Consider the following 72089-nt stretch of genomic DNA (forward strand, 5'->3'; position numbering starts at 1 on the left):
TCAGACTGCCGGTTTCGGCCTGATCCCTGCAGGCCAGGCCAAGGGACCCCACCAGTGCATGAATCCATGCACTGGGCCTCTAGTAAAATAATAATTGTTAGAGACTGCAAAGAAAAGGGAACCCTGATACACTGTTGGTGGGAATGTAAAGTAGTACAGCTACTATGAAAAACAATCTGGAGATTCCTCAGCAAATTAAGAGTGCAACTACCATATTGCCTAGATATTCCACTTCTGTGTCTTTATCTGGAGAATACAAAAACACTAATTTGAAAAGACATATGCACACCTATGTTTATTGCAGCATTATTTATAATAACCAAGATATGGACACTATCTAAATGTTCATCAACAGGTGAATAGATAATGAAGATGTGGAAATATATACAGTGGAATACTATTCAGCCATAAAAAGGTGAAATCCTGCCATTTGTGACAACATGGATGGACCCTAAGGGCATCATGCTAAGTGAAATAAGTCAGATTGAAAGAGACAAAAAATGTATGATTTCACTCTGTGGAATATAAAAACAAAGCAAAACAAATGAACAAACTCATAAGAGGCAGACAACAGATCAGTTGTTTCCAGAGGGGAAGGTAGTATATGTATAGAGGGCAAATGGATAAACGGGATCAATTATATCATGATGGACGGAAACTAGACTTGCAGTGGTAAGCACAATGTATGCACAGATGTTGGATTATAATCTTGCACATCTGAAACTTATATAATGCTATAAACCAATGTTACCTCAATAATTTTTTAACTGGGTAGTTATATTTAGTATAAAGTACTTTTGTGCAAATGAAAATTAATTTTTAACAATTCCTTCCTCTAATTAACCTATCTCCATTATATTATTAGAACACACATGGTCAATAAACCGTTTTGCTCTCCAGAAGAAACGAAGCTGACATCTACATTTGTTGACACTTAGTAATACTGCCAAGTAAGAGTACCTAAAACATGATCAAGAGAAAGTTGGGGGCAAAACACACCTTATAACACCTTATTCTAAAATAAAACGAGACGATTTTCTTTTCTAGTATTTCGTTCTGGTCATCGCCAGATGCTTTCATGCTTGTCTTTCTGTATTCCTGTTTCTCCCTTGAACTCCTTATCTCTCTAGTACCTTCTCCTGAATGCTCTTATTTTATCTCCTGCTCACCATTTTCCTCTAGGTTTTCTCAGCCTGTCTCCTCCCCCAGCCAGGTTCCCCACGCTTTCCTTGGCCCCCTGACCCCTCCTTCCTCTCCCAGGACTGTGTTTCCCCTGCCTCGCATCTGCCTCCCAGCAACTAAGCAGAACAATACTGGACGTGGGACTGGCACTCTGACAAGGGAGAGAGCAGTTGGAAAGAAAACTTTACTCATCAAGAAAGAGGCAAGTGTCTTAAAAATATCTGTGGGAAGGTGTTTGCTAAATCATCTGCTTCTTCAGACGTGGAACTTCCAGCAATATGGTTTCCACTTCGGTGGAGGTGGGCTAGAAGTGCGTTCTTGGGCTGGGTGAATGAGCAGATGTGAAGAATTATAGATCTCAATAACTCAGCCTTGAATAAAATTCAAGATTTTCCCTTTATGCATGTCCTTTCTTTCGTTCTGAAAGGCCCCGTTGCAGGAATTCAAAGGGCCGAGTTCTGCCCTCAGCGGTGAGTCATGACTCCCACTGCAGCCAAGGAGTTCATATGTATGTATTCAGAGGAAGTATTGGGCCTTGGGGACTCAGATTAAATAACAACAGCCCTGTCGTTTGTTTGCTTATTTGCTTAAACCTTTATAAAAGAAGCAAGAGGCCTGCTGTACCTGAATGCCTTTTTTATAATCATTTTAAAAATACACAGTAGAATTTAAATTCCCACAGTAGATCTCCTGCATCATGGCACACATAATAAGCCTATCTTACCCCATGCCCGGGTCCGGGAGAGAATCATGGGAGAGGAGGCAGGAATGAATTGCTAAGGTGCCAGCCCTTCACTGAGAAAGTTCTGTTTGTATCCCCAGGGAGCACAGCGCAGCACTGGGGCTGAAAGTCAGTGTTCCCTGTAAATGGCATGAAATACCTAAACAGCTTTTACTTTTCAGGGCTAGGAGGCTGAAGGTAACAAGGGCCACTCCACCGGCTTTTGGAAAAACAAAAGTATACAAGCTAGGATTTCACGCTTGCACGCCTCTCTCCCCTCCTCATTCACAACCCCCACTCTCTTGTCTCATAGGCTCTCCTCCTACAGACAAATCAAAAACATATCCAGTGGAAGTTCTCTTGTGCTTTATTTAATCAAGGTAACAACTACATATTTTAAAAAACATACTTTTTTAAAAAACAGGATTGTTGCCCTAGCTGGTTTGGCTCAGTGGATAGAGCATTGGCCTGCAGGCTGAAAGGTCCTGTTTCGATTCCAGTCAAGGGCACATGCCTGGGTTGCAGGCTCGATCCCCAGTAGGGGGTGTGCGGGAGGCAGCCACTCAGTGAGTCTCTCTCATCATTGATGTTTCTCTCTCCCTCTCCCTTCCTCTCTGAAATCAATAAAAATATATTTAAAAAATTGTTGCTCTAACTTCTAAGAAGTGTAAAAACTTTATGCTCTGCCATTCCTATTATAATGTATGTTTTTATTTTTAAAAAGCTTTCATTTACCTTTTTATTGGCTTAAAGATGTTATACACCAACCAATAAAAAACAGAGATAAATAAAGCAGAAAGTGAAAGATTCCCCTAATTCTATTTTCCGGAGGCAACCACTGTTAACAGTTCCCATAGCACTTATATCTAAATTCTTGAATATAAAATGATCTATTGAAGAGACTGGCCAGGGATTTCATACTGTTGTCTCTCTTCCAGACATTTCTGAGTTCCCCAGTCCCCAGAGAGGTTTTCAGGGGCAGACGGGAGTGTCTAGACACCTCGGGCTTTTTCTAATATCAGCCCAGGAATGTGGCACCTTCTCTGCCCAAGTGCAGATCTACCTGCTGGCAAATTCCTCCCCTGTAGCTTGTCCTTGTCCTTCCCTTTCCTGCCTGAGCGTTACTGGAAATATCTTCCCATGCTTCTAAACTCCAGCTCCTCCATCATGCTGGAATGCCAGGATTCAGAGTTTATTCTCACTGTGCCCACTGTGTACCCTTTTTTTTTTCCCTTGGCCTGAAACTTGACACTTTGGCTCATATGGCAAAATTAGGCCTGTTTGTTTCTGTGTATAAACAGGATTAAACTAAACCAATCCTAAACAAATAAATAAAACTTTGTAACACTGACATTGCTAGACGACTAAGAAAAAAACAAAACAGTAGGATTATGTAATAGCAATACTAATGATATTATTCATGTGAAATGGTTATTATTTATATCTAAATCCCCAGGTACACAATACTGTTAACCATGTCATTCGATGTGTTATCATTCAGTCGTCTAACAAGCAAATATTTACTGCCCTAAAAATTTTTAATTCTGTGGTAAATATTATCTTATTACACAGGTGTTAGATATTGTTTTATAGGTGAACATCCTCCTTCGAGAAACATCCTCTCCAGTCTTTGGAATGATTACTGCTTCAAAAACACTTTCCGACCTAAGGGTCAGCATGAACTGCCGTATTTAATGTGACCCCACACCCTTGGCCATTATTGATGAATCCAGTAATAGGCACTACACCCAACCTAAGCCAAAAAGGTTCCTTTTGTGAGAGTTTTTTGAATGGGAACTGACAGCCGGCTGTTTTTGCCCTGAGGAGGAGGAGGCTGTGGGAATGGGATCTGGAACCCAGGAGCTCCTGGCTACTTTGTTTTCAACTCTGGTTGCACATTAGGATCGTCTCTGGAATCCTTAAAAAATGCTTTGGCACCCGGCCGGCGTGGCTCAGTGTCTGAGCATCGACCTGTAGACCAGGAAGTCCCGGTTTGATTCCCTGTCAGGGCACATGCCCAGGTTGCGGCCTCCATCCCCAGTGTGGGGCGTAAAGGAGGCAGCCGATCGATGATTCTCTGTCATCATTGATGTCTCTATCTCTCTTTCCCTTTCTCTCTGAGGCCAATAAAAATATATACTTAAAAATAAAAAAAAATAAAAAATGCTTTGACACCAACCTCCAGAAATTCTAATCAACTTGGCCTGGGGTGGGACCCAGGTGTCAACATCTGTTGAAAACTCCCTGGGTGATTCGAATGTGCAGCTACTGGTAAGAACCAGTGAATTGGAAAAATAGTTTAGGGTGAGAAGGAAGAGAGTCATGACCTGCAGCATGGCCAGAAGAGGCACACAGACAGGCACACAGACACATACTGCTGGCAAACCAACCCCTGCTTTAGGTATTCCACAGGCTGCGTTGCTTTCTAGACTTACTTTCTCACTACCAGTATTCTGTTGACAAATTCTTTTTTCAATTACCTGAGATATTCCAATGTCTTTCAGATAAATCCTCCTTTTAAGCTAATTTAAGTTGCATCTTTGTGATTTGCAGACAAGAAAGTCTAAACTAGATCTCTGCTTTTGTATGCTCAGGCTTAATAGATTTTTTACATGTGTAGAACAGTTTCTCTCCATCCTGTTCTCATTCGCTAATTTATTAAGTAATAATGTCCACAACAGTCCAGGTCTGTGCTACTTACCAGGAATACTAAGCGAAGAGACTATACAGTGACTTTACCAGAGCAGCTTCCACTCCAGTCAGATAAATGGCATATCAGCAGGGAGAAATAGCATAAGGAAGTACTGACTAGCTACTGTGAGAGCCCTGTGGAAAACTGTAGTGTGGTGAAATCATGGAAGCCTTCACAGAGGTGGGGACCCTGGTGTTGCCTCTGGAGGAGTGTATTAGTGTCGCCTGGGAGACAATGAAGGGTTGACATGAGGAACTACAGAGCCACGGGCCCAGAGTTATAAAAGAGTGAGGCATATTGGAGGAAGTACAGTATTTTTGTTATGGCTGGGGCTGAACCTTCTTGCTAGGGGTTGGAGGAGGGCAGAGACAGGGGTAGACCATTTGTCATGCTGTATATTTGAAATTTTGTCCTGTGCTTACTACAGGGACTCTGGAATGGTTTAGAGAGAGCAATGCTACGAACAGATTTACATGCTGAAAAAATCTCCCTGGAGAAGGGATTGTACAGAGCCCAGATTTACGAGAAGGAGTCAGGTGAGGAGGACTTGGCGACAGTCCCGGAGAGAAATGATGAGATCCTGCACTAGGATGCTGATAATGAGAACCTAGTAAAAAATTTAGAAGATAGATTTCCCTGGGTATGATAACCAATGGAGATCCATGAGACAGAGTGTATGTGTGGGCAGTGACGAGGAAAAACAAAACAAAACAGGAATGAAACCCTGAAGGAGGCTTACACACAAGGAACACGGGGTGTAGAGGGAGAAGAAAAATCACTTGCAAAGGGAAAGGAGACGAAGCTAGACTGCTGGGAAAGCACAGTGCTGTGGTGTTGTGGAAATTAATACTATCTCTAATGACTTTTATGCTGGGTTTAAATAGAATGTAATTATCTACCAACTAAGGTTCCTTTTTTTTTTTTTTTAAAGATACATCTTTTCACTCAGAGATTAATCAGGGGATGGGACTGATTACACAACTGAAAGCTGCTGCTTTTCTCTGTGCCTCCCCCCATGCCCCAGCCCACACGGGACCAACGTTATCCCCCATCTGGTCGTCTGGCAGACCAGAAAACCAGAGAGACATGGAGAGGGAGAGTAGGCAAAGTATGCAACTTGATGTCTGGTGTTGACCCACTTAGCTCTGACGACAGTAGGACAAAATGCAGGCCGGCTCTGGGCTTGCTGGCAGGGAAACTGGAAGCAAGGCCACTCTCAGGAGGTCTGGGACTTAGAAGGGGACAATTGAAGTGGGTGAAGGTAACCTCGGTTGAAGCTTTTGTATGTGATTATAATGTGGGACTGTGGTATTCATAGGTCAAGTTTCTATCTTTATTATTACCTTAGCAAAGGGTGCTTATTTAGATTTTAACTATCAAATCTCTTCCTACTACATAGTCTGCAAACATAACATTTTATATTCATATAAATATGATCAAGGCTCTCATGAACTGTACAATGTCACAGGTTTTGAGGGAGACAAGGTAATAAGATGAGGGACAGTCTGGTGAGTGAGTTTTTCCCCCTCCAAATAGATTTCTACCAGAGCTCCTTATTAGTGTAAAATTCAAAAACTTTTTACCCAGACCATCAGGCCTACCTGCTCTGCTGCCATCTCATATTATTCCCCTTTCCCTCCTGAACTAGGTTCCAGTCTCTCTGACCTTTTATTTTATTGAGCAGACTAAGTCATGGTGTGCAGTAAAGACACTTTCAATAATACGTATATTTAAAAATAAACGGCATACTGGATTTAAGTCAGGGCTTGACATGTGAGAGAAGATGGGAAGTCATTTCTCAGGAGTGGTGGAGGAGAGAGAAGTTGGAAGGAAGGAGGCAGGAACACTCAGGAGCCCAGGATGGAAGCTGGAAGAGGCTGCTGTTGCTAGATGACCTTCTCTGACCTTCTGTGCCTCCAGAATCCAGTCAGGATTCTCCTCCCTGGGAAATGGGGACTATAAAGGCAAAGAGAAAAATTGAGAACATTTGAAAGAAGAACTTGAATGAAAGTAGATCCTAAACAAACTACTCTCCCACACACTCTAAAATTCCTTATTTGTAAAGAGCCCGAAACCATCTTTTAGTGGGCTAATCCCATAGAAGACACTCTGTCTCTTGGAAATAGAAATAACTCATAAACAGCTTCACTTCCTTTTATACTCTTAAACATTCATTATAACATTTGGCCCTAAATGGAAAATGCCATATCCTTTAGACCAAGAGTCTCCAAAGTCTTTCATTATGTAGCAAACTTGTACAGTACTAAATTTTCTACAGACCAACCCAATTCCAATATCCATTGTATGTCTACTTTGTGCCACACTAGGCACTGACAAAACAAGTGAGTGAGTGCAATGTGCGTGTACAGAAGGGTATAGTTTTGGCAGAACAGGCAGAGGGAATGACAGAAGTGTGAACCAAAAAGGAAATGAAGAATTTTAATTAGACTGAAAATTTTAATCCATTCTTATCATCCAAAAAGAAAAAGAGAGAGAGCAGGATAACATCAAGTAAACAGACTTATCACTTCCACCAGCCTGATATTATTGGTATTTGGAACACTGATTTTTTTTATGAAGGGGACATGGAGAAAGGGGATCAAGTAAGAGTAATAGTTCTTAATAGTGGGGCATTGATATAGAAAAGAGAACAAAGTCAGAGTTAATGAGAAAGCCTGGTTTTCAATGACCCATCAATAAGAACTGAAGGACAGATGGTCATTGATGAGTGGAAGGAAGGGTTCTATATTCTCACCCTTGCCTCCCTTATATTTGTCCACCAGGCCTCATTCTTTCATTCTTTGTTTTTTTCTTCTCCTCCTTCTCCTTCTCCTTCTTCTTTGCCTTCTTCTTCTTCTGTATCAACACCTGACCTTTCTTTGGGAAACTACCTCTTCCTCATTGTGTTTGGTCTTAGTGGGAATTCTAGTTTTAAGGGGTTCTGCCAAGAAGTAAGCATATGGCATAGACTAAGACTCTGAGCAGAGTGATACAAAGTTGGAAAATACACAGAACGGATTCATCTCAGTGCTCTGAAGAGAATGCCCACAATATTCTGCTCCATAGAACTCACTTCCTCCAGAGGGTCAGATTCCTGTCCTTTTTCAGCCTAGGATTTAAAGCTTTCCTTCCAGTCATTTACTTTTCATTTTTACATATTTTTTTATTGGCTTTGTTTGAAAACAAAGGATCTCAGGAAAAATATCTTAGACATTACCTATCAGATTACTCAATGCTGTCATAGCTAGAGTATGGATTCATTTCATTTTTTAAATAAATCAGAGTATTTTTACTCTCTACAAAACTTTGGAAGTTGAGCAAAACGTAATTTTCTTGTACCATGCCAATTGCAATGCAGAATTCAGAAATGGTGTAAGATTCTGAAAAACATACCATGCCAGAGAAAGGCATAGGCAGCGTCCCAAGGATATGTTAAAAATAACCTAATCTAAGTGTAGGGTTTCTTCTGCTAATTGAGGGGAAGCCTAAAGAGGAGAAAGGAGTAAAATAAAGAAAAAAGCAACCAAGAAAACAATATTGCTAACCCACAATGACTAAGGGGTGTGAGAGTAGACTATTTAAACATACTTAGATGTGATTATTGTATTATGATTATATAAGATAATACTTTTTTTTTTTTATGTATATCAAACATGTCAAACTCGAGGCCCGAGGGCCACATGCCTTGTTTATTTGGCCCATGTTAACCTTTGAGCTTGACATGCTTGATGTATACTGTTGTAGTTGGGTGGAATAATATGATATCAGGATTCTCTTTAAAAATATATCAGCAATCAAAACAACATCAAAGAAATTATGAAATCTAAAAAAAGTGTAGCAAACATGTTGATAACTCCCTGAGTATCTCTTATACTAGTAGTAATAACATTTCTCTACTTTGGGGTATGGTTGGGAATTTCCAAAAAAAAAAAAAATAGTTTTAAAATATCATGTGAAACACCTGAAAGAAGTTCATTCTTCTGTGTATATGTATTCTTACACTGACATTTAGATCCTTTCATCATTTTTGAAAACACCTTGGAAATTGTGTCTTTTGGCATTGGTTTTCATCCCATCTTCTGTAGTCTACTGTCTCATGATTTACAAAAGTTTTGCTTATTAGTGGTGACTTGCTGACAGTAAATTATTTTATTAAGCTATTTCTTTAAAACATATCCCCTCCTCTAACATGCCCATCTACACCTGCAAGAAACCCAAATGGTAGGAATGCAAAATGAAGAAGGAAAAGCCTATGATTAACTAACTTGATTTCTGTGCTTTACCTTTTTAAATGTTAAAATAATATGCCACCAAAAATATTTTACTTAATGTCTTTTAGGGGAAAAAAATACTTTCCAAATATTCAAAACTACTCTAAAGCTGTAAAGGTACCAGATTACTTAACACTTTGCTTTACTCTTGAGGTTCAGGTATTTTGAAAAACCTGAAGTTAGCCTAGTAAACTCCTATTTTATTTTTATTGCTTCTACTTTGAATAGCAGCCACTCCTGGAGGACAAAGGTCACACAGAACAAAATGAGTCACTACCCAAATTATGAGAATGCTAGTATGAACAATTATTGTACATAAATTAGACCACAGTACTTCATTCTTTTGCTTGGGTACAGCACATGTAGCCCATCCCCTTGATTTCTGCAATGTTTACTGCAACAGTGAGAAATTTGGTTAGTCTGCCTGTAAAAATTGATTTTGTTTGTCCTCCAATATTTTGTACTAATAAGAATTTCTCTTTAAAACATAGCTGGTTCTGCCTCATCAACTTCAGACTTTCATTTCAGAGTAAATCTTCTAATTATAAAACCACCTGGTGACAGTCTGGACAGAAATGGCATTCTGGTTAACACTCACCACAAAAGAATCCGTATGTCTGAGTTTATACCAAAGCTCACCCCTCTCTAAAAATGGGGAAATATATAGCAATTAGTTATGGTATCATCATAGCTAAGACATTTGCTGCAGTCTTACTATTTCAGTATGCAGGGACAAATGTCGGCGCTAGCTATTCAGAGAGGAGTATATATCATTTGTTAAAGATGGTCGGATAGTTTCATGAGAACTAATTTTCAGACACAATCAGATGCTGAAAGGTTCTATGATAGGTGACACCAATTGGCGTTTTCTCAAACATTCTGCTAAAAGAAAAGAGGGAAGTTTGATAACATCAAGATCAGCTTCCCTTTTGTAAAGTTTTCTTAAATCATAACTTCTTTTCTATAGGAACAAAAGCAGCATGGCAAATACATACCAAATAGAACTGGAAAAGATTTCAATGAGTCCATTTCATGGGGTTCTTCTACTGGACTTCAGGAATGTTACGTGGATCTGTTCAGGGGTTATTGACAAAACAACAGGAAAAAGAATACAGTACTTTCTTTTTGTATTTGGTCTGTGAATGAAGGAAAAGGTGATGTGTTAAAGTATAAAAAATGTTATTAACTGTACTTACTCACGAGAGAAACAAACTGTAGCTAGCTTGCATTTGTTTATTTCCCCTTTGTTCTAAAAAAAGATTTGTGGCAGCTATAAGACTGGTAAGTAAGGGCATAGATACTGACAAAAGAGTCTCTGCAGTGCTTGGGAAGCCATGAAAGGAGGATTTTCCCTGCCCTTTCTTTCTGTCAGTATGTAGCTCTCAAAGAGTAATTTTTGAAATGGTGCAATAGCAAAAGCTTGCTTTTGGCTGTCAGAGAGAATGCTTCAGAGGTAGATCAGTGCCTTCTGCAAACTACATGGTCTTTATGAAACTTCTTCTATCGTTCATCCCCTCCACCAACACCCTCTGATTCATCCTTCCCACAGGTGCTGGGCCCAGGTGGGTGAGGACAGCACCCAAAGTACAGACAGGAGGGAATCTCTGTTTCAGCATTGCACACCTCCATGCAGAAATGAGTTAGAAATGAGTGACTAATGTCATAGAAATTTAGTTGATGTACTTAAGGAGTGAACTTTAAGCAGCAAATATGAATAAGCAATCAACCACTTCTGACTGACATTGGATATGGGAACCCCATCCATCCAAGAGACCCGAAGATGGACTGTTAGTGATGTATGACCAGGATAAAGAAAAGAAGAGGCTCGAGGCAGGGCAGGGACAAGATATTTTTCCAGGTTTCTCTAATTAATTTAAAAGAGGATTTGAAAAGTAAAGCCAGAACTGAACTATGAAAAGAACATTTGTTCCTACCATTACAACATATAATTTGTGATTTTTGTATATACATTTGTAATTCAATGATCTATTTAGTAAATTGTGCACCATTCATTCCATTATTCCTTCACTTGTCAGGTCCAAAGTTTAAAAACTGTTTCTGCGATTATGAAAGAGGGATATCTAAACTGGGTTGTATTCTTCAGGATAGACTACATGGACCACTCATCTCTTTAACTGTTAAATACTTACTTCTAGCTCAGAAGAAATCTCTTGAGGATCTAGTTACTCTTCCAAACCAGCTCCCAAGAATCTGAGGGTGCTTTCTTCTTATTGTTATATCATCTAGAAAATGAAGTTTCTAGGGCTACAGGGGCAGGGAAAAAATTGCTTTTAAGAACCTTGGCTGGAGCGCTGGCCGGGAAGCTCAGTTGGTTAGAGCACATCCCAAGGTTGCTGGTTTGATTCTTGTCAGGACACATATACGAATCAACTAAGAAATGCTTAAATAAGTGGAATAACAAATCAATGTTCTCTCTCTCTTTCTCTCTGAAATCACTCAATATATTTAAAAATTTTTTAAAAAGATCCTTGGCTAGAAATTACAAACTTCATGTCTCCTCAAACCTCTTGGTTAGTACTAGTTATGAGGCCCGAACTTAACTAAAGAACAAAATGCAAGGGAGCCACATAATGTTTTGTAAGCAACATTGTCCCTGCTGCATCTGATTACTAAGAGTAAGATCTGTGCTAAGAATTGGCTGCACAAGGTAAGTAATAGTTTTTCTAGAAGTCTTTCCCAAACATTAGTAAATATAAAATCATGGGGCATCTTGTTGAAAGGACAGATTCCCAGGCTCATGTATTAGTTCAGTAGGATTGAGGTAGAAGTAGTGCCTTATCAGGCTTGCTCTACTAAAGTACGGATATTGCATGGTGAAAACAGAAAGAAGATTCTATACTGATGTAAAAGTTCTCGTTAGGGGACTGAAATGTAAATGAAATGAAACCAAAATTCAAAAACAAGTCATATGAGAAAGTCAGTGTCTTTTCAAGTCACCCCTTCCATTCTAAGAGTGAGTTCATTCTGCCCTGTAGTCCTGCACAAATGTCCCACCTTGTAGGCACGAATGAAGTACTGCCGAAATCTATGGGGAATCACGTTCAATCAGGGCCTCTGTCCAGGCTCCTTACTTTCTCCTTAAGTTTTCTTTTGCCATTGCTTTTGCTCTTGACTTGGAGAAAAAGCAATAAAGGAAAACATCTTGTGTGCTTCTCCTTTGAGCCCTAAAACAGGGTCTTTTCATTATTTCTTTTCCTCTCAGGTTGTTACTGAGGCTTCGTGTTCATCAGCTGTTATTCTTTGGAGAGAAAATTAGAAAGAAAAAAAGTTGATAACACAGGAAATTTTAAGTGTAGGCATGCACAAAAACTTCTTGAAAATCAGGTTGCGGTATGCATTCTTATTTTAGATTTGCCCCTGTTAACATCTTCTCCATAAACAGGTGTGCACACTTTCCCAAGCTGTCACTGTTGTATGCTTCAAAATCTACTGATGGATGGTACCCAAACAGCTTGAAGCTTTACTTTCAGAAACCAGGGCCTTGAAGTTTTAATGAGACTTTCTTAAAGTGTGGTCCAATGGGTTTGTTAGAATAGGAGCATATCTCTCAAAGATACCATAAGAGTATCACATTTGTATGTTAATTTTAGTTCAACAAATAGGAAAAATGATTATGAGTAATAGCTCTCAGCTTTCAGATAGTTCTTTTCATGTTCAAAGTGCTTGACAAACATTAATTAAATCACTGGCAGTCAAATTAGAAAACTATGTTCTCTGTATGTGCATAGCTGTACCTTCTATGCACACAGTCTTCTAAGTCACATCGCTGCAGATCAAACACTCTTTTTGCCATCTGAACTTGGTCGGCTGACACTGATTCCAAGCAATAGATAATTACTGGAAGGGCTAATCACGAGGAGAAATTATGTAAGCTTTCTTTGTTTTTAAACAAAAACACGAATTTATCCTTGATAAAAACTGCAGGATAAACCACAGTATAAAATGTTTCTGTCTCTAGGCCAGACGGTAACAATGATAAAGCAAATTCCCTTGTATTATATTTAGCTATTCCAATAGCTAAACCCTAATTTAAAGAGATCGTTTCATCAGCAGAGCACATTTTATGCTTCGTGAGCTACTGAGGTTTTTGGCCTCTTTGCACCAAAAACAAGAAGGCTTTTCAGGCTAAATATGGTGTTGATTTCAGCAATATGGTAATTGTTCATTAAGGCTAGGAATCCTTGGTCAGTATTGACTTGAGAAGCATTTGGGCCAGCAATTAAAACATAGTAAATTTCATGATTATTTTAAGAATAATTTACACTTCTTTTTCCTTCATTGAATTTAATGAAGCTTTCCAAACCATCCCAAGAGAGTAACTGCTCCCAGCGGTCCCCAAAACGAAGTAAATTTCAAACAAAAAAAAGAGTGCTAATAGCATTCCATTTTGCAATAACACCTAACAAATTAACACACTTTACCCGCCCACATCAGAAGATTGGGAGAAGGCATGCACACGCGCGTGTGGGTTCCACTCAGCCAGCCAGGCTTGCTTTCCTTGAGATGGGCAAGCTGCATCGTTACAAATGGAGGCTACTTCAGGCTCCCCTTCCACTCTGACTGCCAAATTAGTCTGTTTCCAGGAAAAGAAAGGTACGCATTCATTGCTTTGCAATTCGTTTAACAAAAGAACATCTAGTTCAACCAAGCTGTCTTTTTGGAAAGACTTTGCAAAGTACCATTTGGAGTCATAGTTGTTCATGAGGACCTGTTAGAAGGATGTTTTTTTCCATTTTACAGAGTGCTAACCTGTATGCCCGTAGGCCTACATTCTCAGAGATTTCTATTCCTAACTAATGAAACGCTGGAGTTCAGTAAGATTATGTGATATGCGCAGGCAGGGTAGTATCCACAGACCACACGACTTAGACCCCTGACACGTGGCAGGAATGGAACCATAACTGATATGGTACTACCTTAGTATTTCTACTGTGAGACTTTCCCTATCTCAGGAGTAAGAGTGAACTTTCTCTGAATCCTTTTCGAGCGGGGAGTCACTGATGTGACTGATTTTTGGCCTAGAAAAACGTATTAGATACTTCTCTATGGTATAAGCTTGTTTTTCCTTCAGTACAGAGACACAAATTTGGACCTGGCTGAGAATGTCTACAGGGCTCCAGAAGTTAAATAGTACCCCAAATATAAACGGCCTTAGAGGGTAAATAAAATGTGCATATGCTTTGTATATTTTGAGTTGTAGTGATACAAAGTTCACTGCCTCCATTTCCTTTCTTCTGATCACCCTACCCTATGGAAATTCTTCTCTTAGAGGTCACACCTGACATTTTCTTGTTAGCTTTAGTAGCTTTCACTTACTGGTTATTCTACTTGACCTTTCTGCTGCATTTGACACTGTGGACTCTCCACAACCAACACCGCCTACCACCCCTCAGAAATACCCAATACTTGATCTTCTTGACATTTTTTTTGTCTTCTCTGCTAACTTGGCCACTAACCTCTTCTACCTTATATCACTCCCTGACCAGATGATCACACAGGCTTCCATCTGGTCTTCCTGATCCTAATCACTCCCTCCTCTAATCCAGAATGTCAGCTTGACTAATCTTCCACAGGTCCACACTTTAACCTGACCTTAAAATCCTTTCTTATCTACGAGGCCTTCCTTACCTCTCCTGTTTCATACCATTTGCTTTCCTCCTGGCTCTTTACACTCCAGAAACACTCACCTTTTCCATCTCTAACACACCAAGCTTGACCCTTCCGGAGGGCTCTGTACTAGTTTACTCTCTGCCTGAACGGCTCTTCTCCAGATCAGTGCACGACTGGCCATTTCTTTCATCCAAGTCATTGTTTCAATGCTCCTCAGAAGGGTCTAACCTACTCTCCAGATAATCATTTTGACCCCCTCACGTTTTATTTTCTTTGGAGTAGTTATTACTTCTTGGTAGTTGTGTAGTTATTTGTTCCTCTCTGTCTCTAAGTGGAATGTGTGCACCATGAGAGCTTCTTATTATACTGCTCCTCCTCCACAACCTAGAGCAAGGATTAAAGGCGAATGAAAAACTGATATAAATTATATCAGTCCCATTCCATTCAACCCTATTCCTCACTATTTCTGCATCAGCACACTTTACTGCCTGTGGAATGTATCCTCTTTGGTGTTAGGTGGGTGGACCTGATTTCTCGAACCAGATTATAAACTTCTGGAAGGCAGAGGCCCTTTTATACTTCTCCAGCCCTTCAGGCCTAGCAGAGTGCTAAGCATCATGTGGTATGTATTCAACGAACACTTCTTGGTTTATTTCTAACTCTAACCTTATATACTGCACCACTGAACACTTTTACATCAGTAGGGCTGTAACGGAAATAAAAATAGGTCGACCGTAAAACACCAGCACAAGGGCCCATGACAGGGTGAGAGCTTTCTTTCTTACCTTCTAATTCAATTTGAGTAGCAAACTAAAGTTTTCTGGAATGAGGGTATGATGAATAGGAGAGTATACCTTGGGAAAATTTCTTGTTTCCTTCTCTAGCAATTGATAGTCTATACTTCGTTGAGTGCTGATCATCCTCCAAGGGTAAGATACTCAGGTCTCTGGATACTGTTATTGAGTCTTGCTATCAGTCTCAAGTCATCTTGGACTTCCTATTCTTCTTTGATCCCTATATATACTTACCGAAATCATCTTTTTCCTGAGTGGCATTTACATCTAACATTTCTTATTAATTCTGACTTACTACTTCAGAACCAAACAAGGTTATGTGCTCCTGTCTTGTCTTTCCTTCTATTTCCCTGCCAAATCCAACCTAAATAATCTCCTATTAAGTTTAAATTTCTCAGGCTAAAATTCAAACCCCGTACCAATGGTTCTGCCCTATCATGTCAGCTTGATTTTCTATTGGTTCTAAAATAAACCTCCTGTTTTAATTCACGTGACCCCTTTCCCATTTTTAGCTTACACATTTTCTTCTCAGTGCCTTTGTCAAGCAATTTTCTTTACCTTTTCCCTATCAAGCAATCCAGATTCTACACTTCCTTTTTTGTCCATTTAAGAAGTCTTCCCTTAATTTACATGGATAACATCTAGTTTAAGATTTGGATTTTATCATTGAATCCTTGGTTATTCATGGCAGAATATTTATTACCTTGTTTCATATTTTCCTTTCCAGTAATGTTCACAATAATAGTAATAACAGCTTCACAATTTTTACATTCATGCACAACCCTTGGCACCTCCTAGGATAAATGTGTTGGTTTGGGACATGGCTCCAGAGGCCTGGCCAAAATTGCCTGGATTAGGAAGATGAACCCTGACCGGGTGAAATGGAGCTTATGCAACAGGAATCCCTGAAGCCAGTGGGACAGAATGGCCTCTGACAGCAATACCTCCCTAGTTAATGCCAAATTCAATTTCATACATCACTCGGACCATGTAGGCAAAACTGCAAAGCCAAAGACTTCTGATGCTGAACAACTGTAAGTAGTAAGTATAAGCCAGATGTTGGCAGGTACGGGAGATGAGGTCTGAGCTCCAATCCTGGCTTTGTTTCCAATTAGTCTGGGTAATATCGAGCAAGCAATTTACCCTCTCTGGGAGTTAGTTCTTCATCTGTAAAATGCAAAGATTAGACTCCAGATGATACTAAGGACTGGATCATTCAATGATAAAATGACACGATTCTGATCCAAATCAATGAAATGGGTACCATAGCCTTTGGAGTTTTTCCTATACTTACTTTGTGGGACAAGGTTTCCTAGTTTTGTGTGTAGTTAGAAACCCTTGCTTTCAGCTTTTGGCATTTACACTTTTCTTTTTCCCAATTTGTGTTAGAGTGGATGGGCAGATGGTTTATTAGGCTTTCAAATGCCTGTAATGTTGTTGTTCAATTCACAATGGTTTTAAACTTTGAAGATCCACACAGAGCCTGGATTTTGTTGAGAATGGAAGATAGTTTTAACACTTCAATTGAAGGATAATAATGCCTACTCACATAATTTAAAGCAACTTGTGAATGTAACTCCAAAGGCCTAATCAGTTTCCTTTATTTTGGTATGTTATCTCACGTCCATAGCCCAACTCTTTCAAGTTGCTGGTTTTTTTTTTTTTTTTTTAAATTAAGTAACCAGATTTCCAGTTACATTTGCAATGTTTTGCCTTCTCTAGACTCCTTAAACCCACAACCTGATTCCAAATACAAAATCCTTTAATTCAGAATCTCAGAAAAGATACAATTCCTCACCTCTTAAGTAAGAAAACAAGAGACCTAAAAGGTCCTGATGCTCTCTCTATTGACTACGTATTTTCTAAAAATAAAAGCACAAAAGCGAGGTTAGGTTGCAGGGGAAAAAAAAATCCAAAATGTGTGAATTGTAAGACCCAATAGAAACCTCCATCCCTTGATATTTAAGTGTCAAAGAAATATAGCTGGACCGATGTAGGTCAAAGGTGGTCCCCACTGCTATCGGTTTGCTTTGTGATTTTTAATTACTTAGCGACTCCTCAGCTAAGTGGGACCACGGACATGCAGTTCTCGAACACTCAAACTGCATCCGAAGTGTGTGGAGTGGTCAGAACCAAAGGACGCGCAAATGTAGGTAAAGGCAGGCGTGAGCCAAAGCCTTTGGGGGGTCCCAGGAGGGGCCCGAGGGACGGAAAGTCGGGCGCGCTGGCGAGGCAGGCGCCAGGAGGTGCAAGCTCCACGGCCCCGGTGGAGGTGGCGGGGAAGGAGCCGGGGACGAGCTGGGGCCCTGGGGACCCAGCAGGCCGGGCGGAGGACCCGCGATGGGGAGAGAAGGGGCCGGCAGGAAAACTGCTAGCGGAAGCCCAGGCTGACCCAGTGAGCAGCGAAGACCGCCCAGGAGGAAAGAGAAGGCGCCAAGGCCAGCCTACAGGTCTAGGGGGTGGGGGAAGGTGCAACAGAGCTGAAGGGGCAGACGGACGTGCTGACGAGAGAAGGGAAAGGGCGGCGGGCGGAGGAGGCGCCGGGAGGCCCTCCCGGTGGGCAGGTGCGGAGCGGAGCGGTGGCCGCGACCCGCCGCAGCGGGCTCCCGCGGGCGGAGCAGAGGCCGAGCCAGGGACACTGCACGCGCAGCGTCCGGCTTGCGGGGGGCGGGGCCTCGAGGACGTGGGCGGGTCTAGGGGCGGGGCCTGCGCCTGACGCACCCCGAGGCCGCTGCGGCCGAGGCCCGGGAGGGGCGGCGGCGGCCGCGGGGGTGGGGCGCGGCGTCAGCGCGTCGCCGGCTGGGCCGCGCCGGTGACCAGGAGGGAGAGACGGAGAGGAGGAGGCGGAGGGGTAGGAGGAGGAGGAGGTGGTGAGTAGGCTCCGGACTGGGGAGCTGCGCGGACTGTGGCGGGGTGGGGGGAAGGCGGGGAGCGCGGCCCCTCCCCTCTCGGACGCCCGCCTCGCGGGGCCGCGCGGCGCGGAGTTCCCAGAGGGGCAGCGGCGGCGTGGGGGAGCCGGTGAGGGGGGGGGGGTCGGGGGGCGGAGCTGCGGGCCGCGCGGGCGGCGTGCTTCCCGGGCGCAGGCGCTGCGCTCCTCGCGCCGCCGTCGGTTCCGTGTCCCGAGCCGGGCACCCTGCGCACCTCTACGCGCTGGCCATTTTCTGATTTCATTTCCTCGGGTTCTGCGCGCCCAGCCTGCGGGCTCCTAGCGGTCCGGGGCGCCGTCGCCCTCGCGCCGCCGCGGAGGGCGGGTGGGGCGCGTCGCCTTCGCGTGGGGAGATGGGAGGCCGGGTTCCCGATCGGCCGGAGGAGACGGAGGGGCCTCCGCGCCGACCTAGACACGGCGGGCGGGTGGTCCCTGGCGACGCGCGCCCCAGGTTTCCCCGAAGGGACCCGTTGCGCGTGGCCCGGTGTCACCCGGACTGCGCCGACCTCGCCAGCCGCCCCGCCCCCGTGTCTGCAGAGGCTAAAGAGCTCCCTGCCCTCCCAGGACCCGTCCCAGGAGGAGCCGGCGTGTGCTCAGATCAGGGTCCCGACTGTCGGGGCGGAAAGGGTCTCTGAATTTAAGTCCTGTGAATCCAGCCCTGTACCCCGTCTCGTCACTTAACCTTTAGTCCCGAGGGCTTGCTCTTTCCCCCCCTCTCCCAAATACAACTTCTAGAGTCTTCTGAGACCCGCACTGCATTCGATTTTATCTTTGAGAGCATTCTTAGGTTAGCGCCTTGAGGCAGTGCGGCTGGAGGTTCAGAGAGGAGGCTTGATACTGTTTTCCTCCACCTGCACCAGTTTGAAATGGAAAACGTGAGTTGAAACCAGGTTGGAAACTGACTTTCCACAAGAGGTGGGTTGCAGAATGCGGCCCCCGGGCGCCGTGGCGCGCCTTGGTGATGGGGTGCTGCCCCTGCAGCTGCTGTTACAGCTCACGTGGCGGTCAGGTGCAGGGGCTGCTGGAAGGAGGTCTGATACAATCCAATAGAGCCGTTTTATTGGGTTCTGTTAACCTGTGTGACCTTGAGCTAAAGCACGGCCGGAGTTTGGTGGAGGAGCCCAGGTACCAAGCGCAGTATTGAATTTTAATTAGTGCGTTACAGGTCTAAAAGTGGAATAGATTCTCCTCAGCTCCCACTTCCTGTTGTTTTATATTTTCCCTAGGATTTCATGTTTAATGAAACAGTTTTAGTATTGAGGGTGGAAAGAGTACCTTTTGATTCATGAAACTTTTCTTTGACAAACTTGAAAACTGAGTAGGTAAACTCTGAAGTGAGATACTGAGATGAGGTAGGAAAGGGAATTTTTAAGATGGCTTCTTGACACTGTTTTGAAACTGCATTGACATTTTAATCTTAAGGACCACAGAAGTACAGAGTTTTCTATGTGCAAGGGACTCTGGCGGTTTAATCCAACCCCATTATTTTACAGAAAGAAATTAACCAGAGAAAGTTACTTGAGATTGAAAAGGAGCTGAAGACTTCATGAACTAGATACTTAAGTAGATAATTCAGACCTCCCTCATGGATATTCCTGTATGAAAATTTGTTTTGATTATGGTATCTTATGAACAGTCAAGCAATTACTAAATTTTTATTTTTCCCTCCCCGGTTTTGAGTAATTGCCTTAATTTGTGATTTGTACCCATTAGAAGCAAGTGATACAAATTATTTATAGTTAGGGAATGTTTACTTTCTATCAATTGAAATAGTACTTTCCAGTTAGTTTGGATTTAGTAATTATGTATTTTCATTTCAAGAGTGTTTACTTATATTATTGATTCTGATAGTCCAGGCATGGGAAATTGGCATTTCTAGAGTCTCAGTGTTGGGTGTCTATAATCTTTTTATGAATTAGGAATAAAGGTCCTATACACATGTAGTAACCAGATTCCAGCATCCCCAGCACCATTACTTAGTGGTCCTCAAATACAGAAGTCCTGAAGCCTTTGCTGGGGTGGGGTGAATTCTTTGCATCTCTTATGCCACAGTGCTTAGTATAGGCATTTAGTAAATACTTCTTGGCTTGTGTGCACTTTTCCTGATGGCTTCATGAAAGATGGACCATGTCTTATCTGTGTAGGCCTTGTGTCAAGTGTAGTGGGTACTCTGTAAATGTTTGTGGTCTTGAGTTTAACCAAACTTGACCATAGCCAAGTGTCCTGGAAGCCATCATCATTATATTGTAAACCTGAAATATTTCTGTTTTTTTGTGTGTGTTGAGTCAGATACTCTACTAGGCTGAAATCCATAGCAGGTATCACATATATTAGTAACATGTTACTGTGACATTGGGAAAGGGACACCTTTATTTAATTTTTGGTAGAACACCTTAAGCTAATATACTATGACTTTTCCACTGGAATGAAGTTTGACAACCATGAATTGAATGACCCTAATTACTGTAGGGCCATTTTAAAGTCTTGGTTTCACTTTATAAGTATATCTTTTTCAGCATAAAGACCTTTGTAAGAAATATGACTTTGGGGTCCTGGCTATAGGGCCCCATACACCAAGGTTGTAGGTTCTATCCCAGTCAGGGCACATACAAGAGTCAATCAATTAGTGCATAAATAAATGGAACAACAAATAGATGTTTCTCTCCTGTTTCCCTTATTCCCTCCCTCCCCCCCCCCAAAAACAACAACAACAAAAACCCAAAAATAACAACAACAACAGCAATAACAAAATCATATAAAGAAAAGAAACATGATTTTGGGAGCCTGGCTACCTTGGTAAGCTGTCCAGAATTGATATTTTACAGTGTTTGGGGCTGGGCTAGATAGGTCATGCATGCTTCATGTTGGTAATATAGCTAACAACAACAACAAAAAACCCATGCAATGAAACCACTATATTTTCTTTTTCTCTAAGTCTTATCACCTTTTTCTTTAATAGATCAGAATAACATGTCTTGTTTATTTAAAAAATTGAGGAAAATTGTCAAGCAGCCTTTTTCTTTAATAGATTAGCATGTTTTGTTTATTTAAAAAAATTAACTGAGGACAATTGTCAAGTATTTCTTTTGGAAAGTACCACCACTCCACCCTTTGAATAGCCTTGGCAAATAATGTTTGGGCAAATGCAGGGCCAATTCCATAGAGCAGTTCCTATTTGAATATGTAGTCATATAAATAATGGCCTTGACAGGAACAACATCTTTGGACTACATGCATTTTTCTTTCTGCTGACACTATTACTGAAAACAGTTGTACAGTAGAGTAGGGTGGTGTTTAATGTATAGGGGGCAAATAATTATACATCTAGCTTAACTGGTTCTTACATCAATTCTAGTCTACCCAGCCTGCCTACTGCCAGTGTTGTCCCTTCTACCCAGTTCTTAAATGGATTTTTAAGACTGAAATACATGAAGATTCCTATCCTTTTCAGGAGGTGGGATATGGAATTATTTTGGTTCTCTGAGCAATTATTGTTCACAGAGATATGGTGTTTCACTTTACCCTTGGCATGTACTCAGTTTGTGAGATTCTCAGTTTTAAAAATACTGTACTTCCATTAGGAATTTTGAACTATATGGCATAAACATCTTAGTGAAGTGTGTGTGGAGCATCTAGAACAGTGATGGCGAACCTATGACACGCGTGTCAGAGGTGACACGTGAACTCATTTTTTTGGTTGATTTTTCTTTGTTAAATGGCATTTAAATATATAAAATAAATATCAAAAATATAAGTCTTTGTTTTACTATGGTTGCAAATATCAAAAAATTTCTATATGTGACACGGCACCAGAGTTAAGTTAGGGTTTTTCAAAATGCTGACACGCCGAGCTCAAAAGGTTCGCCATCACTGATCTAGAATATATTAACATAGGTTTAGATGGAATTAGGATATAGAATCAGGCAATTAATAAGAAATAGGAAGAATATCTAGTCCTTTTCTCTGACACGTGAAGGTCATACTTAAGTCATTTAAACAGATGACAGCTTTTTTTTTGAGTGTTTATTTTTAAAGGTAACCTGAGAAGCAATTCTACAGCCTTTCTTTAGTAATTGTTAAATAGTCCATAGAATTAATAAGTTGCTCGTGTGGTTGTTTTTTGTATTCCAGATCCCTTGTGGACCTGGAACCTCTTTTAAGCCTGCTTAGAACTCTGACAGCTTGGCCATTTCCCTCTGCTCCTGCCATCCCTACTCCCCTCAGGCAGCTGGAACCTGTTCTTGTCCAGGGCAAAACTTGCAGAGCCAAGATACTGTGTTATTGCCTTTTGGACTCAAGCTCACTTGGATTGATCCCTTATCAGTGGTTCTCAACCTTCCTAATGCCGCGACCCTTTAATACAGTTCCTCATGTTGTGGTGATCCCCAACATAAAATTATTTTCGTTGCTACTTCATAACTGTAATTTTGCTACTGTTATGAATCGTAATGTAAATATCTGATATGCAGGATGTATTTTCATTGTTACAAATTGAACATAATTAAAGCATAGTGATTAATCACAAAAACAATATGTAATTATATATGTGTTTTCCGATGGTCTTAGGCGACCCCTGTGAAAGCATCGTTCGACCCCCCAAAGGGGTCGCGACCCACAGGTTGAGAACCGCTGCCTTAGATACTGGGAACAGGCCAGCTAGCTGATAGCTGGGCTCTTTGGCTGTTACAAGTTGAGCTCTTTTGAAGGGTTAATTTTTATTTGCAGCAGGTACTCTACACCCTGGATTCATGCACTCATTACTTTGACCCCTTTCCTGACTACCTTGCTTTTGGGTTCTCTTCTGCCTTCTTAGCTCAGTCACTTAATGGGTGATTTTCATTCGGTTTCAAAGGCAGCTAGTTATTTACAAATGTTTGTCTTTCTACCTCTGTCATCTCTTAGTTTTGAGCTTTTAATTGACTAAATACCTGTTATACTCTCCCACAACACATCTGTTAATTACCTGTGTTTCTTTCTAGACTGTGTGTACCATGCATATTGGGACCAGTACTGTGGCAGTGTCCTCAGTACTCAGTACAGTGCTTGGCACATAGTAGGTGATAAATACATAACTGATTAGATATAAGTTCATCCTAACAGTAAATCTGTGATTAGTATGGAAAATTAGTGTTCATATAGGAATTTAGAATTCATACAAGAAGTTTAGGCATTTCATCATTAGCACTAGAGAGTCTATGTCTGAAATTATAAGAACATTCTTATAAAAAAGCTTCATTAGTCATCTGACAGGGAATTTATTTAAGAAGAAAAGGTATACTAGTAATTTTCACCATGTATTGTTAGGTGTTACATATTTCAATTTTTCTTGAGTTTGATTAATATGTTATATATTATTATATATTTCTTACACGTAGAAGTTTTATGGCACTATAAAAAAGTGAGTTTAATGGCCCTATTTTTGTAGATTAGTAATTATATACTAAAAAGTAAATTCTCATTAAAAGGCCCTTAAATGCCTGCTCATAAAAAGGAGAGACCGCTTTGATTTTGTTCTCCATACAATCCCAATTATTGTATTGAGGCAAGTCATCAAACTCTTTAGTAGTCTAAACCTTTAATTCGGTTTCAGAACAGTAGTAATGTATTGAATATCCAAATTACCATGTCTTTAACAAGTAGTGCAAACACTGTATATTAAAAAAGTAATGACCATAACTTTTCTTGTGGAATTTCTTGGGCTAATTTTTTAAAGAGGACTTTTGAACTAAATTTCCCATGAAGGCCAAAAATCTCATACTTTTAATGATAGTGCAGTTTGCGTGTATGTGTAGAAGAGGGGGTGGTAATTTTTGTAGTGGTATTTTTAAGTGCACAGTTTACTAATTATGTTGAGGGTAAACACTTTCAACTCTAAAAGGAAAACTTCAATTATCTGAATGAAATGAGGTACATGAAATTAATTCAGATAAGTGGGGGAATCCTTAGTGTAAATGATGCATGTCAAGGGACATGACCTCAATCATGATTTTTTTTTCTATATATCAGCTGCTTTTACATTAAGAGATTGTGATTCTTTTTGGTCATGCTAGGAATCATTGATGGGAGGAAGTAAAGTTTGTTCAGTAGTTTGGTTTTTTTTCTTTTGCCACAGAGGGAATCCAGAATGTGGTATTCTGTGACAAGCATAATTGCTCATCTCTTGCTTGTTCTGCCTGCCCTTTTAGGTGGTATACCACAGCCTTCCATTTTGTCACCTTCCTGTCAAATGTCAAATGTGTGTGGGGACTCCTTGAGAATACAGTTTATTTGAAATAGAAGCCATACTCCTGTCCAAACTCAAGATGTTTATACTTCCTATAAGTTGACTTACAGCAAGCTGTAAGGGTGAATTGAGCTGTAAAAACTGATTTCTCCCTTGACCCCCTTAGGGTTTAATAGTAAGCAGCATCTTTGCAATGTACACCCTTAAAATAGAAACAAATATTGGGTCATAACCCCTGACCTTTACAGATCCTAACTTGAAATTAAAATTTTACTGATTGATTAGAGTTTAAGGAAGCTTCAGGAAGATGATTTTTGCTGCCATTCACTAATGCTTGCAGCATTCCAGGGCCCCTGGCATCTGAAGGTTGTTCTGTAATTTGCAGGCAGCCCTGTAGCTGAGATGACAGATTCCTTCAGGAATCTGTTTTGTTTTTAAAGGGAGGTGAGATTATCTGAGCCCCAGAGATGTGTACTGACACCCCTGAGGTGAATTTTGCTTCTTTTATTCAACATTACCTATAGATGCTTTTCTTAAAGAGAACATTGCTCTTAACAGAGCTCCTGTTTTAGCAGGCACCAGCTTCCTTTTCACCTCTTGGTCTTTGAGATATGAAATGATTTATATCTTGATTGCCTTGGGTGGAGTGGCTGTTTTATCAGCAAGCTTTGTATCCAGACCTCTTGAACAAATCCTAGGTCATTGCCTGAGGCCTTCTTAAATATATGCAGGCTGTGAGATTGAAGATTTTAGGCTTTAGGGTCAGTCCAAACTGATTTTGACTCTGCTCTTCATGAATGGCTTGTGTTGGGGGAAGTTAGTGCTCTGGTTTCAGTTTCCTCATCTGTAATGTTGGCATAATATCACTGGGTATATTGAAGTTTTTTGTTTGTTTGTTTGTTAATCCTCATCCTGGGTTATTTTCTTCATTGACTTTTTTTTTTTTTTTTTTTTTTTTTTTTTTTTTTTTAGAGAGGGTGGAAGGGAGGGAAGGAGGGAGGAAAGGAAAAAAGAAAGGAGGGAGGGAAGGAGAGAGACACACATTGATTGGTTGCCTCCCACACTCACCCTGAACGGGGTGGGGATCAAACCTGCAACTCTGGTAGGTGACCTTGTTGACTGGGAAACCCTAGACTCCTTGGTGCCAGGGACCGATGCTCTAACCTCTTAGCAACACTGGCCAGCCTGTATTGAGTGTTTTTAAGAGTAATTAATCTTAGTTGCATTGATTTATTGTTATATACAGATAAGTGTTTAAAATGTGAAGTAATGAGCTATTTACCTAGGTCATTGACTGTTTTATAAAGAAGTAGGCTTTGTTCATTTGATGATAGAGATAATCAGATTAATTAAATCTTTTAACATAGGGATCTTGCTCAGATGATTTATAACTATGTGAGACTCTTACAACCATCAATCTGTTTTTATACAAAAGATATACTGATGGAGTGGTATAGAGAGGCAGAGTATGTAGTGTTCTCATAAGGCAGACTTGGATTTGTATATAGATGATCCAACATTTGGATTACCTTGGACAGGGTACTTTATTTTTTGATTCAAATTTTCATCTGTAAAATGGGTAATATGAGTATAAAGAATGGTAAAGGGTAAAAAAGGATAATAGAAAGGTTGTTGTAAAGACAAGAGATGAGGTATACAAATTACTTAATAACTGAATCCATAAATACCAATAGTTATTGTGATCCTGGACAAGTGACTTCCCCTCTTTTCACCTTAGGTTTTCTTATCTTATATAAGCATAAATATATCAGTGAACTAATAGAGTTATTTTGAGGATTAGATGAGATAATGCTTATAAGTGCTCATTAAATATTAAATTCTATTCTTATTTGTATTAATTCAGTTTAGAATAAATTGAACCAATTTTGGGTTAAAATCAAAGAATTTAACAGCTATTTAATGTATTTCTTATGTTGGGGGATATTTAGTATGGATTTAGGATGGCAACTTATTCATAGCTTTTAGAGTTTTCTTAAGACAATAGTTCTCAAATTGTGTCCATCCATACCTGTGGAGGTTGGATGATACTGAAACTATTTTTTTAAAAATATTTTTTATTGATTTCAGAGAGGAAGGAGAGGAAGAGAGAGATAGAAACATCAATGATGAGAGAGAATCATTGATCTGCCGCCTCCTGCACAGCCCTCATTGAGGATGAGCCTGCAACCTGGGCATGTACCCTTGACTGGAATCGAACCCAGGACCCTTCAGTCCACAGACCGATACCCTATCCACTGAGCTAAGCTGGCCAGGGTTGAAACTTTTTTCATAGTGATACTAACTCTTTGCCTTTTTCACTGCTTTGACATTGATCCTGATGATAGTACAGCAATGATGGGTAAAACTGTGGGCATTTTAGTAGATATTAAATGGCAGTGGCACCAAAGTATGTTAGTATTCATTGTATTCTTCACTGCCGTGCATTCACAGTTTTTAAAAAAGCTAATTTTACTTAAGAATACCCTTGATGAAGCAGTAAAAATTAACTTTATTAAATCTTGATCACTGAGTACACTGCTTTAATATTCTGTATGATGAGATAGGAAATATGCAAAAAGCACTTCTGCAATCCTGAGTACATTGGTGTTCTTAAGGAAAACTCTTAAGCGATTTTTTTTGAGTTGCTAGCTGAACTAGCCGTATTTTTCATGAAATATCATTTTTACTTGAAAGAATGCCTACCAGACAAACTGATTATTTAGAGTTAGATATTTGGCAGTCATTTTCTTGAAAATGAACAAAGCGAGACTGCTCTTCAGGGAAAACAATTGACAGTATTTGTTGCCAATGATAAAATTTGATCTTAGAAGTGAAAATTAAAATTTTGGTTAACTTGTATCACCTGCTCTGCTCTCATCAGCTTTCCAATATATAAAGGTTTTCCTGATGGGATGGATAGTGATATTAATGAATGTGAGTTTTTGCTATGAAATTAATTATGTCATGATTTGGAATATCTTTATAACTCAATGAACCGATATTTAAAAAGTGATCATTGTTACAAAATTATGGGAAAAGACCCTTATAAAAGCAAGTAACAATACAAAATGTTCATGTGATATTAGATTTCATATTATAGCTAACTTTAACTGCTGCTTGTCAGGTTTTGGTGTAGTATCAAAAAACATCCACGGTTATCTGAAAAGGCTATTAATAGTAACATGTACTTTTTTTTCTCAGTACACGTTTGTGTGGAACTTTTTTCCCCACATAGTTCAAGCAAAACAGTATATCACAACAGATTGAATGTGGAAGTAGATACGAAAATCCAGTTGTCTTCTAGCTAGACCTGAAAGAAATCTGCAAAAGTTGTGAAACAATATCACTTTTGTCACTAAGCTTTTTTTTTTTGTTTAGGAAATTTTTCATAAAATGTTATTTGTCATATTAAATACGTTATTTAAAATTTTAAAATGAATTAATAAATAGTTAAAAATTTCTCATTTAATTTTTTTTAAATATATTTCATTGATTTTTTACAGAGAGGAAGGGAGAGAGATAGAGAGCTAGAAACATCGATGAGAGAGACATCGATCAGCTGCCTCCTGCACATCTCCTACTGGGGATGTGCCCGCAACCCAGGTACATGCCCTTGACCGGAATCGAACCTGGGACCTTTCAGTCCGCAAGCCGACGCTCTATCCACTGAGCCAAACCGGTTTCGGCTCATTTAATTTTTAATATGGTAAATATTGGTAATTATAACTCACATTAACAAAAGCTCTTGGGAGTCCTGAATTTTGAGAACACAAAGGAGTCCTGATACTACAAAGTTTTTTAATTTTTTTTTTTTTAGGGAAAGAGGCTAGATCAGCCGTGGGCAAACTACGGCCCGCGGGCTGGATCCAGCCTGTTTGAAATGAATAAAACAAACAAAAAAAAAAGACCGTACCCTTTTATGTAATGATGTTTACTTTGAATTTATATTAGTTCACACAAACACTCCATCCATGCTTTTGTTCCGGCCCTCCGGTCCAGTTTAAGAACCCACTGTGGCCCTCGAGTCAAAAAGTTTGCCCACCCCTGGCTAGATTCATCAAATGTGTAAAATTTTAAACTTTAATCTGTTGCATATTTATTTGAAATATGGAGTACATGCCTCTAGTTTCTTTTCTTGGTTGCAAGGACATGTCACTGGCCTTCTATATTATTACCCAAATGGGCAGAAGATTCCTGTATTTGTTTTAAAGATTTTTATTTCTATTTAAGATTGATAGGGTTGCTATCCGGAACTAAGATTTGGTTAATGGTTATTCCAATTAGCACATTCATTCTTTTTTTTTTTTTTTTTTTTTTTTAATATATATTCCGTTGAGAGGAAGGGAGAGGGATAGAGAGTTAGAAACATCGATGAGAGAGAAACATCCATCAGCTGCCTCCTGCACAGTCCCCACTGGGGATGTGCCCAAGGTATATGCCCTTGGCTGGAATCAAACCCGGGACCCTTGAGTCCGCAGACTGACGCTCTATCCACTGGGCCAAACCGGCTAGGGCAGCACATTCATTCTTGATATCATTCTTGGTTGTGAGCTATTCATGCAGTTTTCTGAGCTGTTTAGCAAGGTAAGCTACTTTAGGGTTGTGGTGAAATTTCACTTTGCTGAACTACCATTTTCTCTGAAGTCTTTACACTAGGCTGAATCTGTCTGCTGTTAGAGTCTTCCTGCTATTCATAGTGATTTTCTAGTCAGTTTACAACTTATGAATGTATTTGTGAATTAGTTGTTTGCAACAGTATATGAATTACGGATGGGTTCTATAGTGCCATTAGTAGTATGGACATAGTCTCATTGTGGACTGTTAACATCTTCCTGTCGAGAATTATATTTTAACTCCTAGAAATCTGGTCAAATACATTTATCCGTTGCAGTCCCATGGTGGCAAGAAACTCCCCTCTCCCCTTACAATAGAAAGAGGAGTGTTAAAGTTTTAATAAAATCAAGAGACACCTAATTCTAAAGCTATGCTCAAGAGACACAGGTATCTTAGGCACCCCAAGTGGGTAGAGGATGGTGGGGAATACTCTCAGAGCAGGTAAATATATTTAGCAATGGTTGGGGAAAAAAGAAAAGGCATTCTCCTTGGAGGTGATATATTCTTCTTTTGTGGCTGTTGTTAAAAAGTAAAGGATATCTTAAGATGGGTAGTCCTAGGTTGGGAAATTCATCTATATAGGGTTCTGTTTTATTGTTCTCTTATGTGTGGGTATTGTATGAGCTGAGCTCAAGAAACAGAATGACAGGCCTATTGCGAAGGTTGACCTTACAGATTTATGGGTCAGAGCTTGAATATAGAAGGAAATTGATCAACTCCAGGGGCAGTCATGATCAGGAAGAGTAGTGGAGGCCAGGGGAGTTTTGGAATATGCAAATTGTTCATAAGGGTCCCAAACAAATTCACCTCACAGGTGATAGCTGGCACAGTTCAGTCCAAGAATGCTGTGATTCAGCCTACTGTTCTAGAGTCTCTAGCAGGAAATAAAGACTTTTAAGACTGGTATCCAGTATAGGAAGCCTATACAGCAGAAATACAGAATCAGGAGGACTAGGGGGACACAGAAGAGGCCAACATTGGAGAATTAGACTTCGACCTGAGGCTGAGCTCTTTGCCTTCTTTCTGCCCATGGGCAATATTTACCCCTTGGATTGAGGCAAGGCTGAATTAAAGGAGAAAGTACAGTGATTATAGTTGTCTGCTGGAATGACAGGCCTACCCAAGAAATACAGCAATGTGTTGCTTACATGCTGAGAAGTTGGGATACATGCTGAGAAATGACTTGTTAGGCAATTCGGTTGTTGTGTGAACATCATAGAGTGCACTTGTACAAACCTAGGTGGTATAGCCTACTTACACACCTAGGCTCTATGGCAGGGGTGGGCAAACTTTTTGACTCGAGGGCCACAATGGGTTCTTAAACTGGACCGGAGGGCCGGAACAAAAGCATGGATGGAGTGTTTGTGTGAACTAATATAAATTCAAAGTAAACATCATTACATAAAAGGGTACGGTCTTTTTTTTTTTAAGTTTTATTCATTTCAAACGGGCCGAATCCGGCCCGCGGGCTGTAGTTTGCCCACGGCTGCTCTATGGTCTAGTCCAGTGGTTGGCAAACTGCGGCTTGTGAGCCACTTGCAGCTCTTTGGCCCCTTGAGTGTGGCTCTTCCACAAAATACCGACTTCTGCGCATGGGCCACGAAGTTTCAGTCACACTGTACATGTGTGCCCGCACATGTTATTTTGTGGATGAGCCGCACTGAAGGGGCCAAAGAGCCGCATGTGGCTCACGAGCCGCTGTTTGCCGACCACTGGTCTAGTCTATTGCTCCTAAGCTACAAGCTTGTATAGCATGTTACTGTACTGAACACTGTAAGCATTTGTAATATAGTGGGAAGTACTTGTGCATAAACATATCTAAACAAATGATACAGTAAAAATAGCATCCTATCTAATAAAGACAATATGCAAATTGGCCATCACTTCACGAAAAGATGGCGGTGCCCACAGCCAATAAGAAGGGAATATGCAAATTGACGTGATAAAGGTGGCAGTGGCAGTGGCCGGGCGGGGATGCAGGCATTCCACCCCTCCCCGGCCGCGCCCAGCCTCTGGGCAGTGCCCATGGAGCGGGAGCGGCCAGGGTGGGGTGAGATGCTTGCTATGAGGGGGGACAGAGGGGTGGAGGGAGCTACAGGAGGGTGGCAGGGCTGGAGCGAAGTCGGAAGGTGGCGGCCAGAGTGAAGGCCTGGGTCCTGGGTGCCAGAGGGAAGCCGGTGCCGGCAGCCAGGGGAAGGAAAGCCTATTCTTGCATGAATCTTCGTGCATCGAGCCTCTAGTATAAAAGATAAAAAGTGGTATACCTAATAGGACACTTACCATGAATGGAGGTTGCAGGACTAGAAGTTACTTTGGGTGAGTCATTGAGTGAGTGGTGAGTGAATGTGAAGGCTTAAAATATTACTGTACACTACTGTAGGCTTTATAAACACTGCACACTAAATTTATTAAGAATATTTCTCTCTTCAATAATAAATTAATCTTAGCTTACTATAACTTTTTAACATAAACTTTTATTTATTTTTAAATATGTTTACATTTTTATTGATTTTTAGATAGAGAGTAAGGGGAAGGGAGAGATAGAAACATCAACGAGAGAGAGAGACATCCATCGGTTGCCTCCTGCACAACCCCTACTGGGGATCAGGCCAGCAACTGGGCATGTGCCCTAACTTGGAATCGAACTTGGGATCTCTTGTCTATGGGACGATGTTCAGTCCACTGAGTCACACCAGCCAGGCTAAGTTACAAACTTTTAAATTTTAACTTTTTTACTCTTTTGTAATAACAGCTTAAAACATAAAAATAAAGTTATACAAATATATTTTCTTTATATCCTTATTTTATAAGCTTTACATTTAACATTTTTTATTTTGATTCTTTACTTTTTAAGCATTTTTGTTAAAAACTAACACACACACACTAGCCTAGACCTACACAGTGTCAGGATCATCTGTATCACTTATTACCTCCACATCTTGTCCCACTGGGAAGTCTTCAGGGGCAGTAACAGGCATGGAGCTGTCATCTCCTTTAACAATGCCTGCTTCAGCTCCAGAAAGACCTGCCTGAATTCTTTTTTTAAAAAAAAAGATTTTAAAAATATATATTTTAATTGATTTTAAAGAGGAAGGGAGAGGGAGAGAGAGAAATATCAATGATAAGACTCATTGATGGGCTGCCTCTTGCACACCTCCTACTGGGGATGGAGCCTGCAACCTGGTTATTTGTCCTAACTGGGAATTGAACCATGACCTCCTGGTTCATAGGTCGACACTCAACCACTGAGCCATGCCAGCCAGGCTGGTTTCTTCTTGAGGAGGTGTCCCTCTTTTCAGAAGTATATTCATATTTGTTTGCTTGATTTTTCTTTTTTAAAATCATACATTCACTTGTAAGAAGCTAATGTACCATAAACATTTCCTCTGTATTAGTGAAACAATTCGGTGTTGAGGTCCATGTTTTCAAACTTTTGAGGAGCTCATTGGTCTATAAGAGTTTCTGCTAAACCCTTCACTATGGATTTTCTTTGGGTTTCTTCTTATGGGATCACTATATATGCAGTTTCTTGTTGGCCAAAACGTCATTATGTGGCACATGACTGTGTTAAATGATTGGATAGAAGTAAACAGGGGAACAACTGGGTTCCTTACGCAAGAGACACGAGGTATCATATTATCTACCCACTAAATATCCTGTAGGCCAGGGGTCAGCAAACTTCTTTAAAGTACCAGATAGTACATATTTTGGCATTTATGGGTCACACAGTCTCTACTGCACCTGCTTAAGTCTGCCATTGTAGCATGAAAGCAGCCATAGAAAAATGTGAAAATGAGTAAGTAGCCATGTTCTTATAAAACCATATTTTTGGAGACTGAAATTTGTATTTCATGTAATTTTCACAGGTCACTAATTTTCATATTAGTTTTCTAAAAACTTTTCAAAAGTTTTAAAACTTTTTTTTTAATAGAAAATTTATTCTTAGGTTGTGGTATACCTAATAGGGCACTTATGTCCTGTGGGATCTAGTTTACTGACCCCTGTTTTAGGCAAATAAATGACTGTAGTTATGATGCAGAAAGCTTTGCATTACTGAAATAGTTGTTCTCCAGGACAACGCTGTTGGTGACACTGTCTTGTTTTATAGGTGACACAGATGATAAAAATCCGTTCGAGAATTTATATGTGACATCTGCAGCAGGTTCATATCTCTCAGCTATAAGACAAACTGGATACTTCGTAAAGATTTTCATCTGTTATGCACAGAGAGCCAAAATCCGTTACTGAAATTGTCTGGGTGAGCTGCCTGCTGGGTCCAGTGATGCACTAGTAGACAAAGAAGTTGAAAAAGAAGGCTGACTGGATGACTGGCAGAATGTGACACCAATATGGCATCAAGAAGCCCTGCTATGAGTCCAAGGACTTTGACTATGACTAAATAAAAATGACTTCTTTTTTGGTGGGGTGGGGGTGAGGCTGGTTGAAGTGAATTTGATATTTTCTTGGGGAATGTGTAATGTATTCTCATTCCATAGTGATACATGGTAATTGCCTTGGTAATCAGTCTTTAAAGTTCATATATATATATATCGAAGTTATGTAGTTATACTTTTTATTATTGGGTTCTCTTACCACAAAGTAAATACTGTAAAGACAAACATTTGCTTAACTTAAAAATGTTAACTTAAAAAGATTGATTTAAGGACTATGATTTTCACATAGAAATTTTCACTTAGGGCATTTTATTTATAAAAAGTTACTGTACCCCGAACTTTCTAGGAAAACATCCTTTTCTGTAGTTTCTTGAAAGTCAGTAGGAAATCATACTGTACAGTATTAATATAGAACAGTTAATAAATTAATAACCATTAAAAATAACTAATAACTTCAGATCTATTAACTAAATTTACTTAAAATAATTTAAGGAGTGGGTGTGAACTGGAAATAAACCTATGTATTTACTAGAATTATTGAATCACAAGAAAACTAGAACATCAAAGTATTCTCTAAACCAAATCAGTATTTTATTTGGTTAGAGTCCCTGCTTTTGGCATCCATCTATTTAGATTACTTATAGAGGCTTTTAAAGCAGTTCTGGGAAATGAGGTGGGTAGATTTTCTCAAAGTTGATTCCCATTTATTTTCTCAGTGAATCTTGAACATTTTTTTCTTCTTAGTATTCAAGAAAAACTCTGTCAGTCTAGGATATAAAACATAGGTTACATTATATATAGTTCATACAGTTTATTTACAAACAGAAAAAGATTCCCTCTTGACTTACCTTGAAATCTTTATTCAAGGCCTGTACCATTCAATTTGTCAGCTTGCTGCTGCCACTACAGCTCGCTTTTGGTCAGAGTGCAGTGAAGCTAACAGCCATTCTGCTGGGAAAAGAGTTCCCGGTTGCTGAAGAGTGGAAGTCACACACATCTCATTTACAAGTCAGATCAGAGATCAGAATCATACAATAGCTTTATGTGGAATTGATTTCATTTCATGGTTTTTAAGCTGTGTTTTTCATTGAAGCAATGCCTATAACTAAAAGGTGTGTTGTAGCATTTGAATGCCTTAAATTCTTTTGAATCTGGAATAAAGGGATGTTTAGGTCCTAAAACTCAGGGATTTTGAAATGAAATGCTCTGTCATTCATTGATTGTGCCATAATTGAACTGCCCTGCAGATTTTTATTTGGGATTATTGTAATTAATATTTGGAAAACTTTATTATTTTCAAATATGTTATTTTAGGAAAGACTGTGTGTGTGTGTGTTCGTGTGTGCGTGTTCTTAAATGAAGCAGCAAACACTGTTTTACCTTGTAAATAGGCTTTACTTAATAAGAAATATAGCCCTAACCGGTTTGGCTCAGTGGATAGAGCATCAGCCTGCGGACTCAAGGGCCCCAGGCTCGATTCCGGTCAAGGGCATGTACCTTGGTTGCAGGCACATCCCCCGTGGGGAGTGTGCAGGAGGCAGCTGATTGATGTTTCTCTCTCATCGATGTTTCTAACTCTCTATCCCTCTCCCTTCCTCTCTGTAAAAAATCAATAAAATATATTAAAAAAAAGAGAAATATATGCATTTAACATTGATAGGCATTTAAACCAGGAATTACGTTGTGGTTTTCTGGGGAGAGGACATAAAATAGAGCACTTTATAGCTTGCCACTATTATTTTTTCTTAAAGTAAACCTTTTAAAAAATATTGCATAAAGAAGAATGCTTAAATATAACAATTGGTTGCCGGTATTCTTATTTTCCTTGTTCTTACTGAAATTGAGAAGATATAAAAATGGATATGGAAAACTAGCTCCCTGCAGCAAGGAAGTGCTATTTATTGGAATTTGAAAACATTGTTGCAGGAAAGCATCTGAGTTAATCTTTTAGATAATTGATTTGAGTATAACCAGGAGAAGAAAATCCAGGTGTTTCAAACTAGTTTTGTATCAGTAGTCAAAACATTTAGTTTTATCCTTTCTCATTCCCACCACGTGGTGAGGTCTCATTAATTGATTTCTAGTATGACAAATTAGGATTTAGACAGTTCTTGACAATTCATCAGTTACATATTTTTGTCCACTCTATTTTACATAGGACTTGTTTAGTTCTATTTATAGGACACGAGAAAGGTAGTGATCCTGACTTTTATGGTCTTCAAAAAAGATTTTTGAATAAAGATTAATGTAAAGTAAGGATGTAGTAGTCATACTGTGTTTATTTTAGTAAAGCAGTGACAGTTTAGGTGGTTCCTTCCTTCACTGCTTTTCCAACCCTAACTTCATAACCGCTGGTTAAAGCTGCTTTTTCTTACAGCGAGTGGGAAGTAATTTTGTGAATGGAGAAAGCGAGCCTATTGTAGACATTGGAAAATGAGTGGAATGTAAAAGGGAGAGTAGGATTATAAATGGCAGTATGATCATACATGAGCACTCGTATTTCGGATTGATAAGGGTGCTAGAGTGAGGATATCAGTGGAACGCAGTGGTTTATTATTACCAAGTACTATTTATTGAAAGCATCCTATATACTAGACATTGAGTAAGACACCTTGCGTAAGTTACTTCTAACTCTTCCCACACCTCGAAAGCAGATAAAGTTACCTCAATTTCCTGATGAAACTAGAAGCTAAGTGGTATACCCAAGGTTTCAGAGGAAGAAGATAGTCCCTACAGCTTGTGGCTGATTTTTATACAGTGACCTTTACTCTCCAGTGATTGATAAATGAATGAATAAATAAAAATGTGAAAGGCCAGTATACATTATAGGAAAATTTTAAGATAAAGGCTTATAATATGAATGACTTCATGTTGGTGGTATAGAAGGATGTGGGCCTATTGATATATATGTGATTATTTTATCTAGACTCTAGAATTCTTCCACTGTCTTTTGTGTTGCCTTTGATATTAGTATAGTATTTCATAGCTGTATTTTCAAATATAATTGATGCCACCATACAAAAGTCTTATAGGAAGGGCCCGTGATAATGAGCTACTACAGCAACTTATATGCAGTCGATCAAGAGCTGAATTGGATTCAGCTCCAAACAGCATATATAGAAAAAGTTCTTGAAAGCAGTCTGAAACAGCCAAAGGAGACTACCTAACTGTTTGAGGTACAGGAATAATAATGGTGGATAACGGTGTCATAAAGCCCATTAAAATGAGAACTGAATGTTTACAGGCTTTTACAAGCAGACAAGTATAGCCCTGAACAAAAGATCATCCCTTAGAAAGGATACATTCAGTCATGTGGTTAGGAATAGTGCCTTAGCAGCAGCATTTTTAAATGTAATAGATAATTGTGTAATAAGGCTTTGGAGTCAAATGACCCAATTATGTTTTTTAAAGTTTGGAGTGAAATCATAAGGGATCTTTGGCTTTATCATTCACTGGTCCCATGGAGAAGTGAAGTAAAAGAGGCAGCGCCCTAACCGGTTTGGCTCAGTGGATTGAGCTTCAGCCTGTGGTCTGAAGGGTCCTGGGTTCGATTCTGGTGGAGGGCATGTAGGGCTCAGTTGGTTGCGGGCTCAGTCCCCAGTAGGGGGCGTGCAGGAGGCAGCTGATCCATATTTCTCTCGATGTTTCTAACTATCTCCCTTCCTCTCTGTAAAAATCAATAAAATTATTAAAAAAAAAGAGGCAGTGTTGTAAAGTATTCTAAATGTGAGCAGCATCTTAGTGAGGAACGTTGGAACAAAGACAGTAACACAGTAACTGAAATTGTTCAATTCAAAATGTTAGAAAAAATATTAATTGCTTGAAAATATAGAAAAAAATTAGCAAATAGGTTATAGGCAAACAAGGCAGTTGGACAAAGGGTAAGAAGTAAGGAGGGTTATTCAAGATGAAGTGGTTGGGTGATATTCCTAGATAGAAGTTTTACTCAAAAAAGGAGAAAACTTGGGAAGAGAGATCAGAAAAAGTGATTTAGAAATAGGTATCATTGAAATAGGGTAGTACGCTCCTCACAGACTGCTAGTAGGCAGAGAAAGTATTGACATGAAGTTGTTGTCTTCATATTTTATGGTAGTCAACAGTAACCACCTATTTTAGAAAAGACAGGCTTATTCCTGTTCATTCTGTGAATGATTATTTCTGTTCATTTTATTTTACTATAGGCTTAAATTAGCCTTGTATCCTTGTGACATTGGGTAAACACTTTTAGACTTGGGCTTGTGTTTTAGAATATGATTTAGCTTATTTTAAGTTTATTAGGATTGTTACCAATATATATTCAGCTTTTGGCAAGAGATTACACTTTGCGTTAACTGGGTATCCATAATATCCATAAAGAAGATATCAAATGAATTCTTAAAAAATATATATTTTTATTGATTTCACGAGAGGAAGGAAGAGGAAGAAAGAGATAGAAACATCAGTGATGAGAGAGAATCATTGATTGGCTGCCTCCTGCACTCCCCACACTGGGGATCAAGCCCACAACCCGGGCATGTGCCCTGACCCGGATTTGAACCGAGACCTCCTGGCTCATAGGTCGATGCTCAACCACTGAGTCATGCCGGCGGGGCAGATTTAAATCAGTTTTATTGGTTGTAATTTATATATTAAAAATCCAGTTAGTTAATTTTGACGTGTGTGTAGATTCATGTAACTATTCGCATTCAAGAAATTGAATATTTTAATACCCCTAAAAGTTCCCTATGTCTCTTCGATTAGTCCTTCCCTCCCCTCCCCATAGACAACTACTGTTCTGATTTCTATTCTTGTAGATTTCGCTTGTTCTTGAACTTTATCTACATGGAGCCATAGAGTGTGTACTGTTTTGTACCTGGCTCCTTTTCCTCAGCAGAATGGTTTTGAGACATATTCGTGTTATTGTGTGTATTAGTGGTTCATTCTGTTTTGTTACTGAGTAGTAGTCTATTTTACCACAATTTGTATATCCGTTATTCTGTAATGGACATTTTATTTTATTGACAATTGTGAATAAAGCTGCTACAAACAATTTTTGTATGTTTTTTTGTGGAATGTTTTAATATCTCTGGGTTAAGCATCTAGGAATGGAATTGTTCTGTCATAGGATTGGTGTACATTTAAACGTTAGAAGTTTATAACTTCCAACGTGGTTGTACCATTCATACCACACATTTTTAGTTCAAGTCTGTAAATCTCTACAGTTTGTACTAGTATAGATATTGATGTGTACTAAATGATTTTTCTTTAGCTAGATAGCTTTAATGAGTATTCTTCATGTAATAACAAATCTGGTAGTTTTATGATGCATAAAACTATTTTCAAAAAATTATAATAAGTTATCATGTATAACCTATATACATATAGGTTCTCCCCTCCCATTCCCCAACTGAGTTCCTTTGAAACCTTTTGTAAGCTGAAATGAAGTGAAGAAGCAATTACTATTAAATTAAAAGGGAAAGTCCTCTTTGGATTTCTTTTTTTAAAAAATATGTTTTTATTGATTTGAGAGAGAGAGAGAAAGTGAGAGGGGGAGAGAGAGAGAAACTTCCATGAAAGAGAATCATCAATTGGCTATCTCCTGCACATCCCCTACTGGGGATTGAGTCTGTATCCCAGGTATGTGCCCTGACCAGGAATGGAACTTGCAACCTCTTGGTGCATGGGATGCTCAAACCAACTGAGCCAAACCAGCAGGGCTGGATTCCTTTTGGTTAGTGAAATAGGTACTAATGGAAGTAGTTTGTAAGTGAAGTAGTGGCATAGGCAAACTTTCAAAAAGTGGGGGTACTTGTATTCAATTATTGACTTGCTTTGTTGTACAGAATTTTTTTTTAGTCATCTGAGGATATGTTTTTATTTTTATTGAATTTCTACACACACAGAGGGAAAAGGAGAGAGAGAGAGAAAAACATGGATCGGTTGCCTCCCATACATACTCCCACCAGGGACTGAACCCAAAACCCGGGCATATGCCCTGGCCAGGAATCGAACCTTGAAACCTTTTGGTACACAGGATGATGCTCTAACTGAGCCACCAGTCAGGGTGTTGTACAGAATTTTTAATTTTCATTTTATTTTTTCGATAGTGTATGCTTTGATCTGAATCTTAAAGTGGGCATTCTTCATTTTATGCAGTGGCTCTTTATTAAGTGTATGTATAATTAAATGAGATGTTTGAATATGAATAATATACCAATGTACTAAGGTAAAATTTGTTTGATCAGTTGTGGAATCTCCTTTTTTCCTTTTTCTTGATCTGTTTATTCAGTAGCTCCCCATTCCTTTTCTTTTTTTTTTTTTTTTTGGTAAATCTCTATTTACAAAATAAAGACTTAAATGAAGACTTTAATAAAATATTAATGATTTAAATAAGGAACTCTTAAAATGAAGAGTCCTTTATAATATAAGCAGAGATGTAACTTAGGGGAATTGCACCTAAGATAATAGGATGAAGACTGGGACTCCTTTGTTTCAGGATTTCAGCTTAAGTTCAAAAGCTGAAAATTAAGGTTAATAAGTATTCTAAAAAGGGATGTGGGACTTAATAAAAACAAACAATTGCAGCAACCACTTCCTATATATAAAAGAAATTAGAAAAGGGTATTGTAAGTATCATTCATGTGAAGAACTGTTAATTATTCAGTAGAGAATTCTTTGACGTTTCCCTAAAGGGACGTTTTATTCCCAACCCAGGATTTGGTCCATCTTTCAGAAGTGTAGATTGGTATTTAATTTCTTGCCTGGATGTTTAATGAGCTACATCATCTTATTTCTTGCTACTGTAAAGGCACCTTCTAGAGTCCTTAAGAGAGTATGACATACATTTCCTAGAGTTTGGGGCATTCCTGAATGTAGACTTGTTTCTGGAGGGGAGAAGAGTGACTGGAGCCATTGAAGTGGCCTGTGGGGAGAGAGGGCAGTTATAAAAAGAGTTGGTATTAGTCCATCTCTAGGACCACAAGGGAAGTGCCCAGGCTGAGTTGTCTCAGTGGATCCTGCCAAGGAGGGTGCTTGCTATAGGAGGGGACTGTGGGTGGGGTAGTGTGCAGTCATTCTGAGAACATACCTCCCACACCAGGGAACTATGCAGGGTGGAGGCACCAGCCTCTTTGCTTAATTCAGGGCCACGTTGCCATGAAGACCGGACATGTACTGTCCAAACTGGGATCCTGTAAGAATGAGAGAAGGAGCTTTCAATAATTACGCAGGATAACAGATCATCCTGCTTCCTGGCCCTCTGGTCAAAGCCTGTGGAACTAGCACACAGGACATTTGTCCCTTTTTCTCTTCCTGTCCTGATTCAGAAAGACTAGAAAGTGAGGAAGGAAGTGTAGAAAGGTGAAAGAGTCAGGAAGAATATTGAAAAAAAGCACACCACAAAACAAAAACAAAACCCCCAAATTCCAAACCAGATTATATACATTATCTTGGCTGGCCTATGTTGAGGTTAAGGATACATAGATATTCTTTGAATAAGATATGAAATTGAAGGTTTAAACTGGACTAGACTATATTTTACAGTACTTGAAAGCAACCGAGTAGTAATAGGATTTATCTGGGATGTTATGGAGAGATGGGGAGTGAGATCTGAAAAGAGTCTGTTTGAAGTTACGAAAGGAAATGAAGACATATTCCACTGAGTTCATCTATTTGATCATTTTCTTAGTTTAATAGGCTTAGTTGAACAAACCTTTAGTGAGCACCTATACCCTGATATGTAAGGTACTATGTTAGGCATTTTAGGGAAGGCAAAGATGACTAAGATTTTCTGTTCTCGGGGAACTTCTGCTTTAGCGTACTTAGCTAAACTTAACCCATGGCAGAATGACATAGAAGCTTTAGGCTTGTACGTGGCAATGCTGTGGGCATGTGGCACAAACCCTGGGGTTCAGGGCAGGCTTGTGGAAGAGGCTGAATTTGAGCTGTCTTGACGGAAGAGAGGATATCAGCTGGGAAGAAAGGCATTCTAGCATGAGGGAATAATCCAGGTAAGGAGTTGGGAATGAGTAGACTGCAGGGGAGAAGTAATGCTGATTCACACTACAATTTTTTTTTTAATGGTTTCAACCATCAGTTAAGCTTGCCCATGTAACAATATTGGTTGAAGTTTGACAATTTTTGCATTTCTTCAGTAATGCACAAAGTGTCTTCGTTTATGAGACATGGTGTGGAAATGTTATTCACTTTAGAAACTAGATCGTTACAAGCATCAAAACCCAACTTTTAAGTCTAATCACAAAGTCTATTACTTCCCTTGATTTAAAACAGTAAAATGTAGAGAAATGATAATTTTCACATATAATCCTAAGAAGCATTTGGCTGTGCAATTAGTTTCATAACAAGTGATTGTTTTTTAAAGCCTTCCCAGAATAAGAATGAGTGTCTTGATGCTAGTGTCACTTTTAAATAGCTGTAGCTCCAGGAATGTGTCTGTTCACATTGTTATCTTAAATATACACCTTATCTATCCATATTGCTGTACTTCAGATGTGAAAGTAAAAATAAAGGTGTGAAGTGCCTCGCAGACTTGTATGGATTTATGTAAATGAGAAAAAGCAAATAGTCCATGAGTGCTGAGGCCCTAATGTATTTTCTAAAAGTTTTACACACACACACACACACACACACACACACACACACACACCATTAGACCCAGTGATTTACTTTGCAAAAACTTAAAAACCTTTAATTTTTAAGAGGTTGCTTTTTTCTCTGAACTCCAGATATATACAGTTGTTTTGTGATACCCCTATATGGATATTTAAACTCAATAGATCATTTTACTCAAATGTGTTTCATCTGTAGTCTTCTTCATCTAAGTTAATGACAAGTTCATCCATGTTACTCAGACCAAAAACCTTGGAGTCATCCCTGACTCATCTCTCTCACATCCACACCTCATGTCAGTAATTCATGTTGGCTTTATCGTAAAAAATATATCTAGAATCTGCATATGACCACCTCTCATCACCTCCACTACTACCTGGTCCAACCTATTATCATGTCTTGGATTATTTTAATAGCCTTTTGACTGGTCTCCATGCTTCCTCTAGCAGTACTCGCCTCTAACCCAGCAGTTTAGTCTAATCTCAGTGCAGTGGCCAAGATAACCACAGTTAAAACATACATCAAGTCCTGTCATTCTTTACTTCGAAACTTCAGTTATTTCCTTTGTCACATTAAAAGCTAACTTCTAATAGTAGTAGCTGGTAAGGCTCTACACGATATTATTGCCCCAACTGCAGCCTCATCTTTTTGACTCTTTTTACTACTCTCCATTCACATCTGGAACCATATTGTTCCTTGAATAGTTGGCCCGGGGGCCTTTGCACTTGTAGTTCCCTTTATTTACCTGGAATGCTCTTCCCCAGATAACTAACTACTTAGCTTATTCCCTAACCCTTCTGGGATCTTGATTGAAATGTTACATTCCTTGTACTTTTACTTTTTTATGGTCAGTCTTTTCTTGTTGGGATGAAAACTTGGAGGCAGGGATTTCGTTTTGTTTACTATTGTACCACCACACTTAGAATAATTAATTCCTGGTACTTAGTTGGTACTTAATAAATAATTGATTTAATAAACAAAAAACAATAAAAGACATATTATATAGTGCTTAAACTTGTAGTAAAGCTTGATGTGCCTTTTATTGGCATCTTTGGACAGTGATGCTATTTCCAAATGTCTGAATGTTTCTTCTCCTTTCTAATTTTTAAATCAAATATATTGGAATATAATTTACATATAATAAAAGGCACTTGCTTTAAATGTACAGTTCAGCGAGTTTTGACAAATATACACATGTACATAACTACTACTACAGTCAAGGTGTAGAACATTTTTATCACCTCAAACAGATCCTGTGTCCCTTTGCAAGTCACTTCTTCCACCCTCCCTCATCTTATTTCCAGGCAATTATTGATCTGATTTTTATCACTGTGACTTAGTTTTACCCACTCTAGAGTTTCATATAGAGATAATCATACATATGCACTTTTTTTGGCATAATGTTTTTTAAACTTAACTGTTATTGTATGTCTTGGTAGTTCTTTTTCTCTGCAGAGTAATGTTCATTGTATAAATGTGCCACAATTTGCTTATCCGTTTATCTGTTTAGGGATTTGGGGTGGTGGTTCTAGTTTTCATGTACAAGTCTTTCTGTACCTATGCTTTAATTCTTCTGGGTTAGATACCCAGGAGTAGAATTGGTAAGTGTATATTTAACTTTGATAGAAACTGCAAGGTACACTAGCAATGAATAAAATAAAAGTGAACTTAACAATTTTATTTACAATAGCACAAGAAATCAAATAGGAACAATTTAACAAAAGCAGCACAAAAATTATATTCCAAAACCTACAAAAGTTGAAAGAAATTAAAGAAATAAATAGAAATACATTGCAAGTTGGTGTGTCAGAGAAGTTAGTAGTGTTAGGTGGCAATACTCTTCCAAATGAAATACCAATTTAAGACCATCTCTGTCAAAATCCTAGCTGCCTTTTTTTTTTTCTTTCAGAAAATGAAAAACTGATCCTAAAATTTATACGGAAATTTAGGTTACCTAGAATACTCAGAATAGTCTTGAAAAAGAAGAAAGGTGAAAGACTGATCCTGATTTAAAAACTTATTTCAAAGCTACAGTAATCAAGGCAGTTTGATACTGGTAGAATGATAGACATATAAATCAGTGGAATAGAATTGAGAGTCCAGAAATAAATCCTGACATTTATGTGTAATTGACTTTTGACAAGGGTGCCAAGATAATTCAATAGAGAAAGAATAACCTTTTTAACAAATGGTGCTGGAACAACTCCGTATCCATTAGCAAAATAATAAATTTGGAGCCTTTTTTTTTTAATACTATCTATTAAAATTAATGTCAAAGTATAGGCCTAAATGCAAGAACTAAAACTATAAAACTCTTAGAAGAAAACATGAGAGTAAATCTTCATGTTCTTGGGGTAAGCAGAGCCTTGGAACATACCAAAATTACAAGTGACAAAAGAAAAAATAGATAAATTTGACTTCATCAACATTAAAAACTTTCATACTTCAAAAGATACCATCAAGAAAATGAAGAGACAACCCACTGAATGGGACAATATATTTGCAAATTATATCTCTGGTAAAGGACTTGTATCTACAATATATAAAAGTAATCAAAAGAAAAATAATTAAAAATGTGCAAAGTGTCTGGGAAATATGTTTATATGTCAGATATGTTCCTTTTTTTTAAATATATTTTTTATTGATTAAGATATTACATATAAAAAAAAGATATTACATATGTGTCCTTATCCCCACGTTACCCCCTACCCTGCCCCCCCGCTCATGCCCTCACCTCCCCCCCCCCCCCCCGTTGTCCGTGTCCATTGGTTAGGCCTATATGCTTGCATATAAGTCCTTTGGTTGATCTTTCTCCCTTACCCCCACCCTCCCCTACCTTCCCTCCAAGGCCCAACAGTCCAATCAATGCCTCTCCGTCTCTGGATCAGTCCTTGTTCATCCGTTTATGTTGTTCATTATATTCCACAAATGAGTGAGATCATGTGGTATTTATTCGCTCTCCAGTTCCATCCATGCTGTGGCAAATGGTAAGAGTTCCTTTTTCTTCTTCCTCTTCTTAAAGAATACCTTTCAGCATTTCATATAATGCTGGTTTGGTGGTAATGAACTCCTTGAGCTTTTTCTTATCTGTGAAGCTCTTTATCTGACCTTCTATTCTGAATGATAGCTTTGCTGGATAAAGTAACCTTGGTTGTAGGTTCTTGCTATTCATCACTTTGAATATTTCTTGCCACTCTCTTCTGGCCTGCAAATCAGCTGACAGTCGTATGGGTACTCCCTTGTAGGTAACTGACTTTCTTTCTCTTGCTGCTTTTAAGATTCTCTCTTTGTCTTTTGCTCTTGGCATTTTAATTATGATGTGTCTTGGTGTGGTCCTCTTTGGGTTCCTTTTGTTTGGGGTTCTCTGCGCTTCCTGGACTTGTAAGTCTATTTCTTTCACCAGGTAGGGGAAGTTTTCTGTCATTATTTCTTCAAATAGGTTTTCAATATCTTGCCCTCTCTCTTCTTCTGGTACCCCTATAATTCTGATGTTGGTACGCTTGAAGTTGTCCCAGAGGCTCCTTACACTATCTTCATATTTTTGGAATCTTTTTTCTTTTTTCTTTTTCGGTTGGGTATTTTTTGTTTCTTTGTATTTCAAATCTTTGACTTGATTCTTGGGATCCTCTTGTCTGCTGTTGGATCTCTGTATAATATTGTTTATTTCAGTCAGTGTATGCTTAATTTCTAGTTGGTCCTTTTTCATATCCTCGAGGGTCTCACTAGATTTCTTGAGGGTCTCACTAAATTTATCGGCAGTTTCCATAAAATTCTTAAAAAACCTTATAAACATGGCCTTGAACTCTATATCCAGTCATTTGCTTTCCTCCATTTCTGTCATTTGTGACCTGTTTCTTTGTCTCCGCATTTTTTATGCTTCCCTGTGTTGATAGAGTGGTTTTGTGTGCTAGGTGTCCTGTAGGGCCTAGTGGCTCAGCCTTCCCAGTTACCTGAGGTGGACACTCTTGGTGCACCCCTTTGTGGGCTTTGTGCACAGTCTTGTTGTAGTTAAGCCTTGATTGTTGTAGAATCACTGGGAGGAATTGACCTCCAGGCCAGTTGGCAGTGAGAATCGGCTGTGTCTGCAGTGGGAGAACTTCTGTGCTGAAGACACCCTTCTGGGGCAAGACTTGCTTCAGTGGGGCTTTGGTGCTCACTGAGTCTGCCCCCTGGGTGTGTCCCTTATGGATCTGAGGAGTTGTAATCTGGATGGTCCCCCTCTGACCACTGGGTACACTGGCTCTTGGAGGTTACCCAGCAGGAGCTATGAAGAGAACTGCAGATTCCCCTTCCTTTTTTGGAGTTTGGAGGTGCCCTGATGAGGCCCAGCTGTGAAGCAATGCAAGCTGCTGTGGGAACTTGGGCCTTCTCTTGGAAGTTCTGGGTCTGTGGCCCAGCTGCAATTTGTTAGGTAATTTTCAGGTTGCAAAGGGCCAGGGCATTCATATGCAAAAGCCTCTGCCGCAGCCTGGTTGGGGCGGGGTCTCAGGGAATCATAGGGCGGAGCAAGGAACTATGGCGGATTCTCAGCCCTGCCCTAAGGGGCCGCGGGCGTCTCAGTGTCCCGACAATCTAATTGCTGCAAGCACCTCTGAGGGAAAGCCGCCCTCGAGTTCCGAGTTCTGCCCGCTGCCAGACAGTCCAGTTTCTCCCCGTATGAGTCCTGGGTCCCCAGAGACTTCCCGGAACCAGAGTTCAGAGCAGTCGGGAGCTTGTGACTCCCTCCCGATTCAAAAAGACAGCCGCATCCTCAGGTACCAGCCCCTTTCCGCATGCAGGAGCCTCCGTACCTTTGCACTTTATTTCCGCAGCTCCTGACCCTCAATGTGCTTTTCTCCTTCCTTCTAGTTGTAGAATGTCCACTCCGCCAGCCTTCCTGTAGGTTCTGGGTGATGTCCGTTTTGTCTGTTTATTTTGTTTTGAAGTTGTTGTAGGAGGCAGCAATTTCGGTGTTTCCTTATGCCGCCATCTTAGTTTCTCCCGATATGTTCCTTTTTTAAAAATTTATATTTATTGTTGAAAGTGTTACAGATGTTCCCCTCTCCCCCATATGTTCTTTATTCCCTTTATCTTTTTTTTCTGCTTTCATTAGGATTAGTATTTATTTTTAACCTCATCTTTTGGATTATTAGCTATATGTATATTTTTATTTATTTTATTTAGTGGTTTATATTGGATTTATAATCCAGATTTCAACTTATCACAGTCTATATTCTAATGATATTATTATACCACGTTATATGATTTAAAAGCTTTTTACATGCTGCACTTTTTCCTCCTGTTCTTTGTATTGTTGCATATTTTATTTTGTGTAAAACATCACAGTGTTTTTTTAATTCATTTTTTTAAATGTTCAGTTTTCTTCCAGAGGAATTGGAAATGAGAAAAAAAAGTCTATTAGATTTGCCAGAACCGGTTTGGCTCAGTGGATAGAGCGTCGGCCTGCAGACTCAAGGGTCCCGGGTTCGATTCCGGTCAAGGGCATGTACCTTTGTTGCAGGCACATCTCCAGTGGGGGGCATGTAGGAGGCAGCTGATCAATGTTTCTCTCTCATTGATGTTTCTGGCTCTCTATCCCTCTCCTTTCCTCTCTGTAAAAAATCAATAAAATATATTAAAAAAAAAGTCTATTATATTTACTTGCATATTTATTCTTTCTTGTGGTCTTCATTCCTTCATGTAGATCAGTTCTTCCAAATAGTATAATTTTTCTTCAGACTGATGAAATTAACATTTCCTGTAGCACAGCTCTACTGTCAACATATTCTCACCTTTTATTTGAAAATATTTTATTTAGCCTTTATTTTTGAATTGTACCTGTAGTATTTTCCCCCCTTTATTTTGGATCAGCAGATTTTCTTATCCTTTTTCCCTGTAAATCGAATAATGTAACCTGTTGTTGTTTTTATACCTTGGTGCTTTTTAGAGATTCTCTTTGCTACCATTTTTTAGCTTTTTATTTTTTATATTTTTGATGTCGTGTGTGTCAGTGTAGTTTTTGGTTAGGTATTCTGCTTGAGGTTTTTTGTTTCTTGGATAGGTAGGTTTATCATTCTCAAATTTGAAAACTTTTAGGTCATTAATTTTTCAAAACTTTCTTCTGCTTTTCTTTTTTGGGTTTCCAGTTACACATGTGGTTGATGACTAGGTATTACTCACAGGTCACTGAGGCCCCAATCACTTTTTTTCAGCCTCTCCTTTTTTCTGTGTTTTTATTTGGCAGTTTTTATTATTGTGCCTTCAAGTTAAACGATCTTATCTTCTGTATTGTCACAAGACCACCAAGTGCATTTTTTAAAAAGACATTTTGATTTAATCTCTGGGAGTTCTACTTTTTAAAGTAGCTTTCATTTTTTCATCATATTACATTTAAAAATAAATTCTTGAATACCTTGTTAAGTACTCCTTTAATGTATTTGCCTATTAAATGTCCTAAGTTTGCTAGTTCCATCGTTTCGGCCATTTCTAGATCTGCAATCCATTGTTTTGTCTTGGCAATGAGTCACATTTTTTTCTTCCTCACAAGTGTGGTAGTTTTTGGTTAGCTGATGGACATTGTGAATTTTGTATTATCGAGTGTCCTGATTTCATCGTCTTTTTACAAAGAGCATTCGTTTTGGTTGGCAGTTTCAAGTTCTTTGTAAATTAGCTTTATCTTGAGGCTGGTTTTTAAATGTTGGTAAGATTGTTATATAACCTTTACTATAGAGCTAATTCAGTCTGTTATTAAGATGTGACCCTTCTTCATGCTCTGTTGGATGTCATGTATGATCAATGCAGTCTCTACTCTTCTGTCCTGATCTTGAACATCTTCTAGGCCTCCCTGATTTTTGGGTAGTGTTTAGGTTATTACTCTCTCATATTTGTCCTTCAACCAGCCTCATAGAGTCTTATAATATTCATCAGAAATGGGAATCCATAAGTAGATATGTGGAAGATCCCTATGTAGATATCCCTATGTAGATATGTGGAGCTTTTTTCTCTGCATAACTACTTTCTCTTATGCACTACATCCTTACAAATTTCATACACCTTAGTCTCTCTGAAATTCTAATAATCTACTCCCTCAATTCAGCTAAACCTCCATGGTACATAGAGTGCCTCTAGGTAGAAAACCAGGGTAACCATAGGGTTCACCTATTGTCTTCCCTTCTTCAGGTTTTACAGTTCAGTACTGCCATATTGTGTACTGTCTGAAACAGTTTTATATATTTTGTACAGTTTTCTGGTTGGTTACAGTGGGAAGAGGGCAAGTCTGGTGCCATTTATTCCAGCATAGCTAGAATTAGAAATGCCCTGTGATTCCCTTTTTTAGTGTTGAACTTTAAGAAAAGAAGTTTTTATATATATTTAAAGACAGACTTTATCTATATCTATCATATCTATTAGAGGTCCGGTGCATGAAAACTCATGCACTGGAAGGGGGGGTTCCTCAGCCTGGCCTGCCCCCTCCCACAGTCCGGGAGCCCTCAGGGGCAGGAGGCGACCCAGCACTTAGGGGAAGGTGACGCCCCATCACATCTCTGCTGCTACCACTGCCGGCAGCGCAAGCCTCGGCCGGCCCTGGTTACTTGAGCCTCGGGCGACCCTGGGCAGCTGGGCAGCTGTCATCCAAGGCTTGTCTGTGCCTCGGGCCAGCCCTGGGTAGCTGGGGGGCTGAGGGGACTGGGGGACTCCAGAGGCAGGCGCACACCTGCCACCCCGGCAGGGCTGAGGGGACTGGGCGCCGCCATCTTGTGGCTGTGGGCGCCACCATCTTTGAGGGCGTGGAAGTCAATTAGCATATTCCCTCCTTATTGGCTGTGGGTGCTGCCATCTTTGTGATGGTGTGAGGGTCAATTAGCATATTCCCTCTTTATTAGATAGGAGGATTTCTATATCTATATCTATATCTATATATCTGTTGTTTAACTTCTTTCTTGACTTTTCTTTTTTTTATATTTTATTGATTTTTTTTTTTTTTTTATAGAGAGGAAGGGAGAAGGATAGAGAGTTAGAAACATCGATGAGAGAGAAACATTGATCAGCTGCCTCCTGCACACCTCCAACTGGGGATATGCCTGCAACCAAGGTACATGCCCTTGACTGGAATCAAACCCGGGACCCTTGAGTCTGCAGGCCGACACTCTATCCACTTAGCCAAACTGGTTAGGCCAATGACTTTTCTTTTTTAAAATATGCTATGCTTAGACTATGCTCCCACCCTGACTAGTATGTTCAGTGGTTAGAGAGTGGCCCTCCCACGGAAGGATCACTGGTTTGATGGGTTTGATTCACTGTTAAGGACATGTATAGTACCTGGGTTGCAGGTTCGATCCCCGGCACTCATTGGGCATGTGCAAGAGACAACCAATCAATGTGTCTCTCTCTTTCCACTCCCTTCCACTCTCTCTAAAAAATCAATGGAAAAAATATCCTTGAGTGAGGATTAACAAAAACAAAACAAAACAAAACAAAACAAAACAAAACAAAAAAGTGCTCCTCCTAGTCTTCCTGATTTCTATTTTCTTCTTGTATTTTGTTCATATTGAGACCAGTTTCCATTTTCAGTGACTGTCTTCTTCCTTGAACCTATGTTTTCTTTGTTTGTCCTTGTTAAGAAAGGAAGTTTTAATATTTAACCTTGGCACTTTAGGGCCTCTCCAGTTAGGCTTTAGTCTGCTTTTGCTACCCTTATTTTCCACTTTTTAAAAATACCTAACAAAATGCTCCAATGTCTGGTCACATTCCTGGGCTTACCTCTTTTTCTACAATACTTTTTCTTTTGCTGAAAGCCCTTCTTCACCTCTCCCTCTCAAAATCCTAATCATTCTTTACAGTCTCTCATTTCTTTATGGCAGTGCTTTTTTTTTAAGTAGGATGTTACAGTTTTTTGAGTATTTATCAAATCCTTATAAAACTGTAAGTTCATTGAATGATTTAATCGTCTTTGATTTGCACATAGGGCCCAACTTAGCCTAGAACCTGCATGTAGTTGATGTTCTGTAAATACTATTGAATCTATATATATAAAAGCCTAAGCGACCATCCGACTGTCCAACCGTCCAGTAGCTATAAGGTGCACTGACCACCTGGGGGCAGATGGATTCATGCACCGGTGGGGTCCCTCAGCCTGGCCTCTGGGGATGGGACCAAAACCGGCTCTCCGGGCCTCTAGTTTTTATATAAACACTCTTTAAAACAGAAAGCCTTTAGGGCAGTGGTTCTCAACCTTCTGGCCCTTTGAATACAGTTCCTCATGTTGTGACCCAACCATAAAATTATTTTCGTTGCTACTTCATAACTGTAGTGTTGCTACTGTTATGAATCGTAATGTAAATATCTGATATGCGGGATGGTCTTAGGCGACCCCTGTGAAAGGGTCGTTCTACCGCCAAAGGGGTTGCGACCTACAGGTTGAGAACCGCTGCTTTAGGGTATCATGAAGTTGGTCTCCAGTGTGGCTTATTGAGTGAATAAGCGTATGTGTAAGAGTGTACTACTACTCCAGGCATTATGCTACCCTAAAGATAGATATTTCTGTATGTCTGGGGTTCTAAAGTAAGGAACAGATAAAAATAGAGTCCCTTCATTAGATCTAAGTAGTGTTCACCCAGTAAAGACTGGGGATTGCTCTGGGCAATCTGAAATGGCACACTACTCATTCTCTGATGTAATCAATATATATTTTTTTAACTTTTATGATGGTTTTCTAATTAACCTGTATTCGGAGATATATATATATATTCAGAGTAAGCACTATTTATGGTCTCATGGGTGAACACAATAAGTAAGCCGTGAATAACTTTTTTTCAGAATATACATTTTGTAAGACCTGGCTCTTTTTGTTTAGTTTTATTGATTTTTTTTTTTTTTTTTTAGAGAGAAAGGAAGACATAGATAGATAGATAGATAGATAGATAGATAGATACATTGATTTCTTGTCCCACTTATTTATGTATTCGTTGGTTGATTCTTGTCTGTGCTCTGACCTGGGATTGAACCTGCAACCTTGGTGTATTGAGACAACGCTCTAACCAACTGAGCTACCCAGCCAGGGCCTTGAATAACTTTTATATAAATGGCGGAGACAGGTATTTTCCATATGCCATGAGTAAGTGTGTAGATGGGTGCCATGCTAGAACAGGAGAGGAGCACTTGGGTGTTTGGTGGCCCTTTTAGGTTCTCAGAGGCCTACATCTAGTTGTATAAATTAGGAACGACCAAATGTGCTTTGCTCAGCACACCTTACAGTGACTGAGCAGACTATTTTCAGATAGTCCTTCAGATAGTGAAAGTCATTCGTCATTGCTTAATTTTATACACTATTTATTAAATCTGTCATTTGCTGAGGTCATCCCTTTAAAAAACATGTTCTTAAGGACTCATGATGTGCTGAATGCTTGTTCTGGCATTTAAGGTAAAAATGACGTCCTCTGGAGGAGTGGTAATGGCCTTCAGGAGTCTTGGTTACTGATTTGAGGCCACAGTTTAAGGAACCTGGCAGGTAATGCTTACATTTGCTTCAAAAAGCATGGACTAAATGTCAACCAATGGTTTCAGGTGCTAATTCAACACTAACAGGAATCCATAATTTGGGTTACAGCGAAGGCAGAAATTTTATTCTGTGTAAACAGCTCAAATGTGATATAACACTGTTGTTGAACAGCTCAATAGTGTTACAGCTCAGCTCTGGGACAGAACAGCTGTGGAACAGCACAGCTGTGAGGGGGCCCTTGAACTAGGCGGTCCTGAGGTGAGGCCCCTCTCCAACTAGACAACTGTGCTTCACTCTGCCCTGCTCCACCTGCCCTGCTCCACCTGCCCTACTCCACCTGCCCTGCTCCACCTGCCCTCATCCACCTGCCCTGCTCCACCTGCCCTGCTCCACCTGCCCTCATCCACCTTCCCTGCTCCACCTGCCCTGCTCCACCTGCCCTGCTCCACCTGCTCTCATCCACCTGCCCTGCTCCACCTGCCCTGCTCCACCTGCCCTGCTCCACCTGCTCTCATCCACCTGCCCTGCTCCACCTGCCCTGCTCCACCTGCCCTGCTCCACCTGCCCTCATCCACCTGCCCTGCTCCACCTGCCCTCATCCACCTGCCCTGCTCAACCTGCTTTCATCCACTTGCTCTGCTCCACCTGCCCTCATCCACCTGCCCTCATCCACCTGCTCTCATCCACCTGCCCTGCTCCACCTGCCTTGCTCCACCTGCTTTCATCCATCTGCCCTGCTCCACCTGCCCTGCTCCACCTGCCCTGCTCCACCTGCCCTCATCCACCTGCCCTGCTCCACCTGCCCTCATCCACCTGCCCTGCTCCACCTGCTTTCATCCACCTGCCCTGCTCCACCTGCCCTCATCCACCTGCCCTGCTCCACCTGCCCTCATCCACCTGCCCTCATCCACCTGCCCTGCTCCACCTGCCCTGCTCCACCTGCCCTCATCCACCTGCCCTGCTCAACCTGCTTTCATCCACCTGCCCTGCTCCACCTGCCCTCATCCACCTGCCCTGCTCCACCTGCCCTCATCCACCTGCCCTGCTCAACCTGCTTTCATCCACTTGCCCTGCTCCACCTGCTCTCATCCACCTGCCCTGCTCCACCTGCCTTGCTCCACCTGCTTTTATCCACCTGCCCTGCTCCACCTGCCCTCATCCACCTGCCCTGCTCCACCTGCTTTCATCCACCTGCCCTGCTCCACCTGCCCTCATCCACCTGCCCTGCTACACCTGCCCTCATCCACCTGCCCTCATCCACCTGCCCTGCTCCACGTGCCCTCATCCACCTGCCCTGCTCCACCTGCTCTCATCCACCTGCCCTGCTACACCTGCCCTGCTCCACCTGCCCTCATCCACTTGCCCTGCTCCACCTGCCCTGCTCCACCTGCCCTCATCCATCTGCCCTGCTCCACCTGCCCTCATCCACCTGCCCTGCTCCACCTGCCCTGCTCCACCTGCCCTCATCCATCTGCCCTGCTCCACCTGCCCTCATCCACCTGCCCTGCTCCACCTGCCCTCATCCACCTGCCCTGCTCAACCTGCCCTGCTCCACCTGCTCTCATCCACCTGCCCTGCTCCACCTGCCCTGCTCCACCTGCCCTCATCCACCTGCCCTGCTCCACCTGCCCTGCTCCACCTGCCCTCATCCACCTGCCCTGCTCCACCTGCTCTCATCCACCTGCCCTGCTCCACCTGCTTTCATCCACCTGCCCTGCTCCACCTGCCCTCATCCACCTGCCCTGCTCCACCTGCCCTCATCCACCTGCCCTGCTCCACCTGCTTTCATCCACCTGCCCTGCTCCACCTGCCCTCATCCACCTGCCCTGCTCCACCTGCCCTGCTCCACCTGCCCTCATCCACCTGCCCTCATCCACCTGCCCTCATCCACCTGCCCTGCTCCACCTGCCCTCATCCACCTGCCCTGCTCCACCTGCCCTCATCCACCTGCCCTGCTCAACCTGCTTTCATCCACTTGCCCTGCTCCACCTGCCCTCATCCACCTGCCCTGCTCCACCTGCCCTCATCCACCTGCCCTCATCCACCTGCTTTCATCCACCTGCCCTGCTCCACCTGCCCTCATCCACCTGCCCTGCTCCACCTGCTTTCATCCACCTGCCCTGCTCCACCTGCCCTCATCCACCTGCCCTGCTCCACCTGCCCTCATCCACCTGCCCTCATCCACCTGCCCTGCTCCACCTGCCCTCATCCACCTGCCCTCATCCACCTGCCCTGCTCCACCTGCCCTCATCCACCTGCCCTCATCCACCTGCCCTGCTCAACCTGCTTTCATCCACCTGCCCTGCTCCACCTGCCCTCATCCACCTGCCCTGCTCCACCTGCCCTCATCCACCTGCCCTGCTCAACCTGCTTTCATCCACTTGCCCTGCTCCACCTGCCCTGCTCCACCTGCCCTCATCCACCTGCTCTCATCCACCTGCCCTGCTCCACCTGCCTTGCTCCACCTGCTTTCATCCACCTGCCCTGCTCCACCTGCCCTCATCCACCTGCCCTGCTACACCTGCCCTGCTCCACCTGCCCTCATCCACTTGCCCTGCTCCACCTGCCCTGCTACATCTGCCCTCATCTGGTGTGTTCCACCTGCTCGGCTCTGCTCTGGTCCAGTCCACTCCATTTGCTCTGCTCTGGTCCAGTGAGCCATCTTTGGTGTTTCAGCTGTGTTTTAACACTGCCTCCCATAGGGATGTCTGAATGGCTCATCAAGCCTAATGAGAAGAGTTGGAATTGGATGATATGAGTCCTGCATTTGGGGTCACCAGAGACTCATGCCTGGGAAAGGTAAAGTGTTCTGTGGCAGTAGGGCTGGGTTTAAGAAGTAATTGCACACCTTTCTTTCAATAGGTCAAAGGTATATGTATCCCAAAATGTGAATATCAGTCTGGAATTATGTGAAAAGGGATCCTACCAGGGCAAGAGGAGCCCAGCACTAAGGAGTTGTGGGGTGTACTGCCAGAGATCAGAAGGGGGGGCCTTGGGAGACCCCTTTAGCCGAGGGAGAGCACTGCCCCGGCACGGGTTTTGCAACTGGAGAATCGTACCCTGGGAACAATGCACATAGCTGCCAGGACAGGAAAAAATACCTGTAAACACTTGCCATAGCCACACAGCACTAGGCTATTTTGTTACAGGAGCAGTCAAATGAGAATTGTCCTATATGCCTGACCTCTTCTCACCTCCCTGACCTTGACTCTGGTTGGCTCAGAAAACCTAGGAAGGTGGCAGAAGAAAAAGTTCTCGGTGAGAAAAAACTCTTTCCCCCTCCTCACTAACAGTGGTCAGCTCTGGGTAGGCTCCAGCTGAATGGAGAACATAAGATTTAATATTGAATGTACTTTGGAGTTTAAATTATTATTTGGATCTAGTCCTTTAGTTTAGAAAAGTTTCAAACCTACAGACATGTTGAAACAGTAATATAATAAACACCTCCTACCTTTTGCCACTTAGTAACATTTGGCTACATGTATTTATTGTATGTATACTTTTCCAGCCCATGAAAATGACACTTTACTCCTAAATATTTTAGCTTGTTTATCTTAAATATTTAGATATTCTCCTGTATAATTACAATACCATTATCACACCCAGGATTTTACCAGTGATAACATAATGTTATATAGTATATAGTCCATATTCAAATTTCCCCATTTATCTACCTGAGATTAGTTATTTTAAATTACTGAACCGAGACTTACCATGTAAAGTGACCAGATAACTTTCTGTTCCTTATGAGGGACCAGAAAAGTCATGAGGATTACTTGCGTTTTTTCTGAAGGGCAGAGGTTGGTTTACATCTGAATAGGTTTAACAGACCAGTAAGAGACAAAAATAATTTTTTTTGCATGAAACTCATCATTTCTTCCTGGTCAGCACATTGGGTACTTTTGCACTGTTCAAGAATAGATTTCCCAAAGATGAAACAAAATTGACAGAGTGATGATAATTGTTGAAGCCAGGTGATATGGTTCATTAAACTCTTCTCTCTACTGTTGTATTTGAAAATTTCCATAATAAAAAGTCAAATGACTTTTAAAGTCTTGTGTTTTTTAATTTGTAGATTTGGAATATTAGAAAGTCACTGAATACATTGTTTATTAGCATTAATATCAGAAGGAATCAATTTACAAAGTGAAAACATAGTAATAATAATAGTTCTGATTTTTGAGTATTTAGTAAATGCCAGGCATTAAGCTAAATCTTTTCCACATTCAGACCTTTCCAGGGTAAATTATGTTAACTTTATTAAACAGCAATCGTTCTTGCCCTGGCCCGTGTGGTTCATTTGGTTGGAGTGTTGTTCTGTGAACCAAAAGGTGTTGTGTTCGATTCCTGGTCAGGGCACATACTCAGGTTTTAGGTTAGATGTTTCCCTCCCTCCCTCCCTCCCTCCCTCCCTCCCTCCCTCCCTCCCTCCCTCCCTCCCTCCCTCCCCCCTTTTCTTTAAAATCAATAAAAAACATATCCTGGAGTGAGAATTACATTTTTTTTTTTTAAAAGCCATTCCTTTAGCCCTAGCTGGTTTGGCTCAGTGGATAGGGCCTCAGCCTGTGGACCAAAGGGTCCCGGGTTCAATTCTGGTCAAGGGCACGTATCCGGTCCGGGCCCTGGTTGAGGATCTTGCAGGAGGCAATCAATCCATGTGTTTCTCTCACATGGATGTTTCTCTCTGTCTTTCCCTCTCTCTCCCACTCTCCCTAAAAATCAATGGAAAAATATCCTTGGGTGAGGATTAACAAAAACAAAAAGGTTATTTTTTAAAAAAACAAACAATTATTCTTTGGAGTTCATTACTCAGTAGGAAGGCTTATCTTCATGTTTTTTTTTTATTTTTTTTTTTATTTTTTTAGTTTGTCATTTGTCTCTGAAGTGAAGAAGGGACTGAGCCCAGGATTTGTACTAATAATGGAGTGTTTGACCTGGGTGAAAGTGTAGGTCTGGGTGAAAGTTCATGTTGGGTCCAAAATTAAGGCTAAAGGTTATAAGGAGCAGAGTTGAATCTAAGGGATTTCATTGTGGTGCAGTGTCGGCTCTAATTCAATTTTATCAGGAAATACAGAGTTCTGAATAAGAAATGGGTCATTTCTCCCAAGTTAAAATACCCTCAACACCTAGCATTTAGTTTTGTTAGGACTTATTTGGGATTTCAAATGTTTTATATATTAGCTAGAGTGATAAATTTGGTGTGGGTGGAATCTTTTTTGGGTACTTTTCATATCGAATATTATTTTTTCTCACTTAAAATCTTGATACTAAAGCTAGGATTTTGTGATTTTGTCCTTAAAAAGCCACTTTCGATGGAAAGCAGTAAAATACCACTCTAAATATTTCTGTACACATCAAATGCATTAATGATTTCTGAGTGTTAAACACAATTTATGCCTTCCTTTTTATTTAGTTTAATATATTTTGTAAAGTTTTTAGAAATGAATAATTATTAAAATGAATTACACTGATAAATGAGATGATTGTAGTTGACCTTTTTAAGAGAGACAATTTACTCATTAATCTTCAGTGTTTCTTAGCAACACAAAGTATTCCTATCCTGGGAATTTTCATATCTTTCTTCAGACACACATTTGGAAATATTTTATATGACTTGATGGCTGTCCATCTGTCCTTAAGTTCTCTCACTGCTTTTTCATTACCTAAATGTCCTCATTAAACTTCACATTCATACAATATATTCTTTCAGCTTAATAACCCACAGTTTGACTTGAGGATCATTTGGCTTGTCAAAATCTTAAGAGTTTTGGGAAATAAATTTATTTTGAGTATTATGAAACTAAAAGTTACTGAAAACGTGTTATATTTTTATAATAAAAGAAGTATGAAAATATTGCTGTGGGAGCTAGCTGTTTCCTTATTGTCCTTAGCCTCTAGGGAGGCAGCTTAATCACTTGAGATAAAGAAATAGCTTGGTTATATTTTGTCAAGTATTAAGTTTAGACCATAATTTATGAAAATGCTAGGTTCATAGGGTATGCTGTCATTTATCCATTCAACAAATATTTATTGAGCACTTACAGCATGTCAGGCTCTGTGACAGGCCCTGGGGATATGGTGCTGAGCAAAAATATGGCATTTCTTCTCTCTAGGAAATAATTGTTGGAGAGCATGCAGTGAAAAAAACTGATCAGCTGCTATGTGAAGAACATTCCAGTAGGAGCAGCATGTATGAAGGAGGCCCCAGGGCACATTGAGGACCTGCCAGAAGGCTAGAGAAATTGGGTTTCTAAGAGTGAATACTTATAAGAAGACATGCTTTACAAAGAATATGAAATCAGTAGTCATCTTTCCATTGATTTCTACGTATCTGTTTTAAGAGAATAAATTCTGTTTTTAGATATTCACAGATTTGAAGATCCCTTAGAATGCATTTATTCCAGTTAGTGATTTAACACCCTCAATAGACTATTACCAGGTATTACTAGCCCAGAGACAGGGTCCTCTCTCTCTCTTCCTTGGAACAAGCTTTATGTTCAGATTTCATTTCAGACACCTTTAATTATTAGAGAGTTCTTTATTTTTATTTTTTAGAGAGAGTGGAAGGGAGGGGAGAGACAGAGAGAGAAACGTCGATGTGAGAAAGACACATTGATTGGTTGCCTCCCGCCTGTGTCCTGACTGGGCTGGGATTGAGCCTACAACCAAGGTACATGCCCTTGACGTGAATCAAACCTGGTATCCTTCAGTCTGCAGACTGATGCTCTCTCCACTGAGCAAAACCAGCCAGGGTGAGAGTTCTTTCTTGTGTGAAGCCAAAATTTTGGTTTCTGCTCATTGATCCTAGTTCTTTGAGGCAAAATGACCAGGTCCAGTTCGTTTTAGGCTCTTGTGTATGTAAAACTTATTGGTTTTACTGGTGTATAGCTAGCTGCAAGTCTCTTTTTTTCAGGCTCCCTACTCCCTCAATATTTGAAAAACTTCAAATATATATCAAAGAAAACAGGCTTCCTCCTCTACTTCGCATGTACCAGTTGCCCAGCTTCAACAGTTATCAACCCATCGCTTTGTTTGATCAAGTCATACTTAATGAATACTTACTTTGCCATAGGTGCTATACTAGTGGCTGGAGCTATAGAAAAGAACCTGACACAGTTTCTGATTTTAAGGAGTGTACATTCCAGTGGAAGAGAAAATAAAAAATCAGTTAAAATAGTACAGCATGATGCAAAAGAATTATCCTATTAATAAAAGGGTAATACGCAAATTGACCCTAACGATGGAACGACCAGATTGACCGCTCGATCAGTCACTATAAGGCGCACTGACCACCTTTCGGTCCCTTTCCCCCAGCCGGCAGGCTCTGATCGCCCAATGGTGAATGGGGATCCGGGGGTGGGTGGCAGGATATGGGGGTGGCGCCACGCCAAGGCCCCCATCCTGCCAGTTGCCCCACACACAGCGGGCAACCCGCGGTGGGGGCAGGGCCGGCGATCGGGCAGAACGGCTGACCTCTCGGTTCCTCCCCTTGGCCGGCAGGCTCCGATCACCTGAAGACAACGGGAAACTGGGGGTGGGTGGCAGCTGGGGGTGGGGCCGGCTGCAGGCAGCCAGGGAAGATGGCCCTGATCGCAGGCCAGGCCTAGGGACCATACCCGCACAGGAATTTCATGCGTTGGGTCTCTAGTGGTATTATAAAGAAAAAGTACAGGAAAGGCACTTGACCCTGCTGATAAGTGGTAGCCCTGAGGGGATTTAGTATATCAATTTAGGCTCAGAAACACTTCTAGGGAGTCTTGGAGAAAGTGCTCAGGGTAAGTCAAACTTTATCAGACATTGGGAAAGTCTCTAAAATACTCCTCCCCTCCCCATTCGTACGTAAAATCTTATGTAGTCTGTATGTACTTCAGATATTTCTGTGTAGAGGGCCTTTAGTTTTCATTAGATCCTCAAAGAGATCTATGGTTCAAAATAGGGACATTGAATAACCCCTTATAAGGGACTTCTCTTTGGTAGTTAAATATTTCTTAATGGTCAGCTCAAACACTCACAAGGGTTTAAAAGCCAAAAGAAACTCAGAGACAGATGTTCAGTCAAGTCAACTTCAGGTCATCTGTACTACTGCACACAGGTAGAAAAGCAAACACAGGGTGTGGCCAACGGAGGTTTACAGTTGTTTGTATGGAAAACAATACAATAATAAATTAATAACCCTACATAATAAAAGCCTAATATGCAAATTGACTGAATGGCAGAATGACCAGTGGATCGACTGGTTGCTATGACGTGCACTGACCACCAGGGAGCAGATGCTCAACGCAGGAGCTGCCCCCAGCCCACAGGCCCCAGCCAGCCAAGACGGGTGCCAAGCGGGGGCCCTTGATTGCCCCGCCAGCCACCCCACAGATTGTCCCTGATCATCAGCCAGGCCTAGGGACCCTACTCATGCATGAATTTCATTAATTGGGCCTCTGGTCTTTATAATAAAAGCCCAGTGACTGTTATGGCAGAATGACTGGAACAACTGGTCGCTATGATGTGCCGGCCACAGGGACTGCCACCAGTGCCGCTGCCAAGTCCGAGGGCCCTGGGGCCAGTTGCGTGGCCACCACCAAGGCACCAGTAAAGAAGAATGTGAAGGTGGCCAGCATGAGCATGCACCTTGAGATGAAGGCACTGGGGGACGAATTCTATCAGCTGGGCACTGAGATGATCGTCACCAAGGCTGGCAGGTTAGGGTGCCCCTCTCCCCGCTGCTACCCTCCCCACATGGCGCCAGTCTTGGGCAGCGGTCTTTGGCCTGATCCATGTGAGCGAGACTGAGAAGCGGGGTTCGGGGGGGCGGGTATCCTAGCCACCTGCAGGTCCCTTTGCTCTCTGAGTCCTGGCTCTAGCGACAGCCGCCTGGCGCGCCAGGCTGGAGGGTACTGCTCAGGAGGCCAGGAAGGTGGCAGAGAAAAATCCTGTGGACCTGCCACCTGACTAGAAGCCCAGGATCTGGCACCACCAGAAACGGACCAGCTCAGAGCACACCAGTCTTGGGGGGAAGGCAGCTGCCTGGGAGGGGCCTTGCCACCAGCTGGCTCCCGGTGGATCCCACCTCAAAGGAAACTCAGTCTTTTGTTCCTTAGTTCAGTCTATCCTGGCTAAAGAGGAGCAGCTGGGCACATTTTAGGGGAGAATTAAGACTCTAAAACAGTGTGTTCTGTTCTATGGAGATTGCTACCCAGTTGTCTTAGGCCTAAATTCCAGGTGATTGTGGGGCCTGGCTCTGTGACTGGGGCCCTGTCTTCCAGTTGGCCTGTATTTGTTGTAAGGGCCCAAAGAGAAGAAGGGGAACAAGTTTTTCGATGCAACGGATTTGACCAGCAGACAAAGGCAAGTGCCAGGCTGTGTCTAATGCACACACAGAGACGCCAGCTCTGAGTCCGCCTGGCCAAAGGGAGCTCAGGGCCTGTTTGCGGAGCCTTCTGATGATTTCTGTTTCCTTGCTGAGGCCGTCCTCCCTGGGAAGCCTGGGGCTCATGCTCAGCTCCAGCTCAGTGGGTCTTCTCCAGGTCCCTCCACTCCAGCCGGCCCCACCCCCGATTGGTCTCCCTAACCCCGATCGGGGGCGGGGCAGGCCCACCAACTGCCTGTGGCCCCTCCTCCTGGCCCGCCCGGCCCAATCAGTCCCGCTCGGGGCAGGCTGGCCAGACCCCACCCGTGCACAAGTTTGTGCACCAGGCCTCTAGTAATACAAGAATAAACTGTGTTTTGCATACTCACAACTGTAAACCTACCTGTGCCACACCTATTGTTTGTCCTCTTCTGACAGCTTAGACATCTAATGGGTATATGCATGCTTTGACTATGGATCTTCCAATATGAAAAAGTACTTGGTTTAATTATTATGCCTTGAGGTCAGGGGATTCAGTACCTGAAGAGATGATATTATACCCAAAGTGAAAATGCTGTCTCTTTCTCCAGTTTGAAAAGCATGCTGTATGAACACAGGGAAGATATAAGGGTGTTGAGTTATGTTCAAGTGTATTATGTGTACAACCTTTCCAAGGATGCGTTATTAATGATGCTGGCATTTTGAGACCCAGGCAGTGTCCTTTAGCACAGCTACGTGAGAGCATAAGCATATATGTCACACACCCTAATGCGGTAGTTTGGTTTTCTCTTAGAGCTTTTCCAGTCAAGGAAGCAGGTACTGTTTACAGTATATACTAGTCAAATTGGAAGCAGGTGCTTCCCACTCTCTCTGATCTTTGCAGTGGTTCTTTCACTTTGTACTTGCTTGTACCCGTATATTATGTGTGTCTTCATGGTGCTTCTGTTTTCTTATATTCTAAAATAGATATATGAGAAAAATGCTGTAATACAGTCTTTCTTACTCATTTAGAATGTCACTTTGTCCTTGAATACTGATTATTTGATCACTCCTTTTATGTATGATTTACTTGTTTATTTCTTCTCTGGTTTAAGATTCAAGAATTATACTATCTATTCTGCAGTCTGGCAAAAATGATCAACTCTGATAAATTTTTGTAAAATACCTTGGAAATTTTATTGACACATAGCTTTGTGCAGCATTTTGATTATGCATATGATCATTTGTTATGTTTGAGTGTTTCTGAAATGGAGTTATTTGATAATTTATGTAAATTATCTTTAAAAATGAAATAAAATGACAAGACTTATAATTTTGAATTGATAGGATCTAACTGTTCATAAAATCATATTATTCTCCATAAAGCAGACTTATAAAAGTCTTATTTCTTATTTGTGTTCAATTACATGCTCTAAATAAGTCATACCTCTCTTTGAAAATGTCCCAGTTTATTGAACATTTTTATTCGATTTCCATAGTGAGCATATTGATAAGATAAATTTACTTAGGATAAATTTTATAAATAGTATTGGAAATAAATCTTAGAATTCTAAGTGTCACTATTATTTGTCTTTAAGGCCTCTGTTTGTGGTACAGGTTATTGAGCAGTGTAGTGAATAAAACATATAGAGTTCACATTCTAATAAACAAGAAAGTCTTATATACAAAACTTGAATGGAATAAAAGGTATAAGGGAGGCATAAGTAAAACTCAGAGAAAAAATATTATTTCATATTAGGCATTTCTTAAAGGATATGATGCTAGAGCTGGACCGTAAGTAACTGGTAGAAAATTGGCAGGGGAGATTTGGGAAAAGGACATTTTCAGCTGAACACGTAACATGGAAAAGGCAGAGACACATAGTGTATCATTGAAGAGTCTCTAGTGGTCCTGCATAGGAGCAGAGAGAGCAATTGCCTGTTTGACTAGAAAAATGGTGTTTGACTGTCTTGTAAGAGTATTTAGATCTTATTTGTTAGGCAGTGGATAACCCTTGAAGATTGTAGAACCTCTTTTATATGTCAGACTTGAATGTGTCTTATGATTTATTTATAAAAACTCTTGTTAAGTAGATATTAGAACCCTCATTTTAAAGAAGAGAGAAATTAAGGCTCACAGTAGTTAAGTGACTTACCCAAGGTTTCGTGACAGGTAATTGTCAGAGCTAAGATTTATACCAAATGTTTTTTTGAATGCATATTTCCTCTCAATTTTAAATGGAAAAATGAGGCAATTGAGCCGCACTTTAGGAATGTTACCAAAGAAGTAAAAAAGTTGGTTTCGTTGGTTTCTTGGATTAGGGCAGCAATTTTCAACCTTTTTCATCTCATGGCACACATGAACTAATTACTAAAATTCTGCAGCACACCAAAAAATATATTATACATTTTGCTGATCTGACAAAAATAGTAAGTATAATTTTGATTAATTCACATCAAACGGCTATTGTTGTGTTGGCTGTTATCATTTGTTATTTGACAATCTAAGGGAAAAGAGGTCAGTGCCCCTAACTAAATAGTGAGGTATGGCATGTTTTAAAATTGTTGTGGTGCACCATGTGCCTCTTTTGGCACACTGGTCGAAAACCATTGGATTAGGGAGTAATAGTAGAGTCACGGTGACCAGTTAATTGGAAGGCTGTCTTAGTGGTTCAGACAACTGGTAATATGAAACCTGAATTTGGGGTGGTAACAATAGGAGTGAAAAGAAGAGTTTGTATGAGAAGAGTTTGTGTGAGAGTAAGGTGGCTAAATTGATAAGTCTGGGTAATTAAGAATGCATATATTTAGGAAGTACTTGGAGGAATGAGTTACTTGTGAGAAAAAAGTAAAAGTAGAGCCTGAAGAGTATACTATTATTATGGAAGTTGAAACAAGAAAGTTTAAGAGATAGGATAGTGAACACTATTGAATACTGTGTAGATATGAAGATACATGAAGACCAAATAAAGTTCATTTGGTATTTGGTAACCACTGGAGACTTTTGAGGGTGACTTCAGCAGAGTGGTATGGTTAGAAACCAGATAATACAGTATTGATGAGTGCATTTGAAGACAAGGATATGGAGACAGTGAGGTAGACTCCTCTGGAAACACTTGGTTGGGAAAGTTGAAATGATAAGGGGAAAGGATATTAATGGTTGAGGCAAATGGATGAATTTGTTAATAGAAACAAAGGCCCTGGTGGTAAGGAAGGGGTTGAAGATTTTACAGAGGGAATAATTGGTGGTTCACAGTTTTACAGGAGGTGGCAGAATTTTACATAGCTGCATAGGCTACACTTTGAGAGAAAAAGGAACCCTACTTGTAAATTGGGAGGGAAAGAAAATATGTGGGATTATTATCTTCTTGTAAATTATAGGAGGAGCTTAGTGGCTCATGTTACATCACCAGGAACGTTTATTGAAGGAAAAGAGGGATCATCTGCTAAGAGTTGGTAGGCAGAAGTGGTGTTGAGGACTTTAAAAAAGAGGAAAATATTTGGAGCAACTGCTGTGGTCGAAGAGGAAGCATTCCCAATGCAAGAATTTCTAGCCAAGAATCTAAGCATACATTTTTATTGTCACCACCTCTCAAGTGCCTTGTGTCTTCATCATTATTCAATAGCGTGGGAGTCAGAAGGAAGGTGTTATACAGTGAATTTGCTCAATATTAGGGATTGGCAGTTAGAGCAGGCAAGGTTAAGTGAGTGAAAGTTTCTTAGCAGTGAGAACACAATTGACATTTTAAATCCTTACTTCTTATGCTGTGATATGAAAACCTTCCACAGTTGATACTAATGTATATTCTCAATGATAATTGAATATATGAAAGAATATTGCCCCATTGCGCCTTTAAATCTTTACTCTTCCCTTTTTACTTGATCTCCTTTACTTGGGCAACAATTGAATTAAAATATGGAGGCATCTTGGTGTAGTGGAGCCAGTCCTTCTTTCAGGAAACACCTACTGGACAGGTATGACACCAAAAGCACAAGTAACAAAAAGGAAAGTAGATAAATTGGGCTTTATCAAAATGTAAAACTTTTGTGCTTCAAAAGTAACCCATCAAGAAGATGAACTGACAACCCATTGAATGAGAGAAAATATTTGCAAATCATCTGTCTGATAAGGGACTTGCATCCACAGTATATTAGGAGCTCAATCATGAAGTTACCACTCAGTTTTTAAAGATGGGCAAGTTATCTGACTAGATATTTATCAGAAGAAATAAAAAAATGGCCAATAACATCATGAAAAGATGCTCATTACTAGGGATATCTCAGTGCCTCTCAGAATCTGATCCCCAATCAGCAACTTCAGCATCACTTGGGGACTTGTTAGAAATACAGAGTCTCAGGCCTGGCTCAGAAACATTTGTATAGCCCAGTGCACAATGAAAATGCTAGGCCCCATGTTCAGAAACTATTAATAATTTCAAGATGGCGCCAGTAGAGCATTAAACCCAGAAGAGGGCCAGAGCAAGCCTGTTCACACACCCAGGAAGCCAGCTCTGTTTCAGGCTTCCCCCAGACCCAGTGAACAGGCACAGCTCACAGTGTCACCATGCTTCCAGATGATTCTTATGAATGTGAGTTTGAGGCCATTTGTATTAATTTTCCAGAGCTGCCATTATAAAATACCACAGACTGGGTGGTTTAAACAACAGAAATTCATTTTCTTACAGTTCTGGAAGCTAGAAATGCAAGATGAAGGTATTGGCAGATTTGCCGTTTTCTGTGGTCTCTCTCCTTGGTTTGCAGACGGCCACCTTCTTTCTGGCCACCCTATTTGCTTTGTCCTCACGTGTCTGTGGATGCACACCTCTGGTGTGTCTCTGTGTGTCTAGATTACCTCCTATAAGGACACTAGCTATACTGGTGTAGAGCCTACCCTTATGGTCTTGTTTTAAAGGCCTTATCTCCAAATACAGTTACATTCTGAGCTCCTAGGGATTAGGGCTTTAAGATATGAATTTTTGGGGAACACAGTTTAGGCTATGACTCCACTGCCACAGGTCACTGATTTTTAGGGCTGTATTATATCCAGTTGTATGATTATGCTCCTATTTATCTTTCATGCTGTTGATAGACATTTGGATTATTTTCTATTTTTTTCCACCCTATCAGTTCCACTATGTCAGTTTCTTTTTCTTTTTAGTTGCTTTTTCAGTTTTTATTTACTTTTGATGGGTATCTTGGTAAACTTCTAGTGTCCTGATGTCAATTGAATTAAAGCAAACAAAAACAAAATCATGGACTGCCTTTTGTTTAACAGAAGGCTATACTCTATAAGCCAAATTCTGCCAGCATGTAATTTTAAATACTGGCGTTTTTGCTTCATGAGACAGGATTTTCTATGTTTCCAGCACATGTGGTTTTGGACCATGTTTTGAGTTAACTACACAAACTATTATTTCCATATATGGGTGTGTCTGTCATAATGATACTAAATAATTAAGTTTCTCTCTCTGTTTGTAAATAAAAGAGAACAGTGACTCCATCATTGTGTATGTACTGTTTTGGGTTTTCTTGACCTTTTGCAGCTCATTATTATCATCTGGGAATAAACTGAATTCCTGTTACTTTTAACTTTTTATTCTGTTAAGAGTAGTAATGTTTATTTGGGAAATGTTTGTTAATGGTATTTCACTAAAAGTTAAGCCTATTTTTTCTCAAAAAGTACAGTTTTGTAGCGGGCTAGGGCAACATTTTTTTCTTTGTGCTAGTTTCTACATGGAGTTATATACTTTATAATTTTATTCTCTTTATTCGAATTTTATTTCATTTATTCAAATTTTATTCCCTTCTCTCTACCTCCACACCCAACCTCATAACTTCTAACAGACGCATATTACATGTGTCATTGATAGTTTCAAAGGTCTCGTGTACCTATTGATTATCTGGATGTAGACTATGTAGTCCTCCCTAGCTTCCACTCTGCCAATCCTTTGGCTATTTTCCAGCTTGTTAATTACATCTCCATTATAAAGCCATGCTGTACCAAAGAGAAGATAAACGCCATCTTCCTAATTAATCACTCTTTGGTAGCTGAAATTGTAAGACAAAAAGAAGTTTTAGGATGATAATAATTGAAACTAGCACGGTCTGGTGCAGTGTCACCTGGGAGTGTGTTCAAGTTGCAAATGCTCGGGCCCCAGCCGACCTGCTGAGGTAGATGCCTTTCAGGTGATTTCCTTGCTTTCATACAGTTCTCTAAGGGCAGGGTAGTGTGTGGCTGGAGCAAGGCATGTCTGTAGCTTTTCCTTGTGGTGGGAGGGGAAGTGAGGAGTGTGCTCGGCTGCAAGAGTCTGAGGAAGGGGCTTTGATCCTTTCGCTTTTACTGGCAAACGCACACTGATCTTCAGGGACGGGCTCTTCGTTACCAGTTCTTTGTGTTTTTTTCACTCTGTGCCAGCACTAGACTGTTAAATCTGTGGAACCTTTATTGTGCATTTGGTAAAATCACTTATTTATTGATTATTTACCTGTATAAGGTCCATGTTTGGCTCTCTAGAAGATGAAAGGAAATGTAAATGGTAGTTCCCACTCACCTGCTTTGGCATCATAGAGACTTGGGTTCAGATCCTGGCTCTGAACTTGGCTTGCGGTGTGATCTTGGACAGAGTTGCCAATCTCTCTGCCTCTCATGTTCAATGAAGGTAACACCTACTGTGTATTTCTTACTGGATGGTCAGGAGATTAAATGAAGTAATGTATATGAAGCACTTTAAACATAATAGGCACTCAGTAAATGGTGGCTGGATGCTATTATCATCATAATCATCATCATCTAGTTATTTCTGTGTTTGAGCATCACACTTGACTCTACAGGGCATACTCTATTAATGGTCTGGGTGACACTTTTCAGGAATTGCTTCCCTGGCTCTGCGATGATTCCATTGCGGTGGATAATTTAATTAGCCCTTGACTGCTGAGCACTGTGGCCGTGGCAGTCGGTAAGAGAAATGTGGGAGAGAAAGAGCCAGGGCTTTGGAGTCAGTCAGAGCTTGATCCGTCATTACTCCAGAAGTCACTAGCTGTGCACCTTGGGCAAGTTGCTTAGCTTCCTTCCTCTGTTTTGTCATCAGTAAGAAAAGGATTAAGCACCTGGTTTTGCATTATTGTGATGGGTTGGGCAAGTGTTGTTCTTGAGAGGATTAAACAAGGATATATGTAAAGCCCTTGGCTCATAGTAATCGCGTAGTAATTTTTGCCACAAATACTGCCTTGTCCTCGACCCCCTCTTCCACTTCACCCATTACAGAATGTTCGTGTTTGTCTTGTCCCTACTCTTTATTGAGATTTCTTCCACGTTTTATTCTTAGAGGCCAAGCGGCCAGACCAAGAGACTAAGCGACTTACTTGCTTGATACTATTGGAAAAGGAGTAAATTTACAAAACCGAGTTTATCTAAGAGTTCTTGATTCCTAGGCCTGAATATAGTTTTTTTTTTTTTTAAATATATTTTATTGATTTTTTACAGAGAGGAAGGGAGAGAGATAGAGAGTTAGAAACATCGATGAGAGAGAAACATCGATCAGCTGCCTCCTGCACATCTCCCACTGGAGATATGCCCGCAACCCAGGTACATGCCCTTGACCGGAACCGAACCCGGGACCCTTCAGTCCGCAGGCCGACGCTCTATCCACTGAGCCAAACCGGTTTCGGCCTGAATATAGTTTTTTAAGTATGTTTATGAAAATATTTTTTTATTGTGATAAAAGATACATAGCATAAAATTTACCATTTTAACCATTTTTAAGTACAAGGTGGGGCAAAAAGTAGGCTTACAGTTGTGAGTACACAAAAGAGTTTATTCTTTATTAATTATTATATTACTTTCCATGTGAACAATTGTAAACCTGCTTTTGTCCCACTCTGTACATGTAATTTAGTAGCATTAAGTGCATTCACACTGTTCTGCAACAGTAGGTTTATATTTTAAAGCTTAGTTTGGGTATTGTATTTGGAAATTTATTTCATGGGTCCTGTTCAGTTGGCCCATATATTGGAAAGGCTCTTAGTGGCAGTTCACAGAATCATTAAAGCCGGGTGAAGCAGAAGGGACTTACTAAGTTGTAATAGTTCACGGGATCATTGAGGGAGCAGAAGAAAGACTCCAGGCTGAGCTGGTAGGAATAACTTCTGGAGCCACACTTTCAGCTGGCTTGCCGGGGGCGCCAGAGCCATCTCTGCAGAAGAACCGGGCTGCCCAGCCCAGGTTTGGAAGCCGCTGAATGAGGATTGAGGATTCTTGGCTTTTGATGCTGGCGCCAGAAGAACCATCATCTTGCTTGCCATCACTGCTGCATGGGCTGACCTGTCTGTGCTTGGGTCTCTCTTTCCTGGTTTCCTAGGAGTGCTCCTGCTTGGGAAACCTAGGGCACATGCAGATCTCAAGTTGAAAAGAGAGTCTAGCAAAAGTACCCGTTAGCTTTCCAGCCACCATTGCATTGTAAGACATGCTAGAGTGGGGTTGTGTGAGTGTTGAGAATAAATCTGCTGTACCTGCCATAGCTCTTTCAAAAATGAAATATTTGTACTTGAACCAGCACCTCTGCCTCGTGTTTCCTATTTGTGGCCTTGGCAGTTCAAAGGAGACTAGAATTCCTCATATTCCTTTTGTTCTTTGGCTGACTTATTAAAAGGAGTCCTGCCCCAGAGGACTTACTAATTGAGGTTATGTTGTAGTAACATTTTAGGGAGGGGTCCCCAGGAGAAGTTTTCTCAAAAAAATTGAGATGCATTTGCCTTGATCTAATTGAGCATTTTCCTATATTAGCAGTGCTTACAGACTTTTTTATTTAAAAATATTTTGTTAATCATATACTTTTAGCATTCATGTTTTATAAGAAAACTTTACATATGGTGAATTTAACTATAATGTGATGGAAATGTTTAACATCCTGAAGTAGGAAGTCAGGCACATGAATACTGGATTGTTATCAATATAGTATGTTTGTGAAATTTCTAATGTTTCTTAAATGTTCCATTATTTTTTCCTTCCTTTTTGTATCTATAATTATTACAAGACTTCTGGCTGTCATGATTTCTTAGCAGTCAGAAATTTGAATAAATCATATAACAATATAAAAGGATGATAATACACATATTGTTTCTTGACTTTCATACTGTTGTCAGATGCTAGAACCTTCTATATTTCTACATTGCTGGGCATTTAAGAGCTTAAATATTAAATATTGGAGCTGGGCTGGTGTGGCTCAGTGGTTGAGCATCAACCTATGAACCAGGAGATCATGGTTCAATTCCTGGTTAGGGCACATGCTCAGATTGTGAGTTCAAATCCCAGTAGGGGGTGTGCAGGAGGCAGCTGATCAATGATTCTCTCTCATCATTGATGTTTTTCCTCTTTCTCCCTCTCCCTTTCTCTCTGAAATCAATAAAAAAAATATATCTTAAAAAATCAGACATTGGAATTGTGGTTTTAGTGCAAGTTTCTGTGCTCCAATATATATTTGTATCTATGTACACACACACACACACACACACACACACACACATACACACACTCTATTTACCTCAGTTTTGAAATTTGCATTTGTAACAGTTCTGGTGGTACTGTTTGCCTTATGAAGAATCAAGAGGCCTGGTACTGTTCAGTAAAACTGTCTCATAGGTATGATTGAAACGGTTTTATTAGCAACATATGGGACATGAAGAAGCCACAGAGGGGAGTTTGGAGTGTGAGGGTGCTGGTCTGTCTTTTTTGGCATGTGATTATATCAGTCCTCATGCATGGTGTTATTTGTTGCTGCCTAGGGAATATAGGAAAATACCTTTAATGTGGTGAAACAAAAAAATCAGAATAAATTATAATTACTGAATTTATAGGGAATTATTTGCATGAAAGATGTATTTTTCCAAACTGAATTTTTTTTTTTTTTGTATTTTAAAGTTTATTCAGTCTTTTAAATTAAAAATCCAGTTTTTCAATAAGTTGAATTTTTGGAACAACTGTACATAATAGATGCCTAGCTGAGCTTCATAAATACAGGGAAGAGATTTGTTTTCCTTATCATAATGTATGGTTCTATTTAATTAGTTTTACTAAATATTTATTAATTTTTAGAGGTATTTGTAACATTGAAATGATTACAGTAACCAGTTACTTTACTAGATGCCATACAGAGGGCAGTATCAGTCACAGCCTGTGGGTTATGGAGTTTAAGTCTGTAAAAGCAATCACATGGGGTTGATGTTTAAATAGTCAGTGATGGG

General features: G+C 40.5%; 1 long non-coding RNA gene across 1 annotated transcript; it reads left to right on the plus strand.

Moving 5' to 3' along the window:
* Positions 1-18049: 18049 nt before the first annotated feature.
* Positions 18050-34546, plus strand: LOC118661653. The gene is made up of 2 exons (XR_004969423.1): positions 18050-18161; positions 33163-34546. It is a non-coding gene; the product is annotated as an uncharacterized LOC118661653 (long non-coding RNA).
* Positions 34547-72089: the final 37543 nt, after the last annotated feature.

This window comes from Myotis myotis, unplaced genomic scaffold, assembly GCF_014108235.1.
Source record: "Myotis myotis isolate mMyoMyo1 unplaced genomic scaffold, mMyoMyo1.p scaffold_m19_p_8, whole genome shotgun sequence".
In the NCBI taxonomy this organism is placed as follows: Eukaryota; Metazoa; Chordata; class Mammalia; order Chiroptera; family Vespertilionidae; genus Myotis; species Myotis myotis.